Raw genomic sequence first — 72089 nt, 5'->3', positions numbered from 1 at the left:
TCGAAAACAACAAAGTCATTAAATGCTAACCTTCATTTCATAGTCAACACAAGGGTTGATAATAAAGTAAATGTCGATAAGTACATGAAGTATTCTACTATGAATAAGATGTGTTAAGTGAACAAGGCGAAAGCCACTGGAAGGCCCTACCTGAAACAAAATCTATCTTTAGGTCATGAAATCTTCACTGTGACTATTAAGTTACAGCTTGTTTAGTACAGAAACATAAGCAACAATTTGAAAAAGGTTTGAATCGACATTGGTAATGAACCCCTGAGCTTTAGCATGCGTAGTAACAGCAATACACATCACTAGAACAGCAGCAGCATCAGCAATACCCGACCTGAAGCAGCAGTACTAGTAGCAGCGAACACCATCAAAAGAGTGAAATGGGCACGATTCCAGCTGTTAATAGGCAAATTTCATTTTTTTCAACTATGAAAACTAGACTAGAATTCTGTAGATACCTGGCAAACTAAGCAAACATCTATTCCTTAGCTTAAATCCTTCTCCAAGTTGGATATTTGGTCCTTTTTATTTTATTTTATCAGGTCTTTGACGATTGCATTTGATTTTAACAGAAACATATTTTTTTTATTTCTTTTATATTTACACGTGATAAAACTAATAAACTTAAAAAGTTCAATCGGACGTGACTTTTTGTAGACTGAGATTAATTCCTCCATTGATTTAATTTTTAATTACCCTCAACCACATATTATCGGAATCAGTGTGCAATTACCTATGAGATGGTTCCGAAATAGAGCTTTTTAAAAGCGACAGTTGTAATTCGTCTTCCTTATTTCAAGCGAAAGCATATTTCATGTATCATATTATATATATATATATATTATTTGAATAAATGAGACTAAAGCTGTAAAATGAGACGTGAAGTAGCATTTTGAAAATTAGAAGTTGCAAATGTTCTCCTTTATTTCAAACAAAAAAATATAAAAACAATTACAACATAAAATTATCTTCGGCATCAGTATGATGGAAAATGAGATTATTGACTTTGAGTAAACAACAGGTACATGTAGCCTCTTATTGCATTGTTTATTCACAAAATATTCCCTGAACAAATGGTTTTTATTCTATTCTATATTATTTTGATATAGGGAATTTAGTGTTAATGTCATTTGCTAATCGTCTTTACACTCAGTTCTATAATTTTAAGGACTTAGAGCGAGTGGGAGGTGTAGCAGAAGGGCGGACTTGCGAAAAGGGTGAATAAAATTGAGGATGGAAATGGGGAATGTGTCAATGAGACAACAACCCGACCATAGAGAATATTCACAATACTTTACAGAAAGAGTGTCCGTAAAGCTTTCAAGTTTTTTGGCCGTTATTGAATATCTGTTTCGCAAATGACAACGGATAATTTAAATTCTCTGGCCTTTGTTAGTCTTGTGATTTAAAATTTTAGTTTCTTGTGTATAATTCGGAGTTTAGTATGACGTCAATTATCACTGAACTAGTATACATATTTTTTAAGGGGCCAGCTGAAGGACGCCTCCGGATGTGGGAGTTTCTCTCTACATTGAAGACTTATTGGTCGCCTTCGACTGTTTTATGCTTCATGGTCGGTTTGTTGTCGCTTTGACAAATTTACCATTTCCTTTCACAATTTTATTAACAAACAAGTTCGTCCCCTTTTTTCCCGAATGCGATGTACCGAATGAGATTTATCACCAGGTTTGTTACAACAAATATTTAACATGATCAACCAAATTGGTGAGAGACGTGGGTATGGACCATCTGATATCAACTCAGTTTTTAGTAGGGTTCGTGTTGCTCAGTCTTTATTTTACTATGTCGTGGTTGGTGTACAGTTGTTTTCTGTTTGCTTTTTCAGGCTTGCAAATTTATCTCATTTTCATGCAAAATGTACAACCTCCATATTATTGCAACTACATTGTTAATATTCCATATTGATTACCCCAAATATTGCAACATTGCTAGTCGAGATGTTGACACATTTTCATCAACAGTCCGAAGATAAGCAATGTTTTTTTTTAATACAACAGGTACGCAAAGAAATTGGAAGAAAACGACATTTTATCATCAGAAATCAAACATCTAAGAGGACGGTATGATGTTTCTTAATATATAGATATAAGAATTCAAGCTTAAAACTTTGTAAGCACTATTTTTTTTTTAAAAAACAAATAAAAATTGTCAGATTTTCGGAATCATACTGTTTCATCTATGTTATGCCAACAAAAAATATATCCCACTGACCTCTACATTCTTTCCTATTCATAATTCTAAAACATTTAGTTTAGCAAGTCCCTTTAAAACTCCTTGTTATCATCTTGTTTTTTTTTTTTAATTCTTTATGACTCCCAAAAGGCATATCATTTGATCAACAAACATACTTGTACTCCCAGGAAAAGAGCTTTATTAGCACAAAAATGTCAAGAGTGTATAATTTAAAGCGACCTAGTGAAATTATATATAAACAAAAATCATCTAGATCAAACTCTTTATCAGCCTTAATACATACTAGATTTCTGACAGAATGTAAATGAAAATATCATATACCATTAAACCGACGTGCGTTTGAAGCCTCTTTTTGGATCTACAGTGTACTGCAATTTACTAAATTTCTAAACCAGTTTTTTTCAGCCGATGATATTACCAAAATGAATATATTATTTAACACTTAAACGCATGTTCGACTGATTGAAGATTTTGTCACAAAGTCTGTACCATACAATCTTAAAACATTAACCATGGCTTTGATTTATAGTTTCTATATTGACGTCATTTGATAGATAAACCATAGCATCTTATTTTTATTTAACATCAATGTAGCAACAAAATGTTTCTTTTGATGTCTTTTTTAATGAGCAATAACATAAAGAAAATGAGTTATGAAAATAAGAAGATGTGGTAGGATTGCCATTGGGACAATTCACCTTCAAAGCCTAATCACGAAACAGATGGCAACAATAGGTTAACGTACGGCGTTCCATAATGAGCAAAACGAATACTACACAGCAAACTATGAAAGGCCTTAAAATAACATGTGAAAAACAATTCAAACGCGAAAATACTACGACCTGTTTTATCATTTGTACAAAATAATAAATGAAAAACAAATATTATATGCAGCAACAAACGTCCAGCTGTAAATTACAGTACCAGACTTTGGACTGGCACATAAGGAATGTATCTTGGTTAATGTTAATGTTTCTTGTTTGGTTAAAATTGCGTCCGGTAATTCAGCATATACCTGTGCATTCCGAGTTTTATTTGTTCTTTTATTCATTTAAATTCAGTCATCTTTGTATACAATATTGAGCACAGTTTTCCAAAGGTATGTGTACGATAAGCAGATGTGGTGTGCACCGGAATTCAAATGAAGTAGGTGTGAGCAATTCACGGAACCGTGCGGGCTCTTACAATGAGATCAATCTATACCGCATAGTGGGCGATAAAAGGCCCAAAAGGAGAGATATATCACAATTTCAAAATAATATTTAATGTTTAATTCATAACAATTTATTCTACGAACAACACATACAAGAGGGACGAAAGATACCAAAGGGACAGTCAAACTCATAAATCTAAAACAAACTGACAACGCCATGGCTAAAAATGAAAAAGACAAACAGAAAAACAATAGCACACACGACACAACATAGAAAACTAAAGAATAAACAACGCGAACCCCACCAAAAACTAGGGGTGATCGCAGGTGCTCCGGAAGGGTAAGCAGATCCTGCTCCACATGTGGCACCCGTCGTGTTGCTTATGTGATTACAAATCCGGTAAATAGTCTAATTCGGTAGGTCATATTCATGAAAGAGAAGGGGATTGTAGTTACGACGTAAGGAACATATCCGATATCATTTGTGAAACGGTTATTCCATAACGGTCAACCAACTCGTGATGGCGTCCGTAAAGGGATGATTTCAACTTCACCGTTTGGAACTCTTGGTTTAATAGCTTCCTTGTGAGCAGCAAACCTCTATCAAGGAAATCATGATAGGAAATGCAGTCTTTGTTGTGATGTTATGCTATTGTTTCAGAAAAAGGGAGAAGGTTTGGATCCATTAAAACGTTTAATCCCGCTGCAAATGTTTGCACTTGTCCTAAGTCAGGAATCTGATGTACAGTAGTTGTCGTTTGTTTATGTAATATATACGTGTTTCTCGTTTCTCGTTTTGTTTATATAGATTAGACCGTTGGTTTTCTGGTTTGAATGGTTTTACACTAGTAATTTTGGGGCCCTTTATAGCTTGTTGTTCGGTGTGAGCCAAGGCTCCGTGTTGAAGGCCGTACTTTAACCTATAATGGTTTACTTTTTAAATTGTTATTTGTAAGGAGAGTTGTCTCATTGGCACTAACACCACATCTTCCTATATGTAAGCACAGGAATATCGTATCAATTGAGAGATATATACCCCGTATGCAGGTGCTGCTGAAATGTTGCTACTTAGAAATGGAAAGTTCACAATTGGAAAGCTGAAATCATCTCTTTTGTCGTAAAGTTTTGTTTCAACCGACCCTCATTGTCAATTTCTAGATGTAAGTCAAGATATGAAGCCGACTTAACTGTATATGTAGTATCCTTTATCTTTAGTTCGATTGGATAGATGCGTTCCACATAGTCACCAAATTTTGAATTGTTTAGTGAAAGAACATCATCTATATAGCAGAAAGTAGAGTTAAAGGATATTGCTAACTTCTTATCTTTCTTCCTAAGAAGTTCCTGCATGAAGTCAGCCTCATAATAATAAAGAAACAAGTCGGCGAGTAGAGGGGCACAGTTTGTTCCCATTGGAATGCCGACAGTCTGTCATAAGACAGATATGAACTAACGACAACCATTGAAATGGGGGCTTTAGACTATTAACACGCACATGGATAATGTGTTAAATGGCCCTCCCACTAACGTGAGACAGTAGTGTAATCGCAAAAGAAAATGTAAAAATCAGTAACAATACAAAAGATCGGTACGAAGGCAAAAAAAAGTTCTAAGATAAAAACAATAGATACAAAGTTAGAACGAAATAAGGTATACAGAGACTACTTCACTACTTTGGTTGATCGTGAAAAATATAAGTACTGTACAACGATAAAATATCCTCTCTAAAACGATATCAAGTTTGTTTCCGGAGTTATCAGTATCAATTTGAATGTATTTGAAGTTTATAATACATATTTTTACTATGCCTTTACATTTATTGCTATTGAGGCAAACTGAAAAACTTCCTTTTTTTAATATTCGAATATGAGCAACAGCCTTTAGTAATCTAGAATTATATCGTGCCAACAGATAATTCATACGTCAATCGAGATGTAAAAATGAATTAAATATCTTTATGGGTAAAGTTGTCGTGCTGTTTTAGTGTATTTTATGTATTCGTACCATTTAAGAGTTATTATGAAAATCATAGATTTGGTGGATGTTCTGTATCTTTGGCACCTGTTTAATTCAGTGGTCGTGATCTCTATGTCTCTCGTCTTTCGTTTATACAAAATTAGTCCAATTTTCCCCTACAATTAATCACCAAAAGATACATAAGATTTAAGTTGAAGTGGTATAATAATGCACTTCTGTTTTTAGGCGATATTTTAAGAATTGGGTGCACCATAATTGTTTTATCAAATATATATATATATATATATGTGGGTAATAACATTGCAAGCAGTAGATTGCAACTTTAATGTATGTAGTGCTCTATAAAACTGAAAAAAAAGGATTTTTAATTGTTTTTTGTCAATATTATATTTAAATGTTTTGTATTGTAGTAATCCGAAAAAGAAGCTCAGAGCAAGAGAGGACCACACTAGTATTGATTATAGCTAATACGTTTCATTTAAAGGTGAGTGATTATGCATTTGTAAGTTAACATGACGTTTATATCATCGGTTGGCAAAAAATAATTCAATTCGTTATTGGATCAAAATAACTAGCAGTGGTACATTTTGCAAAAAGGCAACCGAAACCGTTAAACATTTAAAACATTACCTCATATGCATTTCTAGAAATATGATTGGTTAAAATGAAACCGCCCTGAGGTCGTGTATAATTCATATAGGACTAGTAGGCGGGGTTTATTTAAATACACTGTTAGAAAAGGTGGTGCATCCCTTTGTAAAAACAACACGGTGTTTTAAAAGCCTGAAACGTTTCCTTTACGTAATTTGATATACAGACGTAGTTAATTTCTTACAAGTCTGAAAGGTTTCTTAATGTAAAAAAATATTGCTTCTTCTACAATCAGTTTCTATTTTTCAGTTGTATTAATTGCTTGAAGACAATTTGATTCGATTGGATAGTTATAGGACATTTAGGTAAACTTCTAAAAAAATATATGAAAAAACCCTTCTTTAAATGGGCTATTTTGGATTAAAGCCTTTTTAGTTAGTCTCTTTGGCCTCGATGCTCACTGACTGTACAGAATTTATTGTCAAAATAGGCATCTGGTGCAGAAAACGTGATATCCTCAATGTTATATGATAGTTGTCTATTGTTTCAATGCAAGGGTTTATCACACATGATTATCAACACAAATACTGAATAAAATAGAATTATTTTTGTGATTTTACTTTTATTAGTAAAAACTATTATTGTATTTCGGGAACTTTACTCTAATCGATTCTGTCAACTATTGATAACCTCTCTATCACCACTAGTTATTCGTTTATTAATCTATATGTGATTTTGTTTTGATTTTGCAGTGTGAAAAGGTCTAAATGGACACATTTTTTGATAATGTTAAATGGTGTGCTTGTGCGCAGATTTTCAAACCCGAATTTGTTTTCAACATCGTGTGGAAGACTTTTACAACATAAGCATTTGAATATGCAGAAGACTTATATTATTTTTTACAATGTTTGTATTGTGCACCCGCGTTTATCCTTTTTATGACATGGTTCATGTTTTTTATCTTGAATATTCGTATACCTATGGTTTAGTAAAATAAGTCAAATATGTTTTTCTAAGTACCGATATATTTTGTCTACTTTTGTTTCTGTTCTTTGCTTCGTTTGATTTTGTATTTTTTTTCACATTCACGGGAGAAGAGTTGGTTGACCGATCAAAAATGTTTTACCCTGTAGTGACAGGACATGAACCTGAAATTAAGTAAATGCTTTTGTTAGTTGTTTTTTTTATTAAGCATTAATGATATAAGCGTATTAATAGAATCTGTATTTTGTAGTTTGTTTATTTTATAATGCGGTTTACATGCAATAAATAAACGCCGATTTAGAGTTTTTCTCTTCAACTTTGTATTGATTTGGCTTTTTAACTATTTTGATCTGAGCGTCACTGATGAGTCTTATGTAGACGAAACGCGCGTCTGGCGTATAAAATTGCAATCCTGGTACTTTTGATAACTATTTCGTTCGTCGTTAAAAATATAACCGTTTTAAATCAAGAATGACGTGACAAAATCAAGGATTCCATGCATTTATAAATTTCCTTGATATTCGGCTACTTAATAACAATATTGAACTTCATGAAACTTCATTGCCTACCAATCCTTATTTGTTTTAAAAATGAGACCTTAAACATGTACGAGTATCTTTTCAGTCCTCCTTCATTTAAATCGATGACTCCAACAATAAGTTCAACGTTTTCGTACATTCAGATGAAGGTTAGATTTAAAATTACGCATTGACTATATCATTTATATGTATATTCATGTGTAAATTTGTACGTTTTAGATACAGAAAGCAGGCGTTTCAACACAATCCATCGCTTTGTTACATGTCATATGTTCTTGTTAAAACAATGCGTCATACTTAAACATGATAAAGAAATTTTTGATCTTAAGCAGCAAAATATACATTTCAAACAGTACAACAATATCGTTAATTTAAACGGTTCACAAATATCCCGCCTTTGACTATCTAGATGATATGTTGCGTCATTCAAATCAGTGTATACGAAAAACCAACAAGGTCCAACTGCAAAAGTTGAATATTAACGCGAATAAGAAAAGATGCTTACAAACGTGTTTAAGGGATGATGTCTACTCCTTTTAGTGTGGAAATATCACTACTAGGGATACTAATGTTACATCATAAATATTGCAATTCTTCATAAAACTATGTAGGCATTGAATATATTCAAAATGAAAAATGGCCTAAAATAAAAGATATTTCATTTACTTTCATTACCATCATCACTGCGCAAATTATTTCATAAATATACAAATCAAGATAAAGCAAAAACTAGATTAAATTCCATAAAACTCAATAGAACCGAGACAATTAGCTAAGGTGTGTCAAAAGGGCAGGCGTCTCCTCTTATGAGACAATCATCAGAATCAGTCAAACTGCCACACTAAGAAAGATTGAATAGAATACGATAAAATAAGTAAATCAAAATGATAATACGATTAAATTGTTATCAAAAGATTTGAAACCGCGTTGATATGATGCTAGTGTGATGACAAGCAAAAACATTATATCGTATACTTCCGTGATTGTGATTGTGAATCTTTTACAGTACACGTGTCAATTTCAGTCTTTCTTTCTCATAAATCTGCTGTAGGAGGTTTTTGTCTTAAGAGTACTCCCCTGCTTAGTTCGTGTAATGTTCACATTCCATATTTTAACACCAAATTAAAACACACGAGACAGAGAGTATGTTAAAATAAAGTAAAGTTTTACCGTCGAATCAAAACCGGGCTTCAAAAGTAATTAATCGTTTGAGAGAAAAAAATTCCCAGTTATTATCTAAAAATCGAGGGAAACACAACAACTATTAGAGGAAACAAAGGAACAACAGGAATACTGAAGTGCAACAAAAACAAACGACAACATACATAGAAACGAACTATGTGATACACCTGCCATATTTCTTGACTTGGTATAGGACATTTAAGAAAAAACAATTGATGGGTTGAACCTGGTTTAAATTAAAAATCATGAACATCATTTCATTTTCTTCTTGGTAGACCTCAATTCAAACGACACTAGGTATCTATCACTATGTTTTACCAGATACATATCACTTTCAAAAATCAAATTCACTTATAGTACTGTTTTTTTTATTACTGCCTCATAATTTATAGACTGTCTGAAAATAAAATAAAAAAACACTTAAATAGATTCTGAAAGAATTAAAAATATGATAAGAGATATATTAGCTGTGAAGACAATAAAATAAAAGATAAATGTAAAAGCTGCGTTTAATGTTAAACTACTTATGAGATAAACCGGGTCAAATAGTAAAAATAGAAGAAAAAAAGAAATCAAAGTGTTGCTCTATCTGTTTTTTAAGCCTCCGCTGGCCATAATTGACGACAAATTAGAAGCGAAAGATACAAATATGACATTCAAACTCGGCAATCATATCAAATTTCCCTTTTTATATATATAAAAAGGCAGATACAAATCTTTGAGAAGTTTATGCTATATAAATGAAATACGAAGGTACATACTGGTCGAAATTAAAATATAAGAAAATGACTGTACCATGAATATCATGACATACAAATGTATATAACCGAATGAGAGCATGTCTCGTTCATTACTAAAACCAATGTGAATTAAAATGACATTGGAATGACTTTTCTCTTGCAAGGTAGTGTGTCCAGCAGAGTTAATTTTTGACAAAAAGACAATGAGTTAATCAATACGTAATATTTATATCAGCATATATATCAGTATATTAAGTGTTCTTCTTTGTCAATATAAATGTACAATCACATACATGTATGTTTTCTATTTCTTAATGAATATAAATGTATTAACCCAAACATATTATGAAGTAAGTCAGGTTGACATTGTCTGGTATCGAATGTAATATTCTGGAATAATGTTGAGACTTTCTGTCAAATGAAACACTATTTCTTTAAACATTTTCATATACTTGTTTGGTATTCCTATATTCGTATTTATATATTTATCTTTTTTTGTTTTTGTATTTATTTATAATGTGTATGCATGTTTTTAACTTCTCTGTAACCTTTGTGCTTGGATGGTTTTCATGACAAAAACTATATATCTAGCTTATTTTCAATCAGATACGACCGTCATAATTCGTGAACTCTCCGTATAGTAATGTCATTGTGTCACCCTGACGAAGGTCAGGTGACATATTGTTATTGTTCGATTCTTTTAATCATTATTCACATGTTTTAGTCCAGACTATTTCTCGGAATATATGGATCAATTAGAATCGAACTTAACAATAATGTTATCCAAATGGTGTGCAAACGGGGTTTGGCATTTCAAAATTGCCAACGTTGTCATGGAAACAAAGACAATGTGAAAAAACGGAAACTCTTCCATTTTGAATGAAACTTTTTGGAAATTTTACCTGGCATTTGAAAATTGCCATTCATCTTTCAAATTTTCAAAAGTCAGTTAAAAATGAACAAACTGATGGGGTTCAACACTTATAATTGCATTCAATGTTCATAAATTTCAAATTAGCTGCCGTTTAGTGACAGTTGGCAGACCAGGGTGACATCCCGTATTGTCCACAATTGCAATTCTAGTTATAGCTTGTTTTAATTGTGACATACATTTTGTATAGTCGATTCATGGAGGTCTATTAATACAGATACTATAGGATAGTAGTGTTTTAAGACTAGCAAACGAGACAAAAGTCAAGCGTTGAATAGTTGAAGATTTCATTTAAGCGCTGGAGAAATAAAGTTTTACACTCAAGATGTAAGGTCTAGCGCTGTAGGTTAAAATCGAGCGCTTTAGGTATTTATTTATTTATTTTTTTATTTTCAAAACTAATATCTTTATTGCACTTTTCTTTGCTGTAATGACAAATTACTCTACCTACAGCAGTTGGCCGAGTATCCCTGTGAATTAGTCATTAGATAACCAGGGAATTTATACAGTGAATTCATATTTATAGGTAGTTTGTTTGTTTTACAATTCATAGTTATTACAAACATGTTTGCATTGTTTCATGATTACGAAAAGTGTAAATTTTTGTCTGGTTCTGTTTCTGAAGATTAGAACTTTGTGGTCATTGACCTTAACCTTTTGTTGAAAACAGTTAAAGCTGGTTGATCAGTTGTCCTGAATAATTTACGCGTCTTATTGATTTTCACGAACAGCTTAAAATTGAGTTCCATATTGTATGTGGTAAGTCTCGACATTCCAAATGAACGTTTATTTGATTAATTATGCATAAATTAGTTCGGAGACAAAAAATTTAACATTCGTTTTCAGTAAGCATGCTGCTTTTGGTTTTTTACCACGTGTTCAGATACATTATCAGCTTTGGCTAACTTTTTCTATACATGGCATTAGTATATATCTATCTATTCATGGTCATATGTATCTTTTTACATCATTTAAAAATATGCTGTTTTTAGCATTAAAATATTTGTTCATTTCGTATATGTTTAAAAATTCATTTCTGAAAATTGTATAAGCGTCTATGCCTTTCTGTTTATAATTTGATATATAAGTAATTTTACGAATTAAATAGATTTTGATAGTAAGGAAGAGATTCATATCGTTATACATAAGGTCATGTATTCTATAGTTCAGTACCTAAGTCGTTTAATTAAATATATGTGACCCAAGTTTGATTTTGCTTACAAGTACATATGCTTTCTTCTAAAATTCATGAAAGAATTGACATTAAAAAAAGGTATTCGTAATCTTCAGTCAAGTTACACAAGTTACACATACTTGTATCGTGTATGTTCCATTGCAGTATTAATTGTTTACATGGGATGATATAGTGGAGCAAATTCCATCTTAACATTTTTTGTTTGTTATTAATTAAATAAGTAAAAGTAAATTGTAGTACATTATTTATTGGGGTGATTGATTCTAGTTTGAAGATGTTTTCTCATTTGGAGAATCATATGAATCTCTGATATTTTCTGTTATTTAAATTGTTATATATTTCTATGGATGGCATATTTTCAATTAGTTCTGTTTTTTTTTGTTAATGGCCAAAGACAAGTTTAATTTTACAAACGATTTCAAAGATTTGTCAGTTTTTATTGTATTAACCCATTGTTTTCGAATAGAGTTTTTCAATTTTAAAAGTTCTGACATCCAATTAGGTTTTGAGGTTAATTTCTTCAAAATAACTTTTTGTGAAATAAGCCCTTTTTGATCAATGATATCATTGATGAAAATAATACCGTCTTTTATCCATTTTTTTTAAAACATTTTCCTTTTCTTTTCGATGTAGATATTAGATAGCAGTACACAGAGATAATCTAAAATTCGACCCCGATCAATTTGTCCAATAAACATTTTGGTGTGCAATAGAATTTAATGGTTGACTTAGATAGCTGAAGGATAATAGACTTTCAACAGTTTTTTATATGAACATCAATACTGTTTTTTCGCGTGTTTTATTGTGAATTTTTTGTTTGACAGACCTTGTATCACGTCTGAACCGACATAAGGTCCAGGAGTTATTAACGCGTGTTTTCTACAGTGGTAAATATAATATATACTAGAAATTCAATCCATTTACGTGATATCCTTTCTGAAATCATTGACATTCATAAACCTATTTGTATTCATAATGCCATTACTATTCGTAAAAAAACATTATTTGAATAGTATGAGCATATACAAAAACGTTAGAATAACCACGCGTCAAGACATAATGTCGGCACAGATGAGATACCAAGACGGTCAAACAGAAATTTCACAAGAAATTCATGCGAAAAAAAAAGAATTCAGATGTTCATATAACACCCTTTTCAACGGTATACTCTTCTTCAGCTATCTAACAATTGATCTTATTGCACACCAACTGTATTACTGGACAAATTCACCGTAGCCGAATTACAAGTCCAAACATCACTGTGTATTTCTATCCAATACCTACAGCGCTAGACCTTACATCTTGACGTATTACTAGAACTATAAGACTCGCTCTTACAAAACTAATGTAAACACTAAAAGCTATAACGACAGCAACTATTTCTACAGCGCATACATAACATCTTCAGCTCTTCTGCGCTAGACTTTTCATCTCGATTGTTTTCTAGGTTTGCAAAACCACTTCTCTTTAGTATATGTATCAATAGACCTACAGGACTCGGGCATATACAACTCATGTAGCTATAATGACAACCTCTATATAGAGAGATTTTTTAAGGTCGTATCTGATTGACAATTAGCTAGTTGAAAGTTTTATTTGACAGAAATCTCAACATTAATCCGGAAAATCACAACCGGTACCAGACAATCTCAACTTGACATACTTTCTAACATTTTTAGGTTAATAAATCTATCTTCGTAAAGAAATAAAAAAAATTGTGATTGTACGTTGATATTGACAAAGAAAAACACTTAAATACAGATATATATGTTACGTATTGATGACTGACTGATAGTCCTTTTTTTCAAATATTACTGAGCTGGCCATACTAATTACTCGCAGGAGAAAAGTCATTCCAATGTCATTTCAAAATCACATTGTTCCGAGAAAGGAAGGAGACAAGCTCTCATTCAATTATCTATAGCATAATATTCTCCTATTTAATATTAACATATTGATGATAAATTGGTGTAAAGTCTACCTATCCTATCTATTGCTTTTGATATTTCGTACCAAAAAAGCTCAACAGGAAGTGCCAGTTAACTTTTTCTCGCAGAACCATTTGTTGAGATTAGATGGTTTACCAGGTCTGTTCACTATCGAAATGACCCACACAAATTAAATTGTCGACAAGTATGTACCGCATTCTTATGTCCAGATAGGTAAAAATAGAATCCATATAGAAATGAAACCACGTGCAATAGTATCATGCCGATTTTCTTAGTTCTGTTTGATCTCCAGAAATACATGAAAACATCATTTTAATGTAAATTATGAACTAATTTTTTATAACCTTTTTTTATCACTTTTTCAGCTGACTATTGCTAGATTCATCGACTAGTTACGTTTTTATTGTGAACACACGATCGATATATCGAACGTCAGATTCAATTGAGGCTGAATTACTTACCCGCAAGCGAGACTGGTCTAGATCACTCATCCGCTGATACGTCATCGCCAAATTCGCCCCTACGATGAACAAAAAAAATTGCTTCCCTTTGAACATGTTGAACATAACCCGATTTTAAATCAAAAATTAATGTCGTGTTTCTGTATTTATTTAATTAGTATACGTAACAGCTAGTGATTAATTATGTAAAAAAAGTTAATCATACAAGTAATAAATAACACAAGCCGTGTTTGTAAACTTATGTGACCGAATTGAACATAAATGTGTAAATGTGTTGTAAGTTTTGTCTAAATAGCATGTAATGTTACTTTCATAGTGATGAAATGTATCCTTTGTTTAATTTCTTTTTTATTATGAATATTTCACCAATTTTCCTGTTTGGCATCTACTGTGAAAGTACTTTAATTTGTTGGTATCAGTTTTCATGGTTTGAAAAATATTTACATGTTCGTGGGTTTTTAAATTCGTGGATTTTAGTTTTCTAAAAACAAAAATTAGAAAAATTAAAGCCTTTAGAAACGAAGGTTACAAATCGTCTTGATTGAGGAAATTGCAAAGTAAACATTGACCCGTGTAAATCGAAGTGATAACAATAATTAACCCATGATAACGTGATCAACAGATTATAGACCATCAACGTAGGCCATAAACATGTCACCTAAAGAAAACAGTAACATAAACAAATGCTATAAACGTATCTTGAATTGTCAAATAATTCTTATCAAAATCAACCCCAGCATGAAATTCTCATTTCCCATATGTACGAGAACTACATGAGGATATATAATTAACACTTTATCATACTAGCATATCAATACTGAAAATCTGACATTCATCGATCAAAAATGTTTTTTAAGAGAATTCAAAGATCAAAAGTTCTACAGTTCAGGTTATTAAAGATAAAACGGGTATAATCCTGTATTCGCGGTTGTAGTCCTGTGACTGCTATTAAAGTATTCTAAGATTTGGCGTTATTCAATATATTATCTAGATCATATCAGTAGTCAAACCTACCGATTGGGATCTTTCCATGTCTTGATTTGGACAATGGTTGTTTTATTTCGTTGGACACTTCAATTCGTGGATAAAGTCATCCACGAAAACCGCAAAAATTGGTACCAAACGAATAAAAGTACTTTCACGGTATATAAAATCAAAATTTTACAGAAGGTAAATTACAACAAAGAAGAGGTTTGCCAACAAATGGATCAATAAAGATAAATCGAACATCTTTAAATCCTTATGGAATAATTAATTTGGAAAAACACATGAACCTCTTTTGTTTGTTTAAACATCAGTTGAAAACGAGAGCTCAAAAATTGTATTAACTATACTACAAACGATAAACGTATCAAATGTGCATTTTGTTATGAATACATCTTCGACATTGTTCGATGTAAACAAATCTATGAGTTGCTTTGATATGCTATTTAGCTAGTTTTTGGATTCCACCAACTTTCTTTAAGAGCTTATTGAAGTAAACAGTCAATAACAGTTCTATTAATAGAATACATGACGAATAACTCCATTGAACTTCCGGTTTCTATTTCTGCATAATGGCACAGACATCTGCACAAAAATGTTACATTTGCACAGAAAAAAACGGTGTCTTCTATTGTTATGAATGCCAACATGCCTTATGTGCCGTTTGTCGTGAAAGACATGATAAAGTACCGGCTTTAATTGGACACACTATAGCAGATATCAATGTAATCGACCTCGCAAACGTACAGCGCGATAAGGCCAGGTGTATTACACATGATAGGGAATATCAATTTTATTGTGTAAAATGTTGTGATTTGATATGTGGAAAATGTGCTACATCATCACATAAAGGTCATTCATTTTCTGATATTTCTGAGATCGTATCAGAAAAAAGAGAAACAGCACAAACAGCTCTACACAAACTGAAGTCTAAAATTGAAGTCATTTCTAGTGTGGAAGATATAGTACGAGGCAAACACCTAGAAAAACTTCATCTTGACAGCCAGGAAATTATTACTGATATAACATCGACTTTTAATGAACTTCATACGTTCATTAAGTCAAAAGAAGATATTAAGAAAACAGAGGCGGAAGATAATGAACGCATTGAACAACAGAATATAGAACTATTCCTGAAGAACACTGGTCGTATTCATGATCGATATAATAAAGAATTTACGGCACTACAAAATATTTTATCTGAAAAACATGACATAACATTTTATAAATTTTACAATGCCATTGATAAAGATATCACTTTCTTAGACAATATTCCAAAGGAACCGACGTTGCCGTGTGTCCGTTCACTTGATAAGACGATGCTTTATACTGAAATCTTAGACTTTATTCAATCGAAGACTGACACTCGGTAAGTAACAGATTCCCTCGCTTAGATAACACAATTTAAAGGAATTGTGAGTTTTACGTGTAAATCCACAACATAATCATGATAATAGTACATCACATCCGGTTAAACTCGAAAGGGGATCGAAACATATTCCCTTGAAGTTGACAGCTTTATGAAATTAACCCTACATTTGATTGCAAAAGTGCATGGCTTCTATATTCGTTTGCTTGATAAAGATTGCAGCTTCTTGTTACAAAATTCACTTCTGGTATCATCCAATGGTTTACATGTACCCCAAAGTGAAAAAACAAAACGTGTGGTTCTAGGTAATTTTAAATGAAATCAGTGCTGGAAATAGCTACTCCCGGTTTACATAATAACATTTAATGCAAGCAATTACATTTATTTCCCAGTGAAAAAAAATAAATTCACATGTGAAATTTATTTGCTTATTTCACTTGAAATAAACGTGGTTATTTCACTTGTCTGATATCATACAACAATTGCAATTGTCAAGATGTCCATTACGTCGGATCAAAGCTTATTAGTAAAAGATATAGTTCCTCACATGTTCTACTTTAATTTCATAAAAACATTTAAAGAATAACTTCTAAATGTCGAAAATTATTCAACTCATAACTGAACAACAATAATAATCATGCATTCGTGAATTAATGTCTTGATCGGTCACTCGTTGAGTATGTTTCTCTATTTAAATTCTTTTACTTGTTATTCTATAATTAATATAACATATGTTACAACTCAAAGGGTGCCACATGTGGAGTAGGATCTGCTTACCTTTCTGGAACACTTAAAAACTTGAGATCACCCCAGCTTTTAGTGGGGTTCGTGTTGCATAGTCTTTAGTTTTTTATGTTGTGTCTTGTGTACTATTATTTGTCTGATTGTCTTTTTCATCTGTAGCTATGGGGTTGTCAGTTTATTTCTAATCTAAAAGTATTACTGTCGCTCTGGTATCTTTCGCCCCTATTTTACCATAGTGAAGTAAAATAATACCTCTTTATTCTTTACATTTATTTCAATTTGCATCCTATTTTTAATATAAATATTTTTCAGTATTTGCAAAAACTGCATTGCTCAAGAGGAAAGATTGGTTGGGACGTTAGAAGAAAACAAACAGCTTAAAAGGTATGTCACACTAAAATTGTTGCAAGGTTTCAGAATAAAATCTTCCGGAGAGCAATGACATGCAGAATTAATATTGATTGTTTGATTATATCTTTGATAACGACGAAGGGTCAATATTGAACGTAAGCTAAGGACAATAACAAATTGATTTGCAATCCAATATGGAAGTACTGGTAGGCAGGTCTTTCATGATAACCTAGTACACATGTTTATTAAAGGCCAACTGAAGCCCGCTTCTGGGTCAGATTTTTCTCGCAATGTTGGAGACCCATTGGTGGACTTCGGCTGCTTCCTGCTCTTTGGTGGGTTGTTGTCTCCTAGACACATTACTCATTTCCATTCTCAATTTTATTTGACTCGCATAAAAGTCACGTTAATGTTTTTATACACATTTGTGAATTGAGATTCAAACATTATGAATCGATACGTGAACATTACAAAAAAAAAAAAAAAAATGATGTTAAATTATTACATGTAGGTAGAAAAACTTTTTAATTTGACGTGAAAAAAATATATGTGATGATTACCTGAAATCCACACGGGTTTCATATGAGATTCATGTAAAATTCGTGAATTTTTGAATTCTGATATGAATATTTTTTAAATACGGATAACTTTAGATTGCTATTTTATTAATGTCTTTTCCAACACTAGGTATTTGTTGAACATGCAATATACATTTTCAATTCTTGTAAAAAGTAAAATCACAAAAATACTGAACTTAGAGGAAGATCAATTGGGAAAGTCCATAATCACATGGCAAAATCAAACAACAAAACGCATCAAAAACGAATGGACAAAAACTGTCATATTCCTGACTTGGTACAGGCATTTTCAAATGTAGAAAATGGTGGATTAAACCTGGTTCTATAGCGCTAACCATCTCACTTTAATGACGGTCTCATCAATTTCCGATATTTTTACATTGATGCGTTAAATAAACAGACACAATAAATATAATAGTCAAAATATGTAACTGTTTATTTCGGTGGTATGTAAGTTACTACTAGTAGTCATTTGTAAATATATTGTTGTCATTTTGATTAATTTTGTTTTACCTATTCTTACATCGGACTTATTTTTACATGCGTATAACTGTGTGCTTGTTTATACATCATTGGCTAGAGGTTGATGTAGACAGTGTAGATTTTACAATACATGTCCATCCCCGTCACAGTTTTACGGCTGTCCCGATTTTGTTTTTTGTCCATAGATTTATGAGTTTTGAACAGCGGTATACTACTGTTGCCTTTATTATTCAAGTCATGAATTTATAGCCATTTTTAGTCCTCTTTGTGTTTTTCTTTTATCAATTTGTTTTTATTACTATCAACTTTATTGTAGTATACATAATGGTTATCGATCTGATATTACCTTTTCTGCTCTTTGTTTGGGTTGTTGTCTCTTTAACACACTCCCTGTTTTAATTCTCAATTCTTTTCAGTCATGTATCTAATAAGTTATGTGTAAACCGATTTGTTGTAATTGAATCCGTATATCGTCTTTTTGAACTTTACTTGAGAGAATTACGGAGAAACATGCTCATATACCCCGGCGGTTTCCCAGCTATATATGTTTTGACATACAATGTATGTGGACAGCTAGAAAATTTTGGTATCTGCAACATTTTGTGATATTGTGCCGATACAAAATTGAGAGGTGCAAAATAAAAGAATTCATGAAGTTAAGTTCATCTGACATGATTTGACAATTAAAACGATCTTCACGATTTTGATATTTCCGTCAACCTTATATAAACACTCATATGGCTTTTTTTTTTTAAAACAAATAGGTTTTCGATATAAACGATTATAATGTATCAAATAATCGTTGATAGGTAAAGTAAAAGTTAAATGCTCTTTCAGCCAAAAATATAAAACTTTCAGTGAATCAAAACTGAAAAAGAACCCAAATGAGCAGTTGTGTTTTCTTTTTTCCGACTGTCTTATATGAATTATGATACAGTGTTAAAGAGCATCTGAAAGGTTTTTGTTTTTGCAATGTAAACGTTTTTTCTTATCAAAGCTAATGCAATATTAATAGTTTGGAATGCCACTGCAAATGGGAGGATCTTATAGGAATAGACATTATGTCTAGCAACAGACCGCCTACGGCATTAAACAAGTTGTAAAAAGTGTTTTCAAACTGCAAAAAGGTATCCCTACACAATTATCTAGATTTTTGACACGACAAATCTAGATTTTCAACCCTAAAAAAAAGAACCAAATAGACGCACCTCTCAAAAGAGATTTAGAATGGGCGTAACACTCGGTTGGAGAAACTGATACATAGACTGTAAGATATATAAATTTCAGTCACAGTGTACATATTATCTCATGATTTTACCGGTCTTCAAATATCATTTCAGAGATGTGGATGATAAAGTAACTGCACTTAAAGTTGAATCAAACCAAGTCCAACATTTGCAGCTTTCTATTAAGGAAATGAAAACCGAGTAAGTAACTTAACTTGAAACGGTAACAAAATGGTAAGAGAACTATCATATAAGTTTGAAAGAGGTGAACACTTTTCGTCTCCTTCTTTTATCTTTTCTTTGCCAATTGTGTATTTTTTGTACGTTGTATTCTGCAAAAGGGAAGGAAATTAAAAAACGCACGACGTAGATTAGGATGGTAATGATAATGTTGATGATGAGCGTTATATCTATGTTGATACTAAAGTACGAGGATTCTTTTTGATCTCAATTAAAATTGGCACATTTTGATTAAAAAAACTTATAGTTTAACGTTAACCAATTGTGATTGTTGCTACGTTTTGACACTATTTATTCCATTTCTCCTGGAGTTGATGAAGACATTTGCTGAAATTAATATAAATATCAGATTTACAAATGCAATGATAACTTCATTTGAAAAATAAGAGGCTTTTTTTAAAAGAGATTTATATTATCTCGAATCATAGTAGAACACATTTGCGTAAATTTACTCTATTATTAAAAAACAACGTTCATGCATTCGTTTTTATTTATCTTTCTCTCTACAGCGCCAATATTTGATTTCAGAGGCGAGAGGGTCGCTGATAACTTTACACTTGATATAAGCCAATTTCATCTTATTTGCAATATTAATTCTTTTTCTCGAAAAAAAAATAATATCTCATAGTTTGACAATGATAAGTTCATGGGTGAATTAATTTTTCATTGTTTACATGTTTCAAAATAGGTATGCCAAGAAACAGTTGGAAAACATACGCTTGTCAGAAGAGATCAATGTAAAAAAAGAAAGGTATATCAATTTTGTCATATTTGAATTAAACCAACTAAGTACTATTGTTGCTACAAAACATGTAAGCATAAATCAGATAAGATAATTTTAAATATAGAAAATTGTGGATTAAAACTGATTGTATTGATAAACCTCTCACTTGTATTAGGGTCGCCTAAGACTCCAACTACTATTTCCTCAATTGAACAGTACTAAACTTTAACAGTTTTATAAACCTACAACTGATTCTGACAGTTCTTTCCTAGATCAGATTGTACAGTTTCCTTTGTAGAACAGTTTTGGGATACTCATTCCGTATATATAGATATAAGGAGATGTGGTATATGAGTGCCAATGAGATAACTCTCCCCCAATGTAATGATATATATAATATAAATTATATAGTGTACTAGTGACTTAATACGGTATATATGGGATCAGCAAATTCCGTATTGGATGAGAGCGACGCTGTACATCTATGACGGATATATCTTGCCTACTAGCTTAAAATGATTAAGTCTTCAATATTAAGAACCTACTTCCACAGTATTGAATCATATGAAACTATATGAAAAAGGGAATGGGGTGGAGATATTTATTTTTCGCACTGGGAAACAAACTCTAGAGGTGTTGCTATTTTGTTTAACAGATCAACAGACTAGATAGTAAAGGAAAAAATAGCAGATGAAAACGGAAGGTATCTCATTCTTACTGTTGAAATTGATAATACAGATTTTGTTTTTGTAAATTATTAACCGCCCACCAAAAATTTGAAAATTAATTTATTGAATATATTGAAAAAAATCAAGATTTTATTAAACGAAAAGTTAGATCAAATCTTGTTTTTGAGATTTTAATACGATACTAAATCCATCTTTAGACAAAAAGGTGGTTCAACATAAATCACACCTGCCAAATATTAGAGTAAATTGTAAGATTTTATAGAAGAACTCGAGTTATGTGATATTTGGAGGACAAAACATGTGGATTCTAGATTATATGCTTCAAAGAAACCCTCTTATACGATATCACTAAGATTTTTGGTTGATATCGAACTTTTGTCAAGCAGTGTTACCAAAACATTCATTGTCCCGTCTATAAAATCTGATCATAGTCTTATCAAATTGACACTGTCCGGCGAAAACTTTGGTGACGGTCTCTGGAAATTCAACTCGGGTTTATTGACAGATAAAGATTATGTGGATATAGTCAAAAATACTTTATCAGAATGTGATAATAAATATCACAATTTAGAAAATAAAAATTTGAAATGGGATACCATAAAAAGTGAAATAAGGGTCGCAACTGTCAAATATTCAAAATGTAAAAACATGAAAATGCGGGAAAGAGAGTCCAATTAAAAATAAACGACATGTCGATATTCAGAAAACTCTCTCTCGTACAAATTTAGATAAAGATATCAATACACTTTTTGATTGAATTAGATATTGTTAAAGAAGATTTAGAGCAAATAGTAAACATTCAAACAAGAGGGGCTATTACACGATCACACGCCGATCAATGCGAAGGCAATGAAAGAAATTCAAAATATTTCATATCATTAGAAAAACGCAATTATAAAAATAAATGTATCAACAAATTAGTTGTAAACGACATTGAAATTTTGTAACAAGGAAAAATTCTAAATGAAGAGAGAAATTTCTACGAAAATATGTACTCATCAAAAGAAGACCCTGATAAATACTCAGGTGATACTAACTTTTTGGATTTAAATTTTATTCCTATTAAAGCTTACAGATCTGAAAAAGGATATATGCGATGCAGATATTTCAGAATCTTAGTGCGTTAAAGTTTTAAATCATTTAAATATAATAAAGGCCCTGGAACAGACGGGCTTACTGTCGAGTTTTACAAATTTTTCTAGGTTGATATATAAAAAATATGTTTTAGAAAGCTATGGATATTCCTTCGAGACCGGAACACTCTCAATAGACCAAAGACGGGGTATTCTGACTTTTTTCCAAAGAAAGATAAATATAGATCACTCTTGTCAAACTGGCGTCCTCTTTCTCTCTTAAATTTTGTTTACAAATTATTAGCCAAAGTTATTGCGGAAAGTATGAAATCATTTCTTCCGAAACTTATAGATCCGGACCAGACAGTATATGTGGCTGGTAGATATATTGGTGAAAATTTACGACTTATTGCTGATATTATATATTATTCACTACTTTCAATAATTATCCATGGCTTATATTACTAATCGATTTCGAAAAGGTGTTTGATACGCTAGAATGGAAATTTATACTAAAAGCATTGATTTGTTTTAATTTTGGTAGCAAGTTCCGGAAATGGGTCTTTACTTTATACTCAAATATATCTAGTCTTGTCGTTAATATTGGATTTAGTTCTAGTCCATTCAAAATTGAAAATGTTGTTCGACAAGGGTGTACTTTGTCTCCTTTTTTTTATTTATTTTGGCCGTTGAACTGCTGGCAAAGAATTTGTAAGAACAATCAGATATCTGGTTTAAAAATTGGGGATAATGAAAAATTTCATAGTTGGCTGATACCACTTGTTTTTTGAAAGATGTATTTTCCGCGTTTTATTAGATTCCTTTAATGATTTTGAGAAGTGTTCAGGGTTAAAAGTCATTTTTTCTAAAACCGAAGCAACATGGATTGAAAGAAATAAATTTTACAAAGAAAGTTCCCTTCCTATTAAATGGACAGATGGTTTTTTAACCTAAGGTTTAAGATTTAACGCTTTTGAGAAAATGGTTTGTTCTAATGTAGATACTTGCATAGAAAAAATGGAATCAATAATTAAAATGTGGAGGATCAGAAACCTTTCCTTGATCGGTAAAATCGTAATTCTTAAATCACTTGCAATATCAAGCTTATTTATGTCATTTCACCTACACATGTACAAAATCGTATGTAATTAAAATACAACTCGATGTTAATAGTTTTTTATGGAATGGTAGTACTCCCAAAGTTAAATCGGAAGTTATTCAAAAGTCTCCTAGCGAGGGGGGCCTGAAAGCCCCAAATTCTGAAGTACAGCTGTTATCCTTTCGTTTTATGTGGGTAAAAAGATTTTTGTCAGAACATAATTCCAAATAGTTACATGTTTCCAAAGCATTCTACTTCCTTTTTGATTTAGAGGATTTATTTATAAGCAGATGTGAATTTGAGTTTCTAAATTTAAAAGCACCTCTTTTTTTTTATATAGAAGTGTTATCTGCCTGGAAACGTTTCATGTCAGAAAAGAATTTATTTGGTTCGATCCGTTTATCAAAGATGACAGAACGAGTATTTTTTACAGATCTAGATCTTGGTACATGAAAGGCATAAGGTTCATCAATGATATTGTAAATGATGAAGGCGAATTTGTGTCTCATGACGCTATCGATTCTTGATAATTTGTATAACGTTCAAGATTAAAATTTAAGTTTGAATACCACATGCCAAGATAAGAATCATTTTCTATGTTACTAATGAAGGCTATAAGTTATCCGAAATATTTATTATTTGTTCATGTGTTTGTTGTGATAATGTACCCTTTGACTTTAATGTTTGGTTAAACAATTACATCTTCATGCCTTATATATCATGTACTGTAGTACGCCGCTGGATAAAAACTGACGAGGAAAGGTAACACACGGCCAGCGAAAGCTCTTTTTTTGAGAGCCCAGGTGGTCGTGTGGTCTAGCGGGACGACTGCAGTGCAGGCGATTTGATGTCACGATATCACAGTAGCATGGGTTCGAATCCCGGCGAGGGAAGAACCAAAAATTTGCGAAAGCAAATTTACAGATCTAACATTGTTGGGTTGATGTTTAGACGAGTATATAAGTGTCTAAGAATGTAACTTTAACACACTAATGAGTGTTATAAAATTAGTTGTTATATTTTATATATTATTCACGCAATATTTCGCTAAACAAATTAGCTTCATCGGGCGTGTGCATCTATCTAGGTGAAATCGGATGCATGACAAAAAAATATCTTTGTAGATCTTCAGGTAATGTGACTTGTATATAAATAACTCAATTGATTGACGTTAACAATAGTATAAAGTTAACAAAATATTTGTTTGTTTTTGTAGTGATTAATTAAGATAATAACACAATGTTGACTGCTATACTTCTATTATTGACTTTTATACCTATTATGTCTTTGGTCTTTTTTGTTCACCTTTCGTTGTCAATATAATGGAATTTTATGCGAGTTAGAGAAAATACCTGTTCCAAGTGAGGAATATGACAGTTGTTATCCATTTCTTTGATGTGTTTGGGCTTTTTGATTTGTCGTTTGATTAGGGATATTCCTTTTTGAATTTTCCTCGGGAGATCATTATTTTTGTGATTTTACTATTTAGACTTGTTATATATCATATTTTGTACTGTACTGTATCACAATTATATTTATTCATCGACCCGTAAGATTTATCGTTGGCTATTGTTTAGCCATTATATATTCAATGCAATCAAAGATTTGAACACAGTATACTTTTAAATTATGATATTTTTTTTCTCTGATACTGATTATAATGTTAAAATATATAATCTTTCACTCGTTAAAACATTTTTAAACTAGGCCATTCTGTAGAGAAAAAAACAGGACAATTATAACAAAATATGGTAATAAAGAAAAAACCGGCACACAGGACTTTGATGGAAAAGGGGCAATTAAGACAAAAACATGAATTAAGAAAATACAAGGTCATTATGAATAAACAGGGTTGTTTGGATTTTCAGCTGTTATCGATTCAAATACATTTCTAGGGAAAAGAAATATTAAGAAATTGAAATTTCCAAAGAAACATGATTTTTATTTGAGCAAGTTGTCACATTTATATTTACATAATATAATGCATAATGTATATCAGTTAATTTAATTCTGAGTTTAAAAATTCAGAATGAAATCTTTTATTTTGTATGCCATAAATTTGAATAATACAATATTTTTTTTAAATTTGTTATTTATTTACATTTTTATATAAATCTATCACATAACATTAAAATTATTAATAAATTTTGTTTAATTTGGTAAAGTTATATATATATCTTCATTTTCTCCACAAAACATTATTTGCCTGAAGTTTGTTATAAACTATACATTGACGGTTTGGTTAATGTTAAGAAGTGGATTTTGATGGAAAAAACATTAAATAAAACTCTTATATTTTATTTATAAATTACCGAGTGTGTATGAATAATTCATTGCATAATCAATAATATTTCTATTCTTTCATGCCTATGATTAATCTTAATTCCTTGTTTGATTTCAAGTAAATCAAATCGATGCAAATTAGGAACTATTGCTATGATTTATGAGTTTCCATAACATAAATATCCCTTCGTTAATGTAAGGACAACTTTTCTTCATGCTTTCAAGACGTGTATTATTGTTAGCTTTGAACATGAAATAAGTTTAAACTCTAAGGCATACAAGTGACTGTAAGTGTGAATTTGTTGCATTTGATTTGATGTATCTAGAATTTCATTCGTACTAGCAGCGCTACATTTTTATAAGGTAACAAATGAGGCTGATATCCCATATCCCTATAATGTTTAATTACCCCTAATATCCCAATAAATATTTTTTACAAATATCCCATATCCCTAAAACTATTTTGAAATATCCCAAAAAATCATTATAAATTCATTCCCAAGCTCATTTTTTATGTCATCATCACAACGTCAACAATTTTGACTGGGAAAACAAACTGTACTAAAGGAAATTTACAGTGCATACTTCCAGTGTTAGATAAGAATATATGTGTCAAAAAGATGAAGTGTTCCATCTTAGAGCCTTGTATAACAATCTCTTTTTATGTGATCTTAAACGATAAACTTAGTGTAAGGGGTCTAATTTCAGACTTTTTTGATGAAACCAATGTTTACTTTCTACCAAGGAAAAATTAATTCCATACTAAATTACGGACCTTGTTTTTTTGGTGAAATATTTATTCATTAAAAGCATTGCGCTGTCATTTTAGAAAACCGTGATGCATATGACTGTAAATTTCATTTTGATAGCATTCTTCTTTCATTGATAACAAACTTCATCCTACACGTTAACCTATGTTGGAAAGAACAGAAGGACTCAACCCTGTCTCTTGTCCGAGATTGCTCTGACATCGAACTGCTGTTTTGCCAGACAAGCTGAGACTGTGGGACGTCAGAGCACGTCCATATCAAAAAGTGGATATTTAGCATGCAAGTTCAATAACTCAAAATTTAACACAAGAAAGCTTTCTGCTAATGTACCTACATTACACTTATAGATGTTGCAATATTTTTACAGCAGGCAAAATTTGCACAGCCCTCGTTTTGCAAAGAAATAATACAACATTTGACTCTGTGATCTTGAACTTTATTAATTACATAGATCCCAATATTTTTGTTACTTTTTTTAATTTCCTTCCTTATACAACAGTAATAGAAAGAAAATATATTAATTTACATTGATTATATAGTAATTATTCGTTATTAACATAGTTTATACGACGACATATCTACTTTTTTTTATATGGGATGTGCTCTGACGTCCCTCGGCGCCAGCTTGTCTGGCAAACCAGCCGTTGCACATCAGAACAATCTGTGAAACGTGGAGACCTCTGGAGATCCTCGCCTCATAAAAAAATAAGAGGTAAAACACTAGAAAATATCCTGTAATCATATAAAGCATCAAAACAAATAAAAACATTGACAACAATAAGGCTTAACTCATCAGATGAATACATCTAACAAAAATCTATGATTATTTCAAGAAAATTATCAATGCATATGAGCATATAATATAAAAAAAGATATGGTTTGATTGCCAATGAGACAACTCTTCACAAGAGACCATGTGACACAGCAATTAACAACTATAGGTCAACGTACGACCTTCAACAATGAGCAAAGCTCATACCGCATAGTTAGCTATAAAAGGTCCTGAAATGAAAAATGTAGAACAATTCAAACGAGAAAACTAACGGCCTAATTTATGTATAAAAAAATGAACAAAAAAAAAATATGTAACACAGCAACAAACGACAACCACTGAATTAAAGACTCCTGACTTTGGACGGGCACATACATACAGAATGTGGCGAGGTTAAACATATTAGCAGGATCCCAATCCCCCCCTTAACCTGGGACAGTGGTGTAACAGTACAACATAAGAACGAACTATACAAATCAGTTGAAAAAGGCTTAACTCATCAGATGGATACAAATAGAAATACATCTAACAAAAACAGAGAGTGGACGTGACCGAGTACTTGTACATCCAATCAACAAAAAGACACTAGATACAGATCTGAGAGTACTGGCAGTTACTGACAGCTAGTTCAAAGCCAATTACAACTAAAATTACAATTAAAAGTAATGCATCTGAGACTAAATTATCAATCATTACACATCCAGCATCCAATGGCACGGTAAACAACATCTCCGTAAAAATGAGGATGTGCTATCCCATTTGAAATAAGTTTTCTACAGGTAGAACCAAACTTCAAAACCAAATCTAGAATTTAGTAAAGATTTTAAGTGATTTGTGGTTACGAAATCCCTGACTTAATAATTTAACAGTAATACATAGATTTCTTTCATTAAAATCCAAAACGTTACAACAGACACGGGCATAGCGGAGGTGTTGTGATATATAAACACCGTAAGATAGTGCCAAAGGAACATCACCATCCAAAAAAGGAAAATTAACAATAAGGAACGAAGTATGGAAAGCAAAACAAATACTTTTAAAATTATCAGTACATATGAGCATATAATATCGAAAATAGATCAATACTTTTCGCTTGGGTTTGGATGACATTTAAATAAAACGACCATAAACTCAATTAAAATCAACAAAGCACTAAAATGACCTTTAATATTAAACTTGTTTGGGCACTTTTATCAAGTAAGATGTAAATATTTCTGTACTTAACTTTTAAATTTCCACTTATTTTTTTTCATGTTAAAATTCAATATCCTTATAAATGCATCAATATCCCATATCTCATTTACTTTTAGGACAAATATCCCATATCCCTAAAATTAAAATGGCAAATATCCCGTATCCCAATATACCCTATACAAGCCTCACAAATCTTTATATGTATTTATTATCTAATATAGTTGCTATATGTGCTACAATAATTGTAGTAAAAAGTGCTTTACATGCTCAAAGGCTTATTCTATCATGCATACCTTGAATAAAAAATCTTGATCAGCCGCAATCGATTGATTACTGGACTTTTATGGGTATGGTTACCGTCAACATATGGAGACAAACCGAATCATAAAATATGAAACAGAATTTTAAGCAAAACACAGAAAGTGACCATGGTTAACATCATATTGTAATGTATATATAAAACATATTCCTCGAAACCCCAATTGCAGTTTTCGATTTGTATTAGTAAAATGCAGATTAGACATTCACTCTATAACATAATACATATAAAGGTGAATTTACAGTCTTCATTGATGATATAAACTATTTCTTGAAATAGCTCTGAATTGTCTATCCATTGTAAATTATCGAAAAGGAAACATCAAAGATCACCTATAAAAACACAATTTTAAAATAATGAAATATATGATTTGACCAAAATCTACTAGTTACTGACATTGGTCGTTACTTTTGACAAACATTTAAAAATAATAGGGAGTTAAGATTTGACCCCATCCACTCTCCCCTTTTTATTCCGATCCATTGCTACAAAATGTATCTTTTCCGATGATATTTGTTTAAATACTGTACGTGATTCATTTGAACCAAATAGATTAAATTGAATAGCAAATAAATACATCTAAAGGGTAAACGTGCTATTGAAATGAAATGCATACCATCTGTTAGAAGGTTGAAATATCAATAAAGATTATTTTTATATACTTAGATATCTCATGAGTTATTTTCTTAAGTTGTTGTTAGTCATTCAACGCATTGAAATATTACTGATCCAGACTCCCATTCATTCATATCTACTTACATCAATACGATCTGCATGTGAAAATAATTATATATATCATTAATTCGTATATTTTAACTAATTTGGTTCGTTCGGGGATAGTCGCATGTGAAACGATATTTTCGAAAGTAGATAGAAAAAAGGAAAGCAAATGACATATTTCTAGAATATCTAAAAACCGATTTACCTTGTGACTTCACGTTATGAATTTAATCATATTGTTCAAAGTTTTTAAAAAGTGTATATTTATGATTGATTTTTAAAGAAAAACATTATCAAATACATATATTCATATAAATGACAAAATCAAAACTTAAAAAACATAACAAATAAATGAAATAACAATGTATATGCTGTTATTTCTTTAAGAGAAAATAGGATATCTATGATATTACAACTAAATCAAATGATCGGATATATAACACTGACGACTTTGATACAAATTTGGTTGGAAATTAATTATATAAAAAGCATAGCCTTTGTATAAGGTCAATACTGGATATATCGACCCAAAGAGGTATATCGCCCTCGGACTTCGTCGTCAACCAATATACTTCCTTTAGCTAAATATATCCTTGTATCAAGCTCGTATAAAGGCTATATTTATATAATATTGGTTGACACTATCTACTGAGGCAAGTGTTGTATTAGGAAAATGATAAAATGCTCGATTTATTTTTTGATACTAATATTGTCTTTAAAATGAGATGGTTAAACATTTTGACGAAAGAAAAAGTTATCAAATTCCAAAACCTTTTTCAAAAGATAAAAGAAAGTTTGATGACAAACGGACTTCTGCTGTTTTATAGCCTTAGAGACACTGCAAAAGATCCAATCTGCCAGGCTTTGAGTTGTCTGATGTAAAATATCAATTGATGAAACCAATGTTTACTTTCTACCAAGGAAAAATTAATTCCATACTAAATTACGGACCTTGTTTTTTTGGTGAAATATTTATTCATTAAAAGCATTGCGCTGTCATTTTAGAGCGTACTGATAGAGTATCATATATGTAAGAGTATATATTTGTTTCATAATCTTTCATATGAAATTTAGTTTAAAAAAACGTATGAATATATTCATTTGGAATTTTGTCATTGTAGTACATCAAAAAAACACATCCCCGAGGGGAAGGAAAGGCCAGCTGTATCCGCTTGGGATATACCTGCAATTTCTTTGTGAGTATATGCGCAGTTATATAGTTATATGATAGAAGAAAGAAATTTGTTAATTGATATTTTCTTTTTTGGAAGCCTCAGTTTTTTCGATCTGAGTGTTAAATCAAGAAATGTTCATTAAATGTAAGGGAACGAATATATTTTTTTTATTAATCCTATTTGTATTACTCTTCACATACTCAACCACCTGTTTTCAGCAAGGTATATCAGGGCTGCTACAGTGTGTTGACTTTAATATGATTAAAACACAGCTCATGCGTCCAAGCTTTGATGACATGAACCAAGAAACTTTCCGTTCTATTATTTTGGATATACACAATTGGCTCATTGTTAAAGGTCACACAGTGACCTATTTCCACTTCATTCCGTTACATCTTACACTGACGAAAAGACTTTTTAGTGGTCTCATTAGCAACCAAATTCAATTTCCATGTTTTATACTAGTAAAGAAATTATTCCGTGCATTTATTATTGCGAAAAATTGACAAACATGCGAGATTAATCAATGCCAGTTCAGAAAAACCTGCTTAAGGTAACACGATACCGAATGGCATATCTCCCGATTTCCAAAATTTTTGGCATACGTGTACTTTGAATCGAGTTACATCGGAATATGTATTAAAAAATGGGGGTCACCATTTTTGTTTTTTTTGTAATTTTCATAGGAAAACGTCAATTTTGGCGACAAATTTACTTAGGTATATAGGGGAAATGCCTTTTTTTCGGCTTACCTTTTTAGATTTTCGAATGGATGGCTATTTTCTTATATACGGAGAAAAACAAAAAACTAACATAATATCCAGGATTGCATAGTGAATCCATACACGTATAGAAACTCATATGTCACCATCCTTGTTTTTGAAATAAATAGCTTCAAAGTTGATCGATAGGCCTAGAATTTGACCAAAAACGTGTGACGTTATGGTGTACAGAATATAACGTTAACTTAATCCTTCTCAGAGAAATGGCGAAAAAAATATGTGTCGGGATCTGAATGAGTATATTTTATTTTCATTTCCCCTGTCGACTGTCGTAAAGTTCCTAGTAATGCAATATAAAATTCTACTGAATCAGATATAATTTTATTTCGTCCTGCACATGGAATTTCACTCATATGAATTAATATTAATATCGTCTGATTTTCACATCAAACGAGCATATACTTGAAACTTGCGTGAACAGGTTCCATGTGAATCTTATTATAATAGTTCATGCATAAATCACCGGAATTTTGTACACGTTAAATTCACGTAATTTGAAACAAAATTATTTAAATAATATCTTTGTTCTAAAATGATTAAAACCATAAAAAATACCTTCAGATTTTTGTTAAGTTTACGTGAATATTAAATGAAACATTTCACGTGAGATTCATCCGAATTACTGATTTTTAACTCCATCATATTAGACAATGGTGGTATCATCACTGCATCCCGTGATGCAGAAATATAGTATTTAAAAAAAAAATAATTCATTTAACAGTTTTTTAATTGCTCAGTTTGATGGTTGTTTAACGTTCAGTGGCAAATAGTTCATGCATGTTCGGGACGATACAATACAATTTTGAAAACAGTTGTTTATAAAAGACACATTTGATGCACCAGTCAAAAAAGGTTAAACATTCTGTTATTTGTGAAAATTATGAGGAAAAATAATGATCCTGATAAAATACACATTCCAAAAAATAGAATAACAAAACTCCAAGAAAAATTCAAAACGAAAAAATCCCTTATCAAATGACGAAATCAAAGACTGAAAAACATCAAAAGAATGATAAACAGCTGTCATATTCTTGACTTGGTACATCAATACATGTAGTATAGTGTACTCTGCGTGGTGTAAATGTGTTACTTGTTTTCTCAGCAAGTCGGACAAACCTTGCAAACTGTTAACCCGAATAATTCAGTCGTTATCTTCCGCTTACTACATAAAGTAAGTAGGAGAGATCGATTACGGGGAGGGACTGAATTAATTGGGTTAGCAAACTGTATGCAAAATTTCACAAATTTCAACATTCTGTCATTTGTGAAAAATTATTTACATAACAAATCTTGAGATCATATATGCATTCTTTATATAAGTAAAACAACTGCGAAATTTAAAAGTTCCAGCTTGAAATTCAACCTGTATCAGATGTAAGCCGGAGTCTGTAGTCTGTGTGCCTTTGTATTTTATCAAAATGCCTAATCCAGCAACCTGTCATGAAACAAAAAAGAAAATCCAGCCGATATGCGCACCTATAATATGAGTAGTAACACCAGGTACATAGTTTTAAAGCTGAAGCAAAACGACTGTAGTCCTAAATAATTAGCCGAATTAACCCTATATATACTAAGTGCGGGATTAACGGTCGAACGGACAAATGTTAAACAATATCATGATACGTGCTCTATAAGTAATATGGTGACAATGCATATTTTTTAATATGCAGTTCATATAATGGAATGGTAATTTGGAGATCTGAAATGTAGTAGCAATGTAAGAAGGCTAGCATTTCCGTCATTTCGTCTTTGGTGGAAAGTTGATTAATTGGAAATTTTACCGCATCTCCTTGTATTTCATTATGGTTTGAATTTTCTAGAGAAGAGCAAAAGTTTTAAGACTTAAACTAATATTTACCAAGAGACTGAAATGTTACTGTGACAATTATACTACACATACTCAAAATTTTCCAACGTTTACTAAAACTACAAATAAGAAGTGTAAAGATACTATTCCAATTAGCATTAGTCACGATTTTCTTGATGTCTTTGGTGTTGATGTCGTTTAATTAATGCCCAGCTGTTGCTATCTTATAAATTGCATATCACATATCCATTTATCATTCTATCAGCCAACTTTTGTACAAATAACATGTACACAATTTTTTGTATTTGTACTTGTACTTTTACAAATAAAGTCTCATGCTACCCCACTTCCATAATGAGCAAGCGGTAACGTAGATATTTAGTTTTGCGTAACTGTTCAATTTTGGTCTTCCTCGCCGTCTGCGTTTGAACTTTGTCGAATTTTTTGAAAAAAATAGAGACAATGATTTTAATTTTAACAACTAAAGTTCCAAGTGACGGGTGTAAATTGTAGGATTGATTGCTTTGATTATTGGTTGGTTAACGTCCAGTGGAAAATATTTCATGCATGTTCGATCAGGACGAGAACAAGTTAACAATAAATGCAATAGGTAGGTTTTGCAATAGAGGCAGGGCATCCGCGATGATGGTCGGGAAAATTTTAACTGACGCTATACATGTATATATATACTTGTACTATATACTTGTTCTAAAAACTAATTTTAAGAAAGAAACTATCCGGGCCTTTTCCGACGCCTAGTATGCGAGCAATATGCCCCTCAGAGCCCTTAAAGGTAACTTTGTTAATTTTCTTTCAGTCGTTTTGTCTCCCAACTTGTACATGTACATTATTTTCAACTCAAAACTAAAAAAACACCGAATACCCATGCAAGCGTAAATTAACACGAATATAAAATCTAAATGATTTCAAGATTTAGCTTTTTTACAGTCTCTTGCCGTTTGAATAATAAAAAGTCAGTCGTTTGCATGTAAATCTCGAGAAAAAAATTATAACGGAATCAGGGAACACGGAACCGATCTGACTACAGCCAGCCCCAACTATCAACTTGCGTTTGTAGACGCAAGTGGATACTCGGGGCTGGCTTTATTTAGACCGTAACGGAACCTGAATTTTGTTATTTTATTTCTGCCGAATCAATTAAGTGCCCATGTATTTCTCAGCCTTCGTTAACTTTCTAATGCTTCATTCCGATGTTACTGTCCGTCCTGAGTAGACCTGGTTTATACGATTACAAAGTTGGCACTGTATTTTTAAATATTTCCAAAACTATATCGAATTTAATCTGTAAAGACCAATGAATTTCAGAGACTGTTTACACATGGAACACAGGAAAAGTTATTCGGCTAAATAACCACCTTTTTACATTCCATACAAACAAACTATTTTCTGTATGATTTTCAACGTCAGCTTGTATTGTGCGTAAAGTGATAAAACTGTGTCTGCTATGCATAAGAACATATATAGATAAAGCGTGCAGATGCTTAAAAGTAAAGTAATACTTTTTAAAGATTAACAATGAGCTGAATGATTGCCGGAAAACGATAAAACAATCTATGTCAAATAACCGCTAAGTATTGCATCAAAACTCTCGGCACTCTGCATCTAGGAAAAGTTACCGTTTAATAAAAATGTCACACAAAACCCGCTGCATTGGCTTATATGTGTGAACGTTATTCGATAACGTCAGGAACGATAACTCATGGCGTAACGTCATTCGGTATCGTGTTACCTTAAAGATGTATATGTCCTGTACAAGCTGCAATTTTATACACAAATATTATACATTTTAGAATTTGTACAATGCTAAAATACAAGTTATAACATGTACAAAAGTACCTCGTACATGTTATAACATGAACACAAAATATTGCTTCAAAATTGTTTTAACCTGAACAAAATTTGAAAAATAATAATAAAGCAGAATATATACATGATATAAGCAAGATTCAAATTTATTAAATAATAAAAACAACAATTAAAGGCTAAAGAAGGTGCATTATTAGCAGCATGCATAACATACTACAGTTTCATACATTTGATAGAAATAAGTTTTGTTTTACTTGTTGCTACACGACAGGGACATGTGATACATTGAGTTGAACAAAACTAATATTTTTTCTACATTTACACCTACCAGTACAGCTGTCGTTCTTACTCACGCACTATCTCATATATCTCTCTCACACTCATATAACTAATGGGGACACATTTAAAGTTGCATTTGGAAAAAAATAAACCTGGTTTCCGCTCAAGTACTCCTTTATTTATCCAACTTTAGTTCAAATTTTAGATTGCCATGTTCATTCATATTCATCACAAGATATCAGAATGCGAGTTCTTATTAGTTTGATATTCAGCTAGTCGCAATATCCGGTTACATAAAAACCTCGCACATTTTCTTAATATAAATTGATGCAAGTCATTTATTCGCGGATAATGACACAAGTAAAAATCCGATAAAAATGATTTGAATCATCAAATCTGAAAGAAGCACGAAAACGATGAACTTAAACAAAAGACCCAAAGTTCTGATCTATATTACTCGAAGGTTACTGAAAGATAGTTCAAAGACGATAACATCATATAAATCAATCATGTTCTCTTGGATTTAAGTTTCATTCAATACAGTACATCCTTAGACAGACTTCGATATATATACTCTGCGAAAAGCCTGATATTGTGCAATGCCAGAATATAGGTGCATATATCGAATGGATATAGAACCATTTGTGTCATAATTGTATAGCAATACATTTTTGTTTATTCATCAAAAATATATTAAATAGTAGTAAAGATAAATAGAGTATTCAAAGCTCTTACTACGCTGTTAAAATGATAAACTATCAGTTTATTTATATGAGTTTATACATCTAAAATCTGTATATATTTTTTTCAATATTAATTCTACATCAGAGTCCAAAGTCACACAAGAAAACTATAGCTATGAAATTTTTTGGGAGAAACAAATACAATTGTTTAAAATGCAAAATTTCCTATCGGTTAGTTTTTGTCCTAAATCATGTACATACTAATTTGTACCATATATAAAGTCCTGTATATTGATTATTTTGGACAGAATTCCATCAGGACCATTCAAATTGAAAGAAGGAAAAGCATTTACATACTTATTAGAATAAAACTTACATGTATATATAAATAAAATATCAAATACTGATTCGTTCAAAAGATATTCCATTTTAACCGAATTATTCAAAAGAACGTAATCAACAACGAGGAAACATGAAATTCAAAGAGTTAATGATCCTTTTTTCCTAGAAACAGGGATCTTTGCATATAAAGGACTAGGAGCTATAAGAGCCATTTTTTACCCCGTCCCGATAAGATTTAATTCACGATCCTATACAGAGCTTACACCATCCAGACGCAATTCTTTCACTCGTAAAAACATTTGTAAACAGGCCATTCTGTAGGGAAAAAAACCGGGACAATTATAACAAAATATGGTAATAAAGAAAAAACCGGCACACAGGACTTTGATGGAAAAGGGCAAATTAAGACAAAAACATGAATTAAAAAAATACAAGGTCATTATGAATAAACAGGGTTGTTATGTATTTTCAGCTGTTATCGATTCAAATACATTTCTAGGGAAAAGAAATATTAAGAAATTAAAATTTCCAAAGAAACGTGACTTTTTTTTTTTAGCAAGTTGTCACATTTATATTTACATAATATAATGCATGATGTATATCAATTAATTTTATTCTGAGTTTAAAAATTCAGAATGAAATCTTTTATTTCTGGCGTATTAAAATTTTGAACTTGTTGCCTTTTGTTGGCTGTTGTTCGTGTGATTCTTTGTCAATTGTGTTCTCCAATTTATTTATATTGTAGTCCTGTGTTGTCATTTTGATGTTATATTTCACATGGCCATAAAAGTGCGAGGTTTGGCATGCCACAAAACCAGGTTCAACCCACCATTTTTTCCTTTAAAAATGCCCTGTACCAAGTCAGGAATATGGCCATTGTTATATTATAGTTCGTTTCTGTGTGTATTACATTATAACGTTGTGTCGTTTGTTTTCTCTTATTTTTTAGTGTAAATTCACATTGCGATAAGACGTGTCACGGAACTTGTCTATCCCAATTTCATGTATTTGGTTTTGATGTTATATATATATATATATGTTATATTTGTTATTCTGGTGGGATTTTGTCTATGTGTGTTACATTTACGTGTTATGTCGTTGTTCTCCTCTTATGTTTAATGCGTTTCCCTCGGTTTTAGTTTGTTACCCCGATTTTGTTTTTTGTCCATGGATTTATGAGTTTTGAACAACGGTATACTACTGTTGCCTTTATTTATTTTGTATGCCATAAATATGAATAATACAATATTTTTTTTATTTGTTATTTATTTACATTCTTATATTAATTTATCACATAACATATAAAAATATTTGTTTAATTTGGTAAAGATATATATATACATTCATTTTCTCCACAAAACATTATTTGCCTGAAGTTTGTTAAATACTATACATTGACGGTGTGGTTAATGTTAAGAAGTGGATGTTTATGGAAAAAACATTAAATAAAACTCTGATATTTTATTTATAAATTACCGAGTTTGTATGAATAATTCCTGGCATAATCAATAATATTTCTATTCTTTCATGCCTATGATAAATCTTAATTCCTTGTTCGATTTCAATGTGAAAAGTAAATCAATTGGATGCAAATTAGGAACTTTTGCTATGATTAATGAGTTTCCATAACATAAATATCCCTTCGCTAATGTAAGGACAACTTTTCTTCATACTTTCAAGACGTGTAATATTGTTAGCTTTGAACATAAAAATAAGTTTAAACTCTAAGGCAAACAAGTGACTGCAAGTGTGAATTTGTTGCATTTGATTTGATGTTTCTAGAATTTCATTCGTACTAGCATCGCTACATTTTTATAAGGTAGAAAATCTTTATATGTATTTATTATCTAATATAGTTGCTATATGTGCTACAATAATTGTAGTAGAAAGTGCTTTACATGCTCATAGGCTTATTCTATCATGCATACCTTGAATAAAAATTCTTGATCAGCCGCAATCGATTGATTACTGGAACTTTATGGGTATGGTTACCGTCAACATATGGAGACAAACCGAATCATAAAACATGAAACATAATTTTAAGCAAAACACACAAAGTGACCATGGTTAACATCATATTGCAATGTATATATAATACATTTTCCTCGAAACCCGAATTGCAGTTTTCGATTTGTATTACTAAAATGCAGATTAGAAATTCACTCTATAACATAATACATAAAAAGGTGAATTTACAGTCTTCATTGATGATATAAACTATTTTTTGAAATAGCTCTGAATTGTCTATCCATTGTAAATTATCGAAAAGGAAACATCAAAGATCATCTATAAATACACAATTTTAAAATAATGAAATATATGATTTGACTAAAATCTACTAGTTACTGACATTGGTCGTTACTTTTGACAAACATTTAAAAATAATTGGGGGTTGAGATTTGACCCCATCCACTCTCCCCTTTTTATTCCGATCCATTGCTACAAAATGTATCTTTTCCGATGATATTTGCTTAAATACTGTACGTGATTCATTTGAACAAAATAGATTAAATTGAATAGCAAATAAATACATCTAAAGGATAAACGTGCTATTGAAATGAAATGCATACCATCTGTTAGAAGGTTGAAATATCAATAAAGATTATTTTTTATATAGATATCTCATGAGTTATTTTCTTAAGTTGTTGTTAGTCATTCAACGCATTGAAATATTACTGATCCAGACTCCCATTCATTCATATCTACATCAATACGATCTGCATGTGAAAATAATTATATATATTATTAATTCGTATATTTTAACTAATTTGGTTCGTTCAGGGATAGTCGCATGTAAAACGATATTTTCGAAAGTAGATAGAGAAAAAGGAAAGCAAATGACATATTTCTAGAATATCTAAAAACCGATTTACCTTGTGACTTCTTGTTATGAATTTAATCATATTGATCAAAGTTTTTTAAAAAGTGTATAATTATGATTAATTTTAAAAAAAAAACATCATCAAGTACATATATTCATAAGAATGACAAAATCAAAACTTAAAAAACATAACAAATAAATGAAATAACAATTTATATGCTGTTATTGTTTAGGAGAAAATATGATATCTATGATATTACAACAAAATCAAATGATCGGATATATAACACCGACGACTTTGATACAAATTTGGTTGGAAATTAATAATATAAAAAGCATAGCCTTTGTATGGGGTCAATACTGGATATATCGACCCAATGAGGTATATCGCCCTCGGACTTCGTCGTCAACCAATATACTTCTTTCAGGTAAATATATCCTTGTATCAACCTCGTACAAAGGCAATATTTGTATAATATTGGTTGACACTATCTACAGAGGCAAGTGTTGTATTAGGAAAATGATAAAAGGCTCGATTTATTTTTTTGATACTAATATTGTCTTTAAAATGTGATGGTTAAACATTTTGACGAAAGAAAAAGTTATCAAATTCCGAAACCTTTTTCAAAAGATAAAAGAAAGTTTGATGAAAAACGGGCTTCTGCTGTGTTATAGCCTTATAGACACTGCAAAAGATCCGATTTGCCAGGCTTTGAGTTGTCTGATGTAAAATATCAATTGATGAAACCAATTTTTACTTTCTACCAAGGAAAAATTAATTCCATACTAAATTTCGGACCTTGTTTTTTTGGTGGAATATTTATTCGTTAAAAGCATTGCGCTGTCATTTTAGAGCGTACTGATAGAGTATCATATATGTAAGAGTATATATTTGTTTCATAATCTTTCATATGAAATTTAATTTAAAAAAACGTATGAATATATTCATTTGGAATTTTGTCATTGTAGTACATCAAAAAAACACATCCCCGAGGGGAAGGAAAGGCCAGCTGTATCCACTTGGGAAGCACGTGAAATTGCTATGTGAGTATATGCGCAGTTAAATAGTGATATAATAGAAGAAAGAAATTAGTTAATTGATATATTCTTTTTTGGAAGCCTCAGTTTTTTTTCGATCTGAGTGTTAAATCAAGAAATGTTCATTAAATGCAAGGGAAAGAATATATATTTTTTTTATTAATCCTATTTGTATAACTCTTCCCATACTCAACCACCTGTTTTCAGCAAGGTATATCAGGGTTGCTACAGTGTGTTGACTTTAATATGATTAAAACACAGCTCATGCGTCCAAGCTTTGATGACATGAACCAAGAAACTTTCCGTTCTATTATTTTGGTTATACACAATTGGCTCATTGTTAAAGGTCACACAGTGACCTATTCCCACTTCATTCCGTTTCATCTTACACTGACGAAAAGACTTTTTAGTGGTCTCATTAGCAACCAAATTCAATTTCCATGTTTTATACTAGTAAAGAAATTATTCCGTGCATTTATTATTGCGAAAAATTGACAAACATGCGAGATTAATCAATGTCAGTTCAGAAAAATCTGCTTAAAGATGTATATGTCCTGTACAAGCTGCAATTTTGTACACAAATATTATACATTTTAGAATTTATACAATGCTAAAATACAAGTTATAACATGTACAAAAGTACCTCGTACATGTTATAACATGAACACAAAATATTGCTTCAAAATTGTTTTAACCTGAACAAAATTTGAAAAATAATAATAAAGCAGAATATATACATGATATAAGCAAGATTCAAATTTATTAAATAACAAAAACAACAATTAAAGGCTAAAGAAGGTGCATTATTAGCAGCATGCATAACATACTACAGTTTCATACATTTTATAGAAATAAGTTGTGTTTTACTTGTTGCTACACGACAGGGACATGTGATACATTGAGTTGAACAAAACTAATATTTTTTCTTCATTTACACCTACCAGTACAGCTGTCGTTCTTACTCACGCACTATCTCATATATCTCTCTCACACTCATATAACTAATGGGGACACATTTAAAGTTGCATTTGGAAAAAAATAAACCTGGTTTCCGCTCAAGTACCCCTTTATTTATCCAACTTTAGTTCAAATTTTAGATTGCCATGTTCATTCATATTCATCACAAGATATCAGAATGCGAGTTCTTATTAGTTTGATATTCAGCTAGTCGCAATATCCGGTTACATAAAAACCTCGCACATTTTCTTAATATAAATTGATGCAAGTCTTTTATTCGCGGATAATGACACAAGTAAAAATCCGATAAAAATGATTTGAATCATCAAATCTGAAAGAAGCACGAAAACGATGAACTTAAACAAAAGACCCAAAGTTCTGATCTATATTACTCGAAGGTTACTGAAAGATAGTTCAAAGACGATAACATCATATAAATCAATCATGTTCTCTTGGATTTAAGTTTCATTCAATACAGTACATCCTTAGACAGAGTTCGATATATATACTCTGCGAAAAGCCTGATATTGTGCAATGCCAGAATATAGGTGCATAATATCGAATGGATATAGAACCATTTGTGTCATAATTGTAGAGCAATACATTTTTGTTTATTCATCAAAAATATATTAAATAGTAGTAAAGATAAATAGAGTATTCAAAGCTCTTACTACGCTGTTAAAATGATAAACTATCAGTTTATTTATATGAGTTTATACATCTAAAATCTTTATATATTTTTTTCAATATTAATTCTAAATCAGAGTCCAAAGTCACACAAGAAAACTATAGCTATGAATTGTTTTAGGAGAAACAAATACAATTGTTTAAAATGCAAAATTTCCTATCGGTTAGTTTTTGTCCTAAATCATGTACATACTATTTTGTACCATATATAAAGTCCTGTATATTGATTATTTTGGACAGAATTCCATCAGGACCATTCAAATTGAAAGAAGGAAAAGCACTTACATACTTATTAGAATAAAACTTACATGTATATATAAATAAAACATCAAATACTGATTCGTTCAAAAGATATTCCATTTTAACCGAATTATTCAAAAGAACGTAATCAACAACGAGGAAACATAAAATTCAAAGAGTTAATGATCCTTTTTTCCTAGAAACAGGGATCTTTGCATATAAAGGACTAGGAGCTATAAGAGCCATTTTTTGCCCCGTCCCGATAAGATTTAATTCACGATCCTATACAGAGCTTACACCATCCAGACGCAATTCTTTCACTCGTAAAAACATTTGTAAATAGGCCATTGTGTAGGAAAAAAAAACCGGGACAATTATAACAAAATATGGTAATAAAGAAAAAACCGGCACACACGACTTTGATGGAAAAGGGCAAATTAAGACAAAAACATGAATTAAAAAAATACAAGGTCATTATGAATAAACAGGGTTGTTATGGATTTTCAGCTGTTATCGATTCAAATACATTTCTAGGGAAAAGAAATATTAAGAAATTAAAATTTTCCAAAGAAACGTGACTTTTTTTTTTAGCAAGTTGTCACATTTATATTTACATAATATAATGCATGATGTATATCAATTAATTTTATTCTGAGTTTAAAATTTCAGAATGAAATCTTTTATTTCTGGCGTATTAAAATTTTGAACTTGTTGCCTTTTGTTGGCTGTTGTTCGTGTGATTCTTTGTCAATTGTGTTCTCCAATTTATTTATATTGTAGTCCTGTGTTGTCATTTTGATGTTATATCTCACATGGCCATAAAAGTGCGAGGTTTGGCATGCCACAAAACCAGGTTCAACCCACCATTTTTTCCTTTAAAAATGCCCTGTACCAAGTCAGGAATATGGCCATTGTTATATTATAGATCGTTTCTGTGTGTATTACATTATAACGTTGTGTCGTTTGTTTTCTCTTATTTTTTAGTGTAAATTCACATTGCGATAAGACGTGTCACGGAACTTGTCTATCCCAATTTCATGTATTTGGTTTTGATGTTATATATATATATATTATATTTGTTATTCTGGTGGGATTTTGTCTATGTGTGTTACATTTACGTGTTATGTCGTTGTTCTCCTCTTATGTTTAATGCGTTTCCCTCGGTTTTAGTTTGTTACCCCGATTTTGTTTTTTGTCCATGGATTTATGAGTTTTGAACAGCGGTATACTACTGTTGCCTTTATTTATTTTGTATGCCATAAATATGAATAATACAATATTTTTTTTATTTGTTATTTATTTACATTTTTATATTAATCTATCACATAACATATAAAAATATTTGTTTAATTTGGTAAAGATATATATATACATTCATTTTCTCCACAAAACATTATTTGCCTGAAGTTTGTTAAATACTATACATTGACGGTGTGGTTAATGTTAAGAAGTGGATGTTTATGGAAAAAACATTAAATAAAACTCTGATATTTTATTTATAAATTACCGAGTTTGTATGAATAATTCCTGGCATAATCAATAATATTTCTATTCTTTCATGCCTATGATTAATCTTAATTCCTTGTTCGATTTCAATGTGAAAAGTAAATCAAATGGATGCAAATTAGGAAGTTTTGCTATGATTTATGAGTTTCCATAACATAAATATCCCTTCGCTAATGTAAGGACACCTTTTCTTCATACTTTCAAGACGTGTAATATTGTTAGCTTTGAACATAAAATAAGTTTAAACTCTAAGGCAAACAAGTGACTGTAAGTGTGAATTTGTTGCATTTGTTTTGATGTTTCTAGAATTTAATTCGTACTAGCATCGCAACATTTTTATAAGGTAGAAAATCTTTATATGTATTTATTATCTAATATAGTTGCTATATGTGCTACAATAATTGTAGTAGAAAGTGCTTTACATGCTCGAAGGCTTATTCTATCATGCATACCTTGAATAAAAATTCTTGATCAGCCGCAATCGATTGATCACTGGAACTTTATGGGTATGGTTACCGTCAACATATGGAGACAAACCGAATCATAAAACATGAAACATAATTTTAAGCAAAACACACAAAGTGACCATGGTTAACATCATATTGCAATGTATATATAATACATTTTCCTCGAAACCCGAATTGCAGTTTTCGATTTGTGTTACTAAAATGCAGATTAGAAATTCACTCTATAACATAATACATATAAAGGTGAATTTACAGTCTTCATTGATGATATAAACTATTTTTTTGAAACTGCTCTGAATTGTCTATCCATTGTAAATTATCGAAAAGGAAACATCAAAGATCATCTATAAATACACAATTTTAAAATAATGAAATATATGATTTGACCAAAATCTACTAGTTACTGACATTGGTCGTTACTTTTGACAAACATTTAAAAATAATTGGGGGTTGAGATTTGACTCCATCCACTCTCCCCTTTTTATTCCGATCCAATGCTACAAAATGTATCTTTTCCGATGATATTTGCTTAAATACTGTACGTGATTCATTTGAACAAAATAGATTAAATTGAATAGCAAATACATACATCTAAAGGATAAACGTGCTATTGAAATGAAATGCATACCATCTGTTAGAAGGTTGAAATATCAATAAAGATTATTTTTTATATAGATATCTCATGAGTTATTTTCTTAAGTTGTTGTTAGTCATTCAACGTATTGAAATATATACTGATCCAGACTCCCATTCATTCATATCTACATCAATACGATCTGCATGTGAAAATAATTATATATATTATTAATTCGTATATTTTAACTTATTAGGTTCGTTCAGGGATAGTCGCATGTGAAACGATATTTTCGAAAGTAGATAGAGAAAAAGGAAAGCAAATGACATATTTCTAGAATATCTAAAAACCGATTTACCTTGTGACTTCACGTTATGAATTTAATCATATTGTTCAAAGTTTTTTAAAAAGTGTATAATTATGATTAATTTTTAAAGAAAAACATCATCAAGTACATATATTCATAAGAATGACAAAATCAAAACTTAAAAAACATAACAAATAAATGAAATAACAATTTATATGCTGTTATTGTTTAGGAGAAAATATGATATCTATGATATTACAACAAAATCAAATGATCGGATATATAACACTGACGACTTTGATACAAATTTGGTTGGAAATTAATAATATAAAAAGCATAGTCTTTGTATGGGGTCAATACTGGATATATCGACCCAATGAGGTATATCGCCCTCGGACTTCGTCGTCAACCAATATACTTCTTTTAGGTTAATATATCCTTGTATCAACCTCGTACAAAGGCAATATTTGTATAATATTGGTTGACACTATCTACAGAGGCAAGTGTTGTATTAGGAAAATGATAAAAGACTCGATTTATTTTTTTGATACTAATATTGTCTTAAAAATGTGATGGTTAAACATTTTGACGAAAGAAAAAGTTATCAAATTCCGAAACCTTTTTCAAAAGATAAAAGAAAGTTTGATGAAAAACGGGCTTCTGCTGTGTTATAGCCTTATAGACACTGCAAAAGATCCGATCTGCCAGGCTTTGAGTTGTCTGATGTAAAATATCAATTGATGAAACCAATTTTTACTATCTACTAAGGAAAAGTTCAATACTAAATTTCGGACCTTTTTTTTTTGGTGGAATATTTATTCGTTATAAGCATTGCGATGTCATTTTAAAGCGTACTGATAGAGTATCATATATGTAAGAGTATATATTTGTTTCATAATCTTTCATATGAAATTTAATTTAAAAAAACGTATGAATATATTCATTTGGAATTTTGTCATTGTAGTACATCAAACAAACACATCCCCGAGGGGAAGGAAAGGCCAGCTGTATCCGCTTGGGATATACCTGCAATTTCTTTGTGAGTATATGCGCAGTTATATAGTTATATGACAGAAGAAAGAAATTTGTTAATTGATATTTTCTTTTTTGGAAGCCTCAGTTTTTCGATCTGAGTGTTGAATCAAGAAATGTTCATTAAATGTAAGGGAACGAATATATTTTATTATTAATCCTATTTGTATTACTTTTCACATACTCAACCACCTGTTTTCAGCAAGGTATATCAGGGTTGATACAGTGTGTTGACTTTAATATGATTAAAACACAGCTCATGCGTCCAAGCTTTGATGCCATGAACCAAGAAACTTTCCGTTCTATTATTTTGGTTATACACAATTGGCTCATTTTTAAAGGTCACACAATGACCTATTTGCACTTCATTCCGTTTCATCTTACACTGATGAAAAGAATTTTTAGTGGTCTCATTAGCAACCAAATTCAATTTCCATGTTTTATACTAGTAAAGAAATTATTCCGTGCATTTATTATTGCGAAAAATTGACAAACATGCGAGATTAATCAATACCAGTTCAGTGCAATTTTGTACACAAATATTATACATTTTAGAATTTGTACAATGCTAAAATACAAGTTATAACATGCACAAAAGTATCTCGTACATGTTATAACATAAACACAAAATATTGCTTAAAAATTGTTTTAACCTGTACAAAATTTGAAAAAAAATAATAAAGCAGAATATATACATGATATAAGCAAGATTCAAATTTATTAAATAACAAAAACAACAATTAAAGGCTAAAGAAGGTGCATTATTAGCAGCATGCATAACATACTACAGTTTCATACATTTTGATAGAAATAAGTTTTGTTTTACTTGTTGCTTCACGACAGGGACATGTGATACATTGAGTTGAACAAAACTAATATTTTTTCCACATTTACACCTACCAGTACAGCTGTCTTTCTTAGTTTACTGACAAAGCACAAAACCTTGCCCTCCACTCATTGATAACTCACGCACTATCTCATGTATTGCTCTCACACTCATATAACTAATGGGGACACATTTAAAGTTGCATTTGAAAAAAAACCTGGTTTTCACTCAAGTACCCCTTTATTTATCCAACTTTAGTTCAAATTTTAGATTGCCATGTTCATTCAAATTCATCACAAGTTATCAGAATGCGAGTTCTTATTAGTTTGATATTCAGCTAGTCGCAATATCCGGTTACATAAAAACCTCGCACATTTTCTTAATATAAAGTGATGCAAGTCTTTTATTCGCGGATAATGACACAAGTAAAAATCCGATAAAAATGATTTGAATCATCAAATCTGAAAGAAGCACGAAAACGACGAACTTAAACAAAAGACCCAAAGTTCTGATCTATATTACTCGAAGGTTACTGAAAGATAGTTCAAAGACGATAACATCATATAAATCAATCATGTTCTCTTGGATTTAAGTTTCATTCAATACAGTACATCCTTAGACAGACTTCGATATATATACTCTGCGAAAAACCTGATATTGTGCAATGCCAGGATATAGGTGCATAATATCGAATGGATATAGAACCATTTGTTTCATAATTGTATAGCAATACATTTTTGTTTATTCATCAAAAATATATTAAATAGTAGTAAAGATAAATAGAGTATTCAAAGATCTTACTACGCTGTTAAAATGATAAACTATCAGTTTATTTATATGAGTTTACATGGATTCGATCTTAAGAAAACACCTTTGAAGTTATACATCTAAAATCTTTATATATTTTTTTCAATATTAATTCTAAATCAGAGTCCAAAGTCACACAAGAAAACTATAGATATGAAATGTCTTGGGAGAAACAAATACAATTGTTTAAAATGCTAAATTTCCTTTCGGTTAGCTTTTGTCCTACATCATGTACATAGTATTTTGTACAATATGTAAAGTCCTGTATATTGACTATTTTGGACAGAATTCCATCAGGACCATTCAAATTGAAAGAAGGAAAAGCACGTACATACTTACATACTTAATAGAATAAAACTTCAAAAGAACGTAATCAATAACGAGGAAACATGAAAATCAAAGAGTTAATGGTCCTTTTTTCCTAGAAACAGGGATCTTTGCATATAAAGGACTAGGGGCTATAAGAGCCATTTTTTGCCCCATCCCCAAACTTCATTTAAATTGTCATGTTGTAAGTCTATACCAGACCTTCTTAGAATAATTGAATTTTGGGTCTAGCTCGTTTATTCTGTTGCCTAGCAACCAATTTAATGGCGGAGTTAAACTCATCAAATATGGTTATTATACAGCTTTAATATATCTATATTTGAAATTAATCCTGTTTAGCATGTAGTGAACTTTATACTTGTACACTATTTAATTATTACATGATTACATGCACATTTTTGCCAAATTCACTGTTGTTTCTCCCTAGCAACACATATGTGCCCATGGCAACCGCAATTAGTTTTCTATTTTACAAGATTTAATTTTTAATATGTTGCAACAGAAAGGCAATTTAAGATGCAAATTGTAAAAATTAACAAACTCCAAAGTAAATGTTAAGGGGAAAAGCAATATTGAAACGTCAACAAACAAAACAAAACACCGGGTATTGCTGATATATACAGATTGTGCATAAAGTGCTGGGTGGGGTCTCACTTATCAGCGACAAGAAGAATAATATAAAGACAAAAAATACATATTTAGCGCTAAGAAATCTTAATATTAATTATCTAAAATAAACAGATACAGACACTTGCATTAAAGGGTGTTTTTATATGTCGGTGTATTTCCATTACAGTAGTTATGTTTCAGGTAGGGTTTGGGGTTGGAGGGGGTGGGCACTTCTATTTACAAGGTGATAGGACGTGCCTCTGGGGTAGTTCACCTTTTTAAGCTTAAAATAAGTGAAACCTATCAGATATATATGATAAGGACAATAAAGTTCCCATAATTTCTTTGACTGTCAACTTGTTTGGTGTTCCTGCTGTGTCTTAATCAACCTTTGTCTTTCTTTCGACACTTTTAAGTATTCCACTTTTACATAAAACCACATGAAACCAAATCAATATGGGAAAAGGTATTTTTTTCTTCCTACGCAATATATGAAAAGGTATATATTTTTAAAATGTTAAACAGGGTGAGGTAACAAAACAGCTGCTCCCCTATCAATTAAGCATTGAAGTACACCCCACACCTTTAGACATATGTAGAGGATCATTAGGGTTGACTTTTTGAAATTCATCTAATTTTTATTATCTATTTCCGACGTCCAGATTAACCATATCATTCTATAGCATTACAAAACTGGTACATGCTACTATCTCAAATAAATCTGTATTCTTAAACTTTTTCTATATTCATTATATATATAGTATTTGTTTTATTGTAGTTTTTGTAACTGTGACTAGTTTATCTATCGCCTTCACTAATCTAAGTGTCGTATACATGACTTGGTCTTTGATTATCATGACAATATTCATTATATAGTATATACGTCAAAATAGTAGAAAACAAGAAATTCAATGTGTCTTTAGTACATGAACGCCCAATTCGCAAGACTAACAAAGGCCAGAGAATCCTGAATTGGGACAGGCGCAAAAATCAGCGGGCTTAAACATCATATTTTGATATCTCAAACCCCCTCTCCCTTTACCTCTAGCCAAAGTAGTAAATAATCAAACACACAACAATACGCACAGTAAAAGTTAGTTCAAAAGAGGTCTAAATCTGATGTCACATTAATCTACCTTAACCGAACACTTAAACCTGAAGTGGGACACAAGGCCGATTGGACAAACATACAAACATACTCACGAACAAACCGACCCACAGACCAGAAAATTTCTATGCATGGGAAGGTCAACTATCCATATATATCCGATGGATAAATCTGTTGAAGAGTTGTCACTGACTCAGACGTACTTATAAATATAATTATTTTCTGTGACTGTATCTTGCATTAATTTGTAGGATCCTTTACTATAGATAATTGAGCTGATCTGTAACAATAACATCTCCGTGCCTTATATAGCATGTACTGTAGTACGACGCTAGATTAAAACTGACGAGGAAAGATAACACACGACCACCAAAAGCTGTATCATGGTGGAGCCCAGGTGGTCGTGTGGTCTAGCGGGATGGCTACAGTGTAGGCGATGTGGTGTCACGATATCTCAGTAGCATAGGTTCGAATCCCGGCGAGGGAAGAACAAAAAATTTGCGAAAGCAAATTTTCAAATCTAACATTGTTGGGTTGATGTTTAGACGAGTTGTATATACATAATGTACACAGCCATGTATCACCATCATTGCTGTTGATCCGCTGGATAAATCTGTTGTAGAGTTGTCACTGACTCAGACGTACTTACAAAATGTAGAAATATAATTATTTTCTGTGACTGTATCTTGCATTAATTTGTAGGATCCTATTACTATAGATAATTGAGCTGATCTGTAACAATAACATCTCCATGCCTTATATATCATGTACTGTAGTACGACGCTAGATTAAAACTGACGAGGAAAGGTAACACACGACCACCGAAAGCTTTATTATAGTGAAGCCCATGTGGTCGTGTGGTCTAGCGGGACGACTACAGTGCAGGCGATTTGGTATCACGATATCTCAGTAGCATGGGTTCGAATCCCGGGAAGGGAAGAACAAAAATTTTGCAAAACCAAATTTACAGATTTTACATATATATATGTAAAATTGAGAATGGAAATGGGGAATGTGCCTAAGAGACAACAACCCGACCATAGAAAAAAACAACAGCAGAAGGTCACCAACAGGTCTTCAATGTAGCGAGAAATTCCCGCACCCGGAGGCGTCCTTCAACTGGCCCCTAAACAAATATATACTAGTTCAGTGATAATGAACGCCATACTAATTTCCAAATTGTACACAAGAAACTAAAATTAAAATAATACAAGACTAACAAAAGCCAGAGGCTCCTGACTTGGGACAGGCGCAAAAATGCGGCGGGGTTAAACATGTTTGTGAGATCTCAACCCTCCCCCTATACCTCTAGCCAATGTAGAAAAGTAAACGCATAACAATACGCACATTAAAATTCAGTTCAAGAGAAGTCCGAGTCTGATGTCAGAAGATGTAACCAAAGAAAATAAACAAAATGACAATAATACATAAATAACAACAGACTACTAGGAGTTAACTGACATGCCAGCTCCAGACTTCAATTAAACTGACTGAAAGATTATGATTTCATCATATGAACATCAGGCACAATCCTTCCCGTTAGGGGTTTAGTATCATACCATCATAACATATATGAGAAGAACATAACCCGTGTCATGCCAACAACTGGTTTTTGAATAAATGTGTTTAGTTCCGATGCAAAGACACTATAAGTGAATCAATATTAATGCCAAAATATGCAATCTTTAATGACCTGACAACAGTATCGTAACTATATCCCTTCTTAATAAGTCTATCAAAGGTTTTGTTAGTTTTTGAGGTGAATACTGACACCTTTGTGCTTTATAAAGAATATTTCCATAAAAAATTGGATGTGAAATACCTGAACGTATAAGAAGACTGCATGTTGAGCTATATTTACGAATGATGTCCTTATACCGATGATAAAATTTAGTAAATGTTTTGACTAGTTTGTGATATCGAAAACCCTGGTGTAATAATTTTTCAGTAATACATAAATTTCTCTCGTTAAAAATCTAAAACATTGTTACATACACGAGCGAATCGTACAAGTTGAGATATATATACACACAGTAAGATGGTGACAAGGGAACGTCACCATTTAAAAATGGATAATTAACGATAGGAAATGAAAAATCATCTCTTTTATCATAAATTGTAGTATTCAGCTTTGCGTTAGTAATATAGATATCAGGATCGAGGAAAGGGCAGTGGTCATTGTTAGTTTTAGCTTTATTTAAAGTAAGTTCAACAGGATAAATTTCTTTAATATACATACTGAAGTCGTCATTATTGAGAGCCAAAATATCATCCAAATATCTAAAAGTATTATTAAATTTGTTTATCAGATGTTGTTTCGATGGGTCTTTGCTTATTTTTGTCATAAATTGTAACTCATAGCAATACAACAACAGGTCCGCAATAAGTGGTGCACAGTTAGTCCCCATTGGAATTCCGATAATCTGACGATATACGGAATCCCCAAAGCGAACAAAAATGTTATCTAGTAAAAATTCAAGGGCATATATAGTACACAGCCATGTAACGCCATCATGGCTGGTGATCCGATGGATAAATCTGTTGTAGAGTTGTCACTTACTCAAACGTTCTTATATATATATATCAAATAAATCTGTATTTTTAAACTATCTATCTATATATATATATATATACATGTATATTAAATTAGTATTAAATTTATTTTAAGATCCATTTTGTTACATCTTGTGATCAATTTCATTTGGCAATCGCCAATGGCAGTCAGCAGGGTTAAATAACATCAGTTGTTTGACCTGTTAGTCAAATGCGTTTTGTTTAAATATACTTTTTCACGTTTTTGGTCTTTCGGAAAATGTTGTTTGTGCTGTATTTAGACCCTTCTACAACGAAATTTGTTTTCATGCACACGTATAAAAGTTGCGTTTTTTTTTATCCAACGCAATCATAGGTTTGAACGTAGTTTTCAATTTAGACTTGTTTATATACATGTATATACGGATATATGGATAGTCTATCTTTTGCCGTTTCCGTTCTCTTACCATCAATTTTTATAGGTACAAATGTAGTCTCATTTTCAAAATAAATTTCGTGTTTCTCGCCAATTATGTAAATTTAAGCAAAATAATCTTTTAAATTCGGTCCCCCACCCCCTTTTCCTAAATAAATCATGGATCCGACCTTAATAGCAGAGAGAGAAGATTGTCCCATTCAAACACCAAATTTTGAAATGATTATTAGCAGAAACATAAGAAATGTACAGATTTTGTTATATTGAAGTCTATCTAAAATTTCATAATTAAGAATAAATGTCCTCAAAGTTGTTATTGACTCCCTTATACATTAGGTCCATTGCTTTCGGATTTGTTTTAAGAAATTTATCTATGCACATGGAAAAAAGTATTGCAGCACACCTAATTTTTTAAAACTTTAAAAATCAGCCTCTTATTTTGGATGGAATATGATACAATATTTGTAAAATAATATTGCAAAGTAGTTAATGATATCATTGGCATTAAAACGAACAAAAAATGTATGAAACAAAGTTTTATCTAACCAAATTTTATATAACAAAATAAAGTGTTATTTGTACCAAAAAATGCGTTTTACAACTATTACTGTAGTCGAACTTTACAATGTCAGACATTTCAAAATTATTCTTTAGATGATTGTTCACATCAAGGTTGATCGTTATAAGCCAAATAACATGAATAATTAGTACTTTGTGCGCAGCCTCAATTCAAACGGATAACCGCATCTGAACGTATTCTTATTCCTGCCATAAGTCAACTAATGTGTTGCTAAGGTAGCAGCAAGCATTTCATGACGTGTTTGAACAGGGGTGTCCTTTCATGCACTTTAGGCCCAATAGTGTCCCATATATGCTCGATATGGTTCAAATTCGGCCTAAGATCGGGCCAAGGAAGATAAACCGAATTCCATTGGAACAATGGATCTTCCTCCACGATGTTAATTTCCAACTTTGGCGAGCCCTGCACTATATTGGATACGGACAAATGTCTGTCTGTTCGAAGGCAAAGGTCCCCGAAATGGTCTTATCGCACGATAACCAGTAGCGATGAGCCGATCTCGAACAGTTCTTGTTAAAGGCTCCTGTATGGTCATCACTCTCTTTTTAGGATTGTATTGTTTCAGTGGGTTTCCTTCTGACCAACCTTCATTATGCTTGCTTTTCCCTAGCAGATGTTACAAGGGGTCTTCTTGATCTCGAAAGGTATTTAACATCGTGTGTCGCCTGATTTTTATTCTCAAAACGACTTATAAAGGAATGGTGATGACCAACAATACGTGCAATTGTCACAGCGACATACCTACTTCTCTCGTGCTAAATATCTGCCAACTTGCTGCAGTTATGACTTGTCGATGACCAATTACAAGGTGTTAATCACATAACTTTAAACTTGGTTATTTAAAGTGTTTTAAACAACGAGGATAAGAACATCTGTTTTATTGTTTACGAGTACAGTAGCTGCATGTGCAGATAAGAACTTATCGAGTCTATATTTATTAATTAAACTCATGTGATATTTAAATTATTTTTAATAAGTTCTATTTCAATAAATTATATCTCCAAAAAATAAAGAGTGTTTTTTGAATTTGAATTTGAATTTGGTGTTGCAATACTTTTTCCATGTATATAGATATACTAACGGAAATAATATTAGGAATACACGTTACATTCATAAACAAAAAAATAAGGTTCCTATAGGCATAAGAATGTATAAACTAAACTTTGTCAGATGAATAGGTCTAATTTGGATGGCAAATTTCAGCTTTTATTGCTTCGCTTGGCTATGAAAAAATATAAAATAAACTATCGCACCAACATTGCACCAAAAAGATTTTGTATCCAAAGTTTGATATGTATGAACTTGTCAAAATGTTAAAATTTCTAGTTAGTGCAAGCATGGTTCGGTGGTCAAAATTTAGAAAAACCATCCAAATTTCTGTATTTTTGCATCACCCATTATTAAGTCATTTGCACCTACCATTGTGACGTCATTTGCACCTACCATTGTGACGTCATCGAACCTTTTTTGTTAGATAAAAACATTTTTTTTTTAAATCATTGACTCATATTCTAATAATTTATGGTAGAAAAATCTGCTCTGTTGGAATTTTTATTATCTTGCAAATCTGGGGCCATTTTTGGCCATTATAGCCCCTACTTCTTTATGTTTGTTTGAAAACGGTTAAAATTGTTATCAAAATTACCAGGATTATAATTTAGTACGCCAGACGTGCGTTTCGTCTACATGAGACTCATCAGTGACGCTCATATCAAAATAGTTATAAAGCCAAACAAGTACAAAGTTGAAGAGCATTGAAGATCCAAAATTCCAAAAAGTTGTGCCAAATACGGCTAAGATAATCTATTCCTGGGACAAGAAAATCCTTAGTTTTTTCGAAAAAGTTTTGTAAAGAGGAAATTTATAATAATGACCATACAAGCTATCGTTCAAATTGATCAAATCGTATGTTTCAACAGTTATTAGCCGGTCAAATCGATGTTTTTAAATTAACGGCACTGCTCGGTGACTCAATGACACAAACCCTTAACATCGTTTAGGTCAATAATGGTCATCTCAGCTGTAAAGTAAAATTAACATATACATGTACAGACTTGATTGTTCAGATGATTGTGATTTATCCAATAACTTCATTGACGAAGATAAAAGGAAACCATATTCTATTCTCTTCTTAAACTGTTGACAATATTCAAACATGTTATAAAAAGAAATAATTTATTTAAAAAGATTATATTATTTTTAACTTCAAGATTGACAAAGAAATTTTAATATTTATTTAAATTGATTATACAATCGAACCGCCTTATATATGATATTTCTGAACTCCAAACAGAAATTTAAAGAACTAAATATCTCACTTTTGAGAAATATTGTTCTTGAAGAGATTTGATGGAAGAAGATATGAAGCATTTACGAGACATTCATTATATCCTAAATCAAAAATATGTTCAGATGGTGAATTACGAATTGGAAATAGGTGTTAATTTTATGTGTTAAATGTTCTTTTCAAATTCAATATAAAAAAGTTGTGGTATAATAGCCAATGAGAGAAATCTTTCGAAGTTACCAAATGACACAGAAATTAAACAACTATAGGTACGGCCTTCGACAATGAGCAAAGCCAATATCGCATAGTCAGCTGTAAAAGGCCCCAAAATGACAAATGTAAAACAATTCAAACGAGAAAACCAACGGCCTAATCTATGTTAAAAAAAATGAACGAAAACAAATATGTAACACATCAACAAACGACAACCACTAAATTACAGGCACCTAACTTTGGACAGGTTCATAATTACAGAATGTGGCGGGGTTAAACATGTTAGCGGGATCCCAACCCTCCCCTAATTGAACCTGGGACAATGGTATAACATTACAGCACAAGAACGAACTATAAAAATCCGTTGAAAAAGGCTTAACTCATCAGATTAATATATATTAAAATACTGCACAGAGTGGACGTGACTGGCTACTTGTACATCCGCACAACAAAAAGACAATAAGTATAGATCTGAGAGCACTTGCAGTTACTAACAGCTAATTCAAAGCCACTAACAACTATTAAGAAAAACCTGCATTTAAGACAAAATTATTAATCAATACACATCTAGCATCTAAAGGATTTAGTGTAAAGACGTCATTAACAGTCAGAGAGAAACATGACCTTGTGCAATGCCAAGATACAATAATCGACAGATTGTAGATCAATGAATTTGCATTTATATTTAACAATAATATTTAGTTTGTTTCAATTTACTAATAACAAAAGTAATATCAATACCAATAAAAACAATATTCAATGATCTAATTACAGTGTTGAACTGGAAACATTTAATGATAAGTTTATTAAAAAGATCGATAAGTAAACAGGATCGTTTCTAAATTTCGGTGCACGGTAATCAACATTTCCGTAAAAATTATGATGTGCTATCTCGATTGAAATAAGTTATCTACAGGTACAACCAAACTTCAAAGCCAACTCTTTACATTCATGAAAGAATTTAGATCGTTAATATAAAAAAAACGTCACAATAGACACGGACATAGCGAACTAAATGTTAAGTATAAACACCATAAGATGATGACAAAAGAACATCGCAATTCAAAGAGGGACAATTAACAACAGGGAACGAACAATTGTCCCTCTTGTCATAAATGTTAGTGCGGTATTTCTCGTGTAACAGTGAAGTATCTAAATCTCGGAAAGGACATTCATTGCCGTTTGAATATGATTGATGAACAAAATTCAATCTATCAATCAAACGCAATTAAGACGAATCACGCCTAGAAATTCATATATTTGGTTTTGATGTGATATTTGTTATTCTCGTGGGATTTTGTCTGATGCTTGGTCCGTTTCTGTGTGTGTTACATTGTAGTGTTGTGTCGTTGTTCTCCTCGTATATTTAATGCATTTCCCTCAGTTTTAGTTTGTTACCCCGATTTTGTTTTTTGTCCATGGATTTATGAGTTTGAACAGCGGTTTACTACTGTTGCCTTTATCTAGAAACGACCATATGTACCATTCAAAGTGTTTATTAATGCTGAAGCTACAGTATTGGATATACAATGTATTTCTATTATTATTTACTGTATGACTTGGTTGTTAATTTCAGTAAAATTCATTCAGTGCAAGTCTGCTTTCGAAAAGGATGATTAAGATGTAATTTAATAAATAAGCATTCAATGGATGTACAGATACCCATAAATTCGAAATATTTTTCAAATAGATCGTAGGTAGAAACATATAAGAATTTTATATTCAGTTAAATTGAGAATGGTCATGGGGAATGTGTCAAAGAGACAACAACCCGACCATTAAGCAGACAACAGCAGAGGGTCACCAACAGGTTTTAAATGCAGCGAGAAATTCCCTCCCCGGAAGCGTCTTTCAGCTGGCCCCTAAACAAATATATATACTAGTTCAGTGATAATGAACGCCATACTAAAATTCAAATTGTACACAAGAAACTAAAATTAAAAATAATACAAGACTAACAAAGATATGTTTCTGCATTCAAATCGTTTAAAGATTTAATCTGTTTACAAAATGAAAACCATAACATTCAGAAGTATATTGTGACAAGTGGCAAAAAGGGAGAAGTAACTCAAATTGATTGATAGCAATTTTGAAATAACAAATCATTTAAGACCTTTAGCTACGGTAATTGGTGTTAGTTTTCAAAAATCCCGGATATGGAGTGAAATGTTCGGGTGTGACCCGCAAGATACGGGTCAGGTGACAGGTATGGATATGTTTTCTTTTTATGATAAATCATCCTACATGGGAAATCTTTTATCATGACTTACAGCAGAAAATTTAGGAAAATAGCAAGAACCTATGACGTCATAAATAGTTTTTGACTAATGCGGAACTGAGATAAAACTAAACACACATTGATTGAATAGAAATAATCAATAGGTAAGAAAAAGGATGCACCTGTTAAGAATATAACAAAATGAAATACCATAATTTTGAAGTCAAATATAGTTGATATATAAAAAAGTATTAAGGTTTACCTGGCAACACTGTACTATAATTTGTAATTTATCTATTTATTTATTTTAGGAATACTAAAAAGAAAGACTTGAAAACTTATCCCACATCTCCGGACGAGAGTTATTTGTGTCGTAAGTGTAACCAGAAGATTTCTCCACTGGCAAAGTTTTGTGCATTCTGTGGTAGCATCGTTTGAATGCAATTTCGTTTGCATATGATATATGTTTACCGCCATGGCCTACACACATATATTCAAAGAAAAAAAAAAGAAATAAGTTGAATGATGGATAATTGACACCTGTCAAAACCACTAATTAGTTGGTAGAATAAATGGTAGAATAAATTCCTTACAACATTTCTGTGACTATGTATTTCTTTTTGAGAAAACATAGGGCTGTAAAAGAATAATCAACCTTTACAAATGTTATGAAACTATTTTGTATTCAGAAATATCAATCAAACATAGATGACCTACAGCAAAATAAAGCTTCAAATTCTCTTTTCGAGTATACTGCTTGAAAATATGTATTCCTGTTGAAAGTTGAAAGTCCAAACTGTGAAAACTTTATAACCTAAAACTTCAAATTCCAAACGAAAAAAATATCTTACCTAAATTGATATAGACTAAGGCCAGGGATATACGTAAAATGTTATATATTAACCTCCAGAAAACTAATCACAATTGGTTGACTGTTGAAATTTTGTCGAATAGAGCTATGAAAGGATTTTTAAAATACCTATTTAATAGTTACCAAGATTTTAGTATAAAATGTTGTAAAGATGTTACTTTTGATTATACAATTTATAAAATGTACTGTGTATTATAATGCACTACTTTTCTAAAGTGATAGTTTTTTTTATAAAAAAAAATGTCAATGTAATATAACTCTGGTTTTGTCCAAATTATTTAAGTGTAATGCATTAAATTGCAATGTCATTCGCTTCATGCCCAGTGTTTATTATTAACCTAAAAAGTTAAGAAAGTTTATTAACTATTTGCCTCATATTTTTACTGTGTATCTTGCTTAAAACCTGTAAAATACCAATCAATATTTCAAAAATCTCAATAAATACATCAACTACTAAATAATTGATTCTGATTTTGGTTGGATAATCTGCTATGTTTAATCGTATATAGTCAAAATAGTTATCAAATTGCCTTTTCATAACATAATTGTTTTGGAAATTCTTTTAACTAGTATGGTAAGAATAATTATATAAAATCCCAGATTGCATATTAGTTACGTAAGCGCGTTACTATTTTCAATATTCTGTGGTGTTTGTCGTTGATTAAATATGTGTGTTGTTGTTCTGCAGCTTGCATGTTATGTCGACTATTATATCATATGTCAGTGATGAATGATCTTACATTCTCCTTGTAACTTGAGTGTGTCTGAGTTGATTATAAGTGTTTCATTTGTTGACAATAAAGTTCGTCATTTGATTACTGTCGCGTCGGTAATGGTGTCGGCGTCTATGTCATTTAGATCGTTATGTTTCTCGTTTGTTTTTACATTTTTCATTTCGGGATCTTTCATAGCTTACCATGCGGTAACGGTTTTGCTCATTGTTGAGGACTATACAGTGACATATAGTTGTTAACTTCTCCGTGATTTGGTAGGTGGTGGAAATATGTCTTATTTTCTTTAATCTTCTCATTTTATATAAGTTTTTAGCAGTTAATAACACTTGTTTGTCCTGATAAATGTGTAACTCTGAATGAATTGTTACAAAACTTGTTTAGGAGTTCATCTGCTAGATCAAGAAAAAGCACAGAAAAACTATTTTTTAAATCTTGTATGTTATTGGACAACTAAGGAAAATAAACAGCCGAAATAAGTGATGTGGTAATATCCTCCTTATGTCCAAAATATTGTTATTTTTTAGTACTTTTTTTCTAATCTTTGACTGCCGTTCTCCATTTTTATAACAAATAACTCTGAACATCAACTCGAACTTTAATTTGAACTTGAACTCACTGGATAGCTTCAAACATCTGTAGCTCATTAAAAAATCGACTGATGTGGAAATCGATTTAAAAATAGACCTATGTTTTTTTTCAAAATGGTCACGTGGTTTTACCTTATCATCAAATAATCAAACTGCCGACTTCTAATTACTTTGTCATTACATTTATTAATGCAAGTCAGCATTGTAATGCAATTTTTTCTTCATCATCCCGACAAGTTGATTCCACACTATGATTTGGTTCCAGCTTATAAAACACAATTTAACTTATAATTCCGACTTATTTGCAACAAAATAACTTTACAAGGGGTGTACCATATGCGCTTCTATATACAAACTCTATAGACAAAATAAATAAGCGAAGATGAAAGACAAGAATATATATAAAAAAACATAGCGTATCAACACAGTGACGAGATGTATACATACATGAAAAGTATATCACTAAACCGACCGAGCAAACATTCAGGGCTGCTATATGCCTTATCGACCTATAACTGCTTGTTAGAAATATAAGGTCCATCATTTTGAGTACACCAGTAGTGTTATTAAGTAAAATTAATTTCTAAAATAAATATTTTTGTGAAAAACACGTTCCAGCCAAAACAAAATGTATTAAATTAACAATTTCCTCATCTTAAAATTTATCAAATTAAACACTAACATTTTAATCAGATATGGAAACCAAATGCAAAGCACCATTAAAAAGTACGTTGTTTCTCTATGATCCAATGTATATAGTATACATACGTTTTGCGTGTAACTTGCCATTATGATTATGGAGTTCATTAACAAAATATAATTATGACAGGAGTTGTTCATAACCAAGCAACGATGCACTTCATTGCTTATTGACCATTGCGATAGAGAGTTGTCTGATTTTCAATCATACCATATCTGCTTATATTGATATCTATTGATGAACAGCAGAAATTGGATGTATAAAAGAATCTGGAGAGTAAGAAAGGCAGCTTTTTATGAATCTTATATAAGCAAGAGACTTTTCGAACAAACTCATAGTTACGCGACTGTAAAGTGCTCTTAATAGATACTTTTTTCATAATCCAAGGTTATGATTGGCGTTCAACTTATTAGTCAAGGAAATCCACAACGCTTTTATATCATATTGTATTAAAAACAAAACACTATAATTGCTTGTCTATCGCGAATAATATGAATTTTTGGAACACTTTTGCTGCATTTTTCATAGACACTATTATTGATCAAGAAAAATCTTCCACCAAAGTTTTAGGAAATTCATTACAGATTTTATTATTTCTTCCCAGTTCTATAAAACTATCGGTTATATCAATGAATTTATATTTCGTCTTTTTGTTTCGTCTTGTGCGGAATAAAGATCGCAGATTAATATTTGATTTGTTTCCTTTACATCAGTTATCCTCGAAGAAAACTAAGTTTTAAATAGGTACCAGTGCAATAAATTTATGTTTTGTTTGTTATATAATCTTATAAGTAAATTATTTCATAATCTAAGCAATCTCAGAAAAAACTAAAAAAAACATGATATACTTTTTTTATTTTTTTAATAAATGTTGGTTAAATAATGAAAATGTTTGAAATTTACTGTTACAATACATAGATTGCTTCTAATTCTGTTTAAGCATCATTTCGATTACAAAATGACAAATTGAATGTTTGGTCATCCTGACATCGAAAACACATACCCACAAGAATACTTTAAATAGAAAAGGAGCATTAATAAAACTTTGATTTACTTCTTTGTATATTCGAAATATTATAATGTTATTCTTGCATACAATATAAAAATATTTAAATGTGATTCCGAATCGATCGCCAACTCAGGTTTCGAACACAGTAAGCAAGTAATCAATGTAGGAATTGACACTCAGTAAAAATGTCACTAATCCTAAAGGATTTTTAGTAGGTTCATTTTGTATGTTGTATGTCGTGCCTTGTGTTCTATTTTTTGTCTGTTTTTTTTTTTAGCCATGGCGTTGTCAGTTTTTTTTTTCGATCTAAAAGTTTGACTGTCACTCTGGTATCTTACGTTCCTTTTTGTAGCTATGTCACTACCTACATAGAACTTAAAGTTATCTAACGGGGTAACAAGGACAGTCTTAAATTCTCAAAAGAACCCTTTTCAAACATTGTAAACGCCAGCTTTAAATAAAGTTTTATCAAAAACAAAAACTGTGTCAACGTATTAGATAATAGTCATATTATGGTTTATGAATGTTCTTACAAATTGAAGAGATTACGTTACCACAGATTTTGGTAATATGACACACGCATTTTAGAAATTCTTTTTTTTAATGAAAATAACACTTTTACAAACTATGTTAAATGGACTCAAAATAATAGCAAACCCGTTTTACTAAAGACTGACTTATCTGGAGGGTTGTCTTAAAAATTTATTATAATGTCCTATCTTGTAACCAGTAATGTTCACCTGCAGATTAACAAAATATGTCTCCAAACAATTATTCAAAGACAACTTAAGAAAATAATGTTATAGATGATGTCAGTACAGAATATAAGTACATCATGTATGTTGAAAACGAATTCATAATTTTAATATAGCAACTTACAAGAAAAGCGGATGATACATAGTTAGCATTCAACCACATAATGTAACGGTGATATAATTTGTCTGTTTGTCTTTTTATTTTTAGTCATGGCGTTGTCAGTTTATTTTCAATCTATGAGTTTGACTGTTCCTCTGGTATCTTTCTTCCCTCTTTTAAATGAACTGAAAACGTTATACAAAAACACAAGACAAATAAAACTAAGCTATTGTATACAAAACACAACATAAAGACTAGAGACAACGTTACACAACTACCCAAGAAGCGATCAAAATTAAAAAGGATAGTTAAGATGCAATTAACAGTCTAATCCATCCGGCAGCTCAAACATCTACCTGGCGTACATTATCCCCCCCCCCCTTTTTTTTTAACATAAGTAGACTTTCGAAAATATATATATCTATCAATCTAACGTAATATATAAATAAGGAATTCAAACTTAGAAAAATCAATACAATACACATGCATTACAAAATATAATCTCTTTATGTTATCAATCCGTGACATTTTAAATTTCTTTTATAAACTTCACAGTTAACGAGAGTTCGTGTATTACTCATATTCTATACGAAATGACACAAGCCGTAGTACAAAAATGTGATTTATGTACTGAAAATAACAGTAGATTTTATTGGTATGAATGTAAGCAAGCGTTATGTGGAATATTACGTGGTTGATAAGACAAAACCCCAGCAATAAAAGCACATACGATTACAGATATACACAGTGTTAACCATTCAACATTCAATAGTAAAACAATCTGTGTAATACACAAGAAAGAATTTCAATGTTTTTTTGAGAAATGTTTTGTTAAAATCTGCGGGAAATGTATTATTTCTACCCATAAAGATTATTCATTCACGGACATCGATGGGGTAGTTATGCAGCAAAGACATTACGTAAAAGAAAAAATTACTGATCTAACGCGTGAACTTAATACGCATTAAAAACGGAAGGTCAAAAAAAATTATTTGGAAAGGTATCATACAGAAACTCAAAACACTATGTGCGAAATACAATTCGTCAGTTATCTAAATTTGTTGAATCGAAAAGGAAGATAAAAATAACAGAATTAGAGAATAATGAATAAGTTAGAAAATGACATAATCAAATCATACCTTGAAAAACTTGATTTGAATTATAAAAAGTGTAGTAAAAGAGGGACGAAAGATACCAGAGGGACAGTCAAACTCATCAATTGAAAATAAACTGACAACGCCATGGCTAAAAATGAAAAAGACAAACAGACAAACAATAGTACACATGACACAACATTGAAAACTAAAGGAAAAAAAACACGAACCCCACCAAAAACTAGGGGTGATCTCAGGTGCTCCGGAAGAGTAAGCATTGTTCTAATATAGAAAAACTCATGAATGAAAGACACGAATACACGTCTTACCTTATGCATACATCAATTGAAGAAGAACTTAACCATCTCGACATTCTTCCGGAGGAACCAAATTATACACAAGTACAAGGTTTAAATCGCAAACAGATTTTCAGACACATAGAACACTTTATCAAGGCTGATAACGATAAAAGTAAACACGTAAATCCATAACATTTATCCAACTCGTGATGTAAAGTAATATAAGAAGATGTGGTACATGTATGAGTTCCATGTAGACAAATATCTATCCAAGGCAATATTGTAAAAGTAAACAATTATAATTTCGCTTACGCAGGAACATCATGGATGATTTGCTGTCTTTGGTTTTACAATGTTTCACGTTGTCTTCATATCGCCCATTGAGCGTAATCATAAAAGCAGTCATAAGGAAGAATGCCAATGCTGTTCTATCAATGGTATTTCAACTACCATTTAATTTGCATTTGGAGTGAGTCAACCTAGTCTTAATTTAGTCTTAGATGCATGATTTTTGTTATTAGTTGTGAGTTGATTTGAACAAGCTGTCAGTAACTGCGAGTACTCTGAGATCTGTGCTTAGTGTCTTTTTTGTTATAGGGATGTATAAGTAGCCGGCCACCTTCACTTGTATTTGTAGTATTATATTTTATCCATCTGCGTTAAGCCTTTTTCATCTAATTTCGTTTTTGCATGTATGTTGTACTGTTACAACCCTGTTACAGGTTAGGGGACGGTTCAGATCCCGCTTCTATGTTTAACCCCGCTACTTTCTGTAAGTATAATACTGTCCCAAGTCAGGAGCCTGTTATTCAGTGGTTGTCGTTTGTTTATGTGGTACATATTTTTTTCCGTTCATTTTTTGTACATATATGAGGCCGTTAGTTTTTTCGTTTAAATTTTTTTACATTGTCATTTCGGGGACTTTTAATAGATGACTATGCGGTATGGTGACCTACAGTTGTTAATTTTTGTTTCAATTGGTAACTTATGGAGAGTTGTCTCATTGGCAATAATACCACATCTTGTTTTTATGACCTGTTGTTTAGGTACCTAACGAAGCTGCATGCAGATTTGATAACAAAAACAAGCTGAGTGATTTATGCACTTCAATATAAGTGTTTCCATTTTAACTTCTGTTTGGAATGGGCTGGTAAAACGTGAGTATTAAACAGCTTAGAAAAACGAACGAAGAATTTTCGGAACCTTTGCTGAGTTGACAAAATTGTTTTACTATTGTTTGTAAAATAAATGTAGATTTTTTTCTTCTATTATAGTATAAATTCCTTTCGGCGTTGAACAATTTCCCTCAAATATTCGGGAAATAAATATATAAAAAATCTCAACAAAAGCTTGCTCTTGGTTTAAAGTGGATTGGTGTATATTAACGACATGTTGGAAAGTGATGGAAAAAATGTCCGAAAGTTTTATTTAAGAAAAGTTAATTTATCAATCAAACTGGATTGCAGAGTTTAAGATGTTATATTAATATATGTAAATAAAGGCAACAGTAGTATACCGCTGTCCAAACTCATAAATCCATTGACAAAAAACAAAATCGGGGTAACAAACTAAAACTGCGGGAAACGCATAAATATAAGAGAACAACGAGACAACACTACAATGTAAGGATTAATTAAGATGGCGAAATAAATAAATTGAAGTAAAACAATATCAACAATTAAATACTCTACAATACTTTAGTAGATCAAAAATAACAAAGCCAATCGGTATTAATATTTGGACAAGATATTCAAAATTAGAATACACATCACATAGTTAATTTTTATACGGTAAAATTTTAATAAAATACAATTTGAAAATTTTCAGATGGAAACTACTTCAATATATTATTCCTACAAAGCAGTTACTATTAACATGGAAAATATCTGAGAATGATAAATCCATTTTTGTAAAACAGAAGAAAACGATTACTTGCATTTGTTTTGCATGTTGAATTTTGAAAGATTTTTGAGAGAAGGTACATTATCTTTAGCAAACATGAATTTTCATAAGAAGGTATTAACAAAACATAAATTATTTGGATACAATAAATCAGTTTTCTAAATTTAAAAAGATTGCTATAATGAGAAAAAACATTTGTTATTATATTTATTCTATGTATTTTCATTGACACTCAGAAAGTTTTTTAAAGAGATATTTATAGGAAATTGGACTGTCAGTCAAATAGTAACAAGCAATTTGAAGAATAAAGAATATGTACTTGTTGTTAAAAAAAGAATCCTTCCAATAATATTCAAAAAAAAATAAAAATAAGATCAAAGTTTACATACAGCATTGTAATTCTTAGTAAAAAAAAATTTATCTTGCCTGATAAGACGCCTGCAAATAATGCAAAAAAGTAAAATAATAAATATACCGTACTCAAAATGGAAAGTTCCTAATCAAATGTCAAAATCAAAAGCTCAAAGACATGAAATGAATGGCTAACACGTATCACATTCCTGACTTTTTATAGACATTTGATATATAGAAACATAGTAGATCAAACCTGGTTTTATAGCTATATGTACTTCTTACTTGTATGGCAGTTGCTTACAATTCTAGTATATCGACAACGATGTATGAACAACACCAACAGGCATTATAGGTAAATAAAAAGTCAAAATAGGATATCACCAAAAATAGACCAAACAGAAACAGTAATATTTATAAAGACAAATAAAAGAATACTTTAACACATTATAAAAAAAAATTTAAGTAACGTCAGTGCCCAAAATTTTTACTTCAAGACCAACCCGTTTTATAAGTGAAAGTGATACGGAATATTTCTCAACAAGGTCTTTATATACCTTCTGATGACTTTTCAAGAAAAAAAGGACGGGACGTTCTTTGACGTACCCCTCGTTCACAAACTTTCTTTGCCGACACGTGTGACGTTTTACAAAGTCAGAGTAGCAGCTACAAGCTCTTTAATATCGAATAAGTTGGAAATATATATGTGTATATTACTGCAAGGGCATTAACCTAGAACTGAACACCACCGCGGTTTGAAACGAACTATTATTTGCAAGAATGTTTTGTTCCAACTGAAGGTGACTATGACACAATATTTTTAACGGCTAAAACATGTAATTTAGTATTTTGAGATGAGTGAAGTAACTGAACACTATAATTTAAATAAGACATCAAATGTATCCTTCATCCGTTAGTTAGTTAGCTTAGAGCTTCATCAATATTTGATAACAATAACAATAACAAACGTGAAGTATGTATTTAAACATCAATATTCATTTTGATATTGTAGTTCATGTTCAGGAAGTACTGCTAAAAACAAGAGTATTCAACAGCTTAAGAAACAGAATGAAACCGTATGGGAAGATTTGCTGAGATGAGACAATGTTGGTTAATCTGTGATATTGATACACTATCTATAACTTAAACTATTGTGTCAATGGCTTATTCTTAATTAGAAGGTATTGTAAGTGAGTTTAGATAACCAAGTAATCGTGTCAAACGATGCATAACAATAAATTAAATATCTCGAATTTAAAAATGGTTGAAACAATACAAATATTACACAACACGTCTGCCCTTAAAGATCTTCATATTATCAGGCATCTGCAGTAGTATCTGTTTTTATAAAATAAGACACATGCGAACGTATATCTTAATAAATTGAATATAGAAATGGGGAATGCCAGAGGGACAATAACCCGACAAAAACATTTATATATACTATATTATAAGTATGTTTCCAAAATTTCTCGCAAGAACCTAAATTCTAGACATATCACGATTTTCTAGCAAAGGAATTTGCGAATAAAAATTTGTAAAGTCATGTAGTAAAAGAGATGAAATCCTACTATAGAATAAGAATAAGAATAAGAATAAGAATATTTTATTATTCCAATCAAGGGTCCTTGATGGGCAGCATAACATGTACACATAGAACAATACATCATGATTTGTAACAGAAAAACATTTTCATATAATAAAAGGAAACATTAAAAAAGTTCAGATAGTTGTTTTTATCTTCATTCTATAAAAATCAAATACATTTAGTTCCAGGCAGGATGAGAACCATAAAATCATTACAATTATCATTGTTATTACATACATTAATTAACATTTCTGAATGAATTATATGAATTTATAAAACAATTAAACAAAAATTGAACAAATATAACGTAATAATTTTCGTTTTAAAAATATGGAATAGCCAACAAAACTCCGATAATAACAATCAAACTTGCTTTTATTACACAAAATATTCACTATAACATACAAAACAAGAAAAAAAAAACACTCCAGGAAAACTAGAGAACCCGTTGATTTTAAGTATGAAACCTTGCGGCTATCAACTCATACTACACGTTTGCCTATTATGAATATATAAAGGTACATATATTCATTTATATATATAAAATAGACATTTAAATCGTAACGCATTGGTAGCAGAGAGGTTTTGTCGATATGTTTATGTCAGTAACACGTCACAGAATTCATTGACGGGTTAAAGTCCCCGTGAAGGCATTTATAAATACCATTAAATAAATGTAAGTTTTTAAAATAATACCATTAGTGAACAGAAATCAGTAAATTAGCATTTTCAAACTTAATGTAATAAGGCACATAAAAGGAATCAATTGACGAGTCCAATTTAGGAGGCATGATTATAGAAAAAAATCCACGGTAAATGAATAGGCTGACGTCACCACTATTGTTTAATATTTTATAATGTGTTGCCTTAGAATGATATACATACATGCTTAAGGGCACTTTGCTTTTATTGTGACGTAAATTCTTATCTAGACTAACTTAAGTTCCGTCATGTATTATACTAGATAAAGTTAAAAGTCTAAGGTAGCACTCCACAGTTAGAAAATAAAATAAAATGAGCCACAAAATGTTTTATCATCTCTATTCCTGGATTTCTAGTACACATTAACCTAACTGTTCGTGTTGTACATGTGCATATGTATGTAATCAGTATCTTCCATAGATTTGATTTTAAAGAGTAAAAAGGGTATGTGTAAATGTGTATCCATGGCAACATTCTGCACTTACTTACCATAAAATATTGCAAAAAGGGAGGTGAACATGTCACATATCCCCCGAAAATTTGGATTAAACTCTTTTCGCCTCATTTTTTTAGTAAAATCTAATCACAAGGTTTGAGCGACAAAAAGTTGGAAAAAAAACGTTACAATAATTGCCGGACCAATGTACGGTATGAACATGCAAATACGGACTGCCATACAGAAAACAGCCTATACTACATACATTACATAATCTTGATGTTCATATAAACCCAGTACGAAGGCTATTTTAGTACTCAGCTATCCAAAAATGAATTGCATTGCACACTAGCTCTCATATTTGAAAAATCCACAGGGGCCAAAATGCGAAACTACACACCTAACTGTGGAGTACTACCTAACAGGATATATGACACTTAGCAAATCACGGTCAAAAACAATTTTCTTACCTGAAAAACGTCTATGATAAAAGCATCTAGAACTTAACACCACCACGATTTTAACAGAACGATTGTTTGTTAGTTTGTTTTATTTTAAACTGTAGGTGCAACCATTAATATCATATTTCAAACAGCAAACACGTATCATTCAGTATTTCGAGACCAAGTAAAGTAACGGACCACTTTAATATAGGAAGACATCAAAATGTTTCTTTCATCCGTTAATTTCCTAATAGTGCGTAGTATTATGAACAATTAATTACAAAAACAAACTAATTGACGCCTGGTCTTAAAACGTATTTATCCATATGTATATTGTACTTCCCGTTTGGAATGTGCTAACAAAAACAATAGTATTGAAAAAGAATGAAAAACTATTGTACGATTTGCGAAGTTGACGAAATTTGATAATCTTATTTCACAATTTACTGCTTTGAAAAAAAATACAAATATAAACTGAAGATGCATAATCAAAGGTATTATATTTCAAACGTCAAACGAAATTCATTCAGTATTTCGAGAAAAAGAAAAGTAACGGAATAATTTTAAGTGTCAATCTGCCTAAGAATCGGGCAGTGGCGAACACATGACAAACAAAAACCCAATCAAGGTTACATCAATTTATGTTCAAAATGTATAATGGTGCGCAAAAATAACATTCTTTTCCTTTTTCTGCTCTAGAAATTTAAGATATAATTAGGTTGAAACGCACTAAAAATCAAACATTAAGGGAAGCTAACTCTGTAATTGCTATCATTCTAACCAAAATGTATCTAACAATTTCTCGAATAACCAGAGATGTAGAAACAAAAGACCTATCATTTCTAATGAAGGATGAGATTAACTTTAAATTATGATAGTTAGGTATGTGGGTTTATTTTGGCCATTTTTTTTATTTCTTTCGCAATTGCCTGATTCTTACAAATACATGCACTTAAGTAAGACATTATATATATATCCATCATTCGTGAGTTACCCTAGGTTTTCGTTCCTTATCGTAGCTGAATCAACGTTTGATAACAATAACAAACTAAGTGACATTATTATGTACTTATAATCAATTTTCATATCAATATTGTAGCTCCTGTTCTCAATGTTCTGCCAAAAATCAAGAGTATTAAACAGCTTATAAAAAGGAAGGAAGAACTTTCGGAAAATGTGCAGAGGTGAACAACTGTTTTAATGTTAATTCAAAATTTATTACTTTGATTATCCAAAAATGGAGAATGGAAATTGGGCACATGTCAACGAGACAACAACCTTACGAAAGAGCAGAAAACAATGCTAGTACGCCTTGTGCTTTAACTTAAGTATCAATATATCTTTCTAAGCTGAAATATATTCCTTCCGATATAATACTAGATTAAACGTTTAAGGTCATACAAATACGTTTGGCCCTTTGTTATATTTAGTTTATAAAACTTTCTTCCTTACAATTCGTCTGTGGCAAATACAATTTTGTATACTATACATGGAACTGAACACCAACACGATTTGAGACTATTTTTTGTAACATAGTTGTGTTTATAAACTGACTTTCACCATTTTCTACATAAGGAAACGCTTGTATCAAGTCAGGAATATGACCATTGTTTTTGATGTGTTTCAGCTTTTTTATTTTGCAATTTTCATTGGAGTTCGATATCCATGGTATTTTACTTTCTATGACGTCTGATGGACTTTGTTGGGAGAGGGCTATGGTTAATTTGTTTTTTTATCTAAATAGTTGAATGAATACCTATGAAGTCAATCAGCTTTTGTGCTTACATTAGCAAAATACTTGACATACAGTTAACTTTAACAGACAACGGGATAAAAAGTGTTGTATTAAACATATGTGATGATATTGATGGCGTGCACAAAGTTGACGACAACTGTAAAATGTGCTTTCAGAAGTACTTTTATACAATCGTGTTTAAAATATCTTTTAGATATGAAGTTTTTTATGATAAAAGGATGAAATGACTTCATACGAAATTCAAAAAATGTCTAGGTAGATTTGTTTGAAATGTAGTTTGTTATGAGTTGGAAGTAGTAATTTGGAAGGATGTATATGTGATAATTGAAGAACCAATCATTGAAACGTTGCAAAGGCTTTATCAAAATAACTCATCATAGATACCAGGATTAAAATTTTATATATACGCCAGACGATCGTTTCGTCTACAGAAGACTCCTCAATGACGCTTGAATAAAAAATGTTAAAAAGGCATAAATAAAGTACGAAGTTGAAGAGCATTGGAGATCGAAAATTCCTAAATAAAGGCAACAGTAGTATACCGATGTTAAAAACTCATAAATCGATAGAAAAAAAACAAATCAAGGTCACAAACCAAAACCGAGGGAAACATTAAATATAAGAGGCGAATGACGGCACAACTTTAAAATAAAACACACACAGAAACGAACTAAGCATTAGACAAAATCCGATGAGAATTACAAATATAACATCAACAACAAATACATGAATTTGGGATAGAAAAGTACCGT

The 72089-nt window shown here is 31.2% G+C and overlaps 1 protein-coding gene and 1 long non-coding RNA gene across 3 annotated transcripts in view; both read left to right on the top strand.

Annotated features, from left to right (window-relative positions):
- The window catches only part of LOC139500879 (uncharacterized), a 7405-nt gene extending 282 nt beyond the window's left edge, over positions 1–7123 (top strand). Inside the window, exons 2-5 of one of the 2 annotated variants that reach the window (XR_011658389.1) lie at positions 2028–2090; positions 5764–5837; positions 6254–6309; positions 6697–7123. This is a non-coding gene — a long non-coding RNA (uncharacterized lncRNA). The remainder of the gene's footprint in view (positions 1–2027; positions 2091–5763; positions 5838–6253; positions 6310–6696) is intronic. The other variant, XR_011658388.1, reaches the window with a different exon arrangement.
- Positions 7124–15447: 8324 nt separating this feature from the next.
- LOC139501179 (nuclear factor 7, ovary-like) lies at positions 15448–58607 on the top strand. The gene is made up of 6 exons (XM_071290170.1): positions 15448–16278; positions 17335–17406; positions 19775–19861; positions 20589–20651; positions 46000–46074; positions 58322–58607. Exons 1-6 carry the CDS (start codon positions 15482–15484, stop codon positions 58446–58448), a joined length of 1221 nt encoding a protein of 406 aa, XP_071146271.1. The 5' UTR covers positions 15448–15481; the 3' UTR covers positions 58449–58607.
- Positions 58608–72089: the final 13482 nt, after the last annotated feature.

The sequence above is a fragment of the Mytilus edulis genome, chromosome 13 (assembly GCF_963676685.1).
Source record: "Mytilus edulis chromosome 13, xbMytEdul2.2, whole genome shotgun sequence".
Lineage (NCBI taxonomy): Eukaryota > Metazoa > Mollusca > Bivalvia > Mytilida > Mytilidae > Mytilus > Mytilus edulis.
The sequence above is the reverse complement of the archived record's forward strand: the minus strand, read 5'-3'. Positions and strand labels throughout refer to the sequence as shown.

Bases quoted from the DNA above. Each gene is read 5' to 3' on its own strand.
- LOC139501179 (XM_071290170.1), top strand. From the start codon at position 15,482: ATGGCACAGACATCTGCACAAAAATGTTACATTTGCACAGAAAAAAAC. The intron at 17,407-19,774 runs GTATGTCACACT...ATATCATTTCAG, and splicing joins GAAAACAAACAGCTTAAAAG to AGATGTGGATGATAAAGTAA. The intron at 46,075-58,321 runs GTGAGTATATGC...TATTTATTTTAG, and splicing joins GATATACCTGCAATTTCTTT to GAATACTAAAAAGAAAGACT.